Here is a 54,577-nt window from a genome sequence, read left to right as displayed (position 1 = left end):
TTAAATAATGCCTTTCCAACATGGTTGGCAGGAGCAGACTAATACCAGACTAATACCAACTAGTTTTACAAATGTGTCTCATTAAGGCAGTGGCTCTCAAATTGGGGTGCAGGCAGGGACCCTCAGGGTTCCAAATGTAGGTCCATAACTCTTAAAGGAGTAGTTCACCCCCAAAATGACTTTTTTTTCTATTGATTAGTCACGCCATGGAGACTAGAGTTCAATAATATTTTTTGGTTTTTGTCACATTCCTAAGACAAAAATTTTATTCAAGTAAATTTACTCCCATTGATTCCGGATGGTGACCCGTTTCTAAACGGGTCACCATCGGGAACGAATGGGGGTAAATGTATTGTTATCACATTTTTGTCTTAGGAATGCGACAAAAAACAAAAAATATTATTGAACTCTAGTCTCTATGGCATTACTAATCAATAGAAAAAAGTCATTTTGGGGGTGAACTACTCCTTTAAGGGTCCATTTGGTACACTCTCAAAGAGTTACGGGGGTCCTCGAAAAAAAAGAAAAAGAAGTTGGAGAACCACTGCAGCAGAGAAAAGGAACTGAACCAGGCAGAAGCGACTATTAGTGATGAATAAATAGATGGAAGTGGTTCCTGTGAGAAAAACCCTCAGTCTTGTTTGTAATTGGTTGAACCGTGTCACCGATGATCTGACAGTCTTGTCTCGACTCTCCTATGACATCACCACCTCCCACATACACACACATCTAGGGCATTCACCAAATATTCGAATATTCGAATATCAAAGTCACTATTCGACGTTGTTCACCGAAGTCGAATTTTTGCTTATTTTTATTTTCTCTTTAAGAAATATATAGTTTATAAAGCTTGGCTAGATAGGAAGTCATAAGAATGAGTTGTCAGTGCCCCTGGTGGATGAATTTGTTAATGCTCTATACCATGGGTTCTCAAACCTTTGTAGGCCATGACCCCCAAAATAAACAACTGGGGACCCCCACCCTGACAAGCACTTGGAATTGTAGGTATTACATTTAATGTGACTCGGTTCCGCAGATAAATACTTGCTCACAACGCCTCGCAAATGTAGATCGGCTAATTTCACAATGTTCGCCTCTTGCTTACTTAATATTTGACAGTTTGGCCAGTCCTGTAGAATATTCGACTATTCGAATACTTTAAGGTCGAATATTTGACTATTCGAATACTTTGAGGTCGAATAATTCGAATACTAAAAATCACTATTCGTGAATGCCCTAACACACACACACACACACACACGCTTCCTGACAGCGATTATTGTTTTAGTACACAATGCCTTGACGGCCGCAGCTTGTGATTGGCTGAACCAGAGGTAGGGAGTGCTCCGCTGTGTTCACTTGGACCGCGCGGAGGTGTCGAAAGTCGGGAGAAGATTTACTATTCTGGCCCCCTTGTTTACAACTTCTAACGGCGCCGAGTCGGCTCAAGTGGACTTCGCAACGCTCGGCGCGGCGACTCGCTCGCTTTAGCTCGCTCGGTGGCGTCTCACATGGCCCAAGTCCGCTTGAGACGGCGCGCCACCGTCATCTCCACTGAAAACAAGCGCTCCCTTACAAGGCATCGTGTAGGAAAACAATAGCAGCTTCCTGGCAGGCAGTGTGATCCTGTCACTTCTTCTGTACTTCCTGCAGCAGGTTGAGGGCGGCTGTGTTCTTCGGCTCCACCTTCAGGAGGCGCCTGAGGTCCTCCTCGCAGGCCTGGTGGTGCTGAGAACACATTTAACCCATTTAGGCCTAGAATTATTGAATGCTTTAACCAGTGGAAAAATAGCAGATATACAAGCTCACAGCGCGGCACCGAGATCAGATCTGGGAGCTTGTAGATCTGCTATTTTTGAAAAAGTCGTGAAAATGTGTGCAAATCTTTGAATATATGTATTTTTTAAAGCGAACATTTGTAACTAAAATTTTGCTTCTGGGTGGTCCCTGGAACTAGATATTTTGAGATGGGGTCCGTGGCCAAATAAATATCATTTTTGGGTTCGAGAACCACTGACATAGTAGTCTCTCAAGAACAGACTAACTGAGCTCCAGTTAACTGAAAAGGACCTTTTCTTTGACGATGGCTAAGCCAGATTGCTAACATAGGTTTTTCTAAAAATCTTAGGATTCAAAAGACACAGAATTCTAATCTTCACGATTTTTCAAAAATAGATCTACAAGCTCGCAGTAGATCTGCTATTTTTCAATAGTTAAAGCATAAAATAATTATACACCATAATGTGTATCCGTTCTAAAAGGGTACCACGTTAAACCTCGGAGAGACCACATGAGGACGTTAAAACCTGAAAACACCATTTAGTGCCTGTGTACAGTGTAGTGTCTAAATGAGGCGGCAGTGGCTCAGGGGTAGAGACACCGTCATTAGAACACGGAGGGTTCCCAGTTCAATCCCAGGCTCCTCCTCTAGAGTTAGTGTCGAAGAGTCCTTGAGCAAGACTCTGAACGGGGGTCGCTCTCCATTCCGACATGTCGCCACTCCGACATTGACATCTTATTGTCGGAGTGGCAACACTTCCATAGAGGTTAGGTTTAGGGTTAGTGTCAGAAAGGAGAAATGTCGGAAAGGAGACATGTCGGAATGGAGACATGTAACCACTCTGAACCCCTATTAGCTCTAGGTGAGCCTAGTAAACGACAGACTTCCGTAATCCAGAAACAAATGAAATGGTTTCCGGAAGAGCGTGGGTACGAGGCTAGAAGAGCGTGGGTACGAGGCTAGAAGAGCGTGGGTACGAGGCTAGAAGAGCGTGGGTACGAGGCTAGAAGAGCGTGGGTACGAGGCTAGAAGAGCGTGGGTACGAGGCTAGAAGAGCGTGGGTACGAGGCTAGTTTCCTCCGCCATCGGTGTATGAATGTGTGTGTGAATGAAATGCACAATCTCTGTCAAGTGCCTTGGATAAAGCCGCTATATAAATGCAACATTTACCATTTAGTAAATTAAGACCACAAGTAAGCCAGCAACCTATCATCAGTCTAAACATATGAAGATAACAATCTGTACATTGAAACTATACAATTTGTAATGAATAGCACGTGACATTATTTTTACCAATCTCTATTGTCGAGTATGTTGATACAATGTAACCAACACACTTGCAATGGTTGCAGTTGTTCAAAAGTATAATCCTGTGGTCAAGTAGGACACCTAGTGGTTGATTGTGGAATAGAAAAAACTAGCCTAATATATCCAAACAGGCTTTCTGTTATGGCTCAACATTTTACCACTTGGTGGACCACTGGAGTGACTGGACACTATGAAGAGCAAGCTAAGCGAGCAGCTGTCCAACAAAGAAAGGGAGAACATACTTTATGTGAACACAAAGTTGTTCAGATGCCTGGTCATAAGTTCTGTGTCCGGGACGTGAAGAGAATGTTAGAGAGGCAGGGGCTGAAATGTCTAAAAGGGCCTTTTGGTGAAAACATAGTAAATATCAGACTTCCAAGCTCACAACTTGGAGGTCGGCTATTTTCAATGCTTGATTTCAACACATTTCTTGATTTCAACGTAAGACGCTGCATTCAAGTTCAGGAGAGTTTGGACAAGGCAAAAATGAATGCTGCCTTCAGGTATGGCATGGAAAGAGGGCATTTGCATTTCTTTCACCATAATAAAAAGTGCATTCATTGTCTGGAGACACTTTTTACAGATGAATAAAAGGGTAGGGCTCAAGCCCCCTTTGATGTCTATGTGTGTACGTGCTCACCTTCAGCTGCCTGTGAGCCTGAGCTCTCCTGTACAGAGCTTTGATGTTACAGCTGTCAATCAACAGAGCCTGGTCACAGTCACTCAACGCCTCCTTGTGCTTTTTCAATGACAGGTAGCACAGTGCCCTGCGTGCACACACACGAACACACACACACACACACACACACACACACACACACACACACACACACACACACACACACACACACACACACACACACACACACACACACACACACACACACACACACACACACACACACACACACACACACACACACACACACACACACACACACACACGTGTTAACACATCATGTATACTTTACTAAAAAAGCAAATGTATATATTAGAAATGAGTTAGTTAATATTAGAAAAACTAAATGATTCATCCACTGGTTGAAAAAAATCAAAAAAAAAAAAAAAGCTTTTTGGGGAGAAATTAATATCAAATAACTAGACTCGGCTTAGTGTGTGTGTATGGTAGTCGCTTGCAGCCAGACGATCAGAGACAATCTAAATCTAGGGGCTAAAACTCACACACACACACACTCTGACACAATTCAGATATAAAAAAAATATATATAACAGCATTGCAAGACTTTGGGGCATTATTTCATATTGTGTCGGTAGCAGGATTGGGTTTCAAAGTAGTAAGCGTAGGTTTGTCACTGCTGGTTTTCTCCAAGGTTCAAGAATATTAGGGATAGGACGATATGAAAATGTCATATCACGATTATTGTGACCAAAGAAATCACGATATCACGATAATCAAAATATCCCCAACATCCATTATCCTGGGGCAGAACATTTGCCAGTGCGACGCGTTGTGAGCTTGTAGACCGGCTATTTTTATAAATTAAATCTCCATGATGCTATTATCGTGAGTGTTTTTTATCAGGATAAACGATAATATCGCTTATTGTCCCTAGGGCTGTCACGATATGAAATTTTACATGACGATTAATTGTCACTCAAATAATTGGCGATTAACGATTTAATTGTGTATTTGTCGTTGATAATTACATTTCTGTTTGGCTTTTAGGCTTTGAAGTTGTACATGGTAGATATGACACATAACCTAAATATACAAATACATTACTGACATATTTGACAACTTACTACTTAAAAAATAACATTGATAGTGGAAATATTTCCACTATTTCTGACATTTTTCAACATTCACGATTATGACGATTATGACAAAATAATTGCGATAATGTCAAATAATCACGATTAGACGATTATTTAATAATTGTGACAGCCCTAATTGTCCCATCCCTGAAGCATATACTGTACATTGAAATCTCAGATGGGGTGTGTGTGTGTGTGTGTGTGTGTGTGTGTGTGTGTGTGTGTGTGTGTGTGTGTGCGCTTTACCTGTTGGTGTACGTGGTAACCTCTGCAGGGTTGTGTTTCAGACTCTGTGTGTATTTGTCGACGGCTTTCTGATGTTCTCCTTTCTTCACCAGAGCGTTGCCCTCCTCCTTCAGCGCTTGACCTTCCTTCAGGTCTTGCTCGCTGGGGGCTGACATTGACAGGATGACAGGAACACAGGACAACGTTGGAGGAAGAATGGGGACAAGACACTCACTCACTTCCACCCAGGCCAAAAGGAGAACAGCGTAGACCAGCGGTTACCAATCCTTGTAGCTCCCAAAAAAGAAATTAGGCAGATCTACAAGCTCACAACGAGAGAGCTTGGCCCAGTGGCGACCGTTGTGAAAATCTGAAAAAGATCGACCCTGGTCCGAAGATAAATACCAAACGGGAGGCAGTGCGCAAACGTGATTGACATCAACGTGAGGTAGATCTTTTTATTTATATGCTCAGAAATTCGCTCCGATATGCGACCGGAAAAACGCAGCAGTGTGCAAAGACCTTTGGAGTGTACTCTGTCAGAGTTAAATAAACAACACGGATTTTATGGCTCACGGGGAATGATCATATTGTATCAAAATGGGTGTGCGAGGACCAGGCCTGGAATCTCGTCGTTTTAGGGGCAAGGCCACTTGGCCTTTGGGGTTGTCCATTTTTTGAGGACACAAAGGCCAAACGCCAGGGCAGGAAGGCCATCAAATAAAACAGTCCATTGAAAGAATTTGTTGAATTTAAAGGTTAGAGATGATAACCTAATCTGCAGAAATAGATAAATGATGGTATTTACAATCTGATCGATGCTCAGCCCTGCACCAAAAGTCACTGGGTTGGTTTAAAGATGGGGACTGGGAAAAGACACTAGTGTTTACATGAAAAGTAATACACCGGTGTCTACTGTCTACAAGAAAGAGAGAGGACAAAGTGGTTCAGTCAGCTGGGGCATTAAGGCCACTGTGGCCTCAGGGCATGACATTTTGTTTCAGGGGCACAAGACTTAGCTGAGGGGCAACGGCGGCCATGGCCTTCATGGCCTCCATGAAATTCCTGCCCAGGCGAGGACTAATTAGGGGTGAGCGATATGGAAAAATACAATATCACAATATTTTCCCAAGCTGTATCACGATACACGATTTTATCACGATTCTTTTTCACATTGGTTTTTATGGTTATTTACTTGACAAAAACGTTACTTGACAAAAATTTGACTCTCTGGGTTCCTTTGGGGAGGTCTAATTTGAACTTTACAAGTATGTAACTCTGACAGTATACAAATGAAACCAAATGGACCCTTACGGGTCCATTTGGTTTCATTTGTATACTGTCAGAGTTAAGTGGAGACCTTAACATTTTAAAGTTTGAGAACTACTGATTTAGACCAAAATGCAGGTTTAAATTGAATTCTGCAACGAATCTCTGTATTAACGATTAAACAGAATTTCTTACAAGGCTCCCTCAATTGTATCACAATATATATGATATCTCTGAAAAGGCATATCGTGGAGACATTGTATCGTCTCAACGATAATTATCACCATATCGCCCACCCCTAGGACTAATGCATATCAAACTGGGGGGGGGGGGGTCCTTGAAATGAAAAAAAGGCTTGGCGTGGCCACTGAAAACAATGGGGATGTGCTTTGCTAGTCATTCACATGTCTCTTCAGCTACCTGGTGCTGAGGTGTGCGTTTCCCTGGTGCCTCCGTTCTGTGCGTTAGCAGTGTTAGCGTCACGAGAACCGTAGCAAGCGTTCAGCATCGCTTGTTTCATCGTCAGCGTGACGGTGGGGATGGCAGGGAGCTTCTCCCTCCATGATAGTCCGTCCATCTCCAACAGAACCTTGGTCATCCTGCGGACGCAGACACAAAACAGGCCTGTTAAGCACATTCAGAACGGGTACACATTTTGTGTATCATTATTGTATGCTTTAACTATTGAAAAACAGCAGATATACAAGCTCACAGCGCGTGCCGCGCTGCGAGCTTGTAGATCTGCTATTTTTGAAAAATCATGAAAATTTGATTTTTGACCTGATTCTATAAGTGTCTTTTGAATCCTTCTAAGGTTTTTTTTTAAAAACCTATGTTTCTATGTCAGCAATCTGGCCAGCCATCGTCAAAGAAAAGGTCCTTTTCACTTAACTGGAACTCAGTTAGTCTGTTCTTGAGAGACCACTGTGTCAGTGGTTCTCAAACTTTTTCATGTGAAGGACCCCCAAACTTATATTTATTTGGCCACGGACCCCCATCTCAAAATATTTAGTTCCAGGGACCCCCCCAGAAGCAAAATTTGAGTTACAAACGTTCGCTTTGAAAATATACATATATTTAAAGATTTGCACACATTGGGTGCGTTCGGAAATGCGCACTCAACGCACTGGTGTTGTCGTTTGTTTATTCGGTGCACTTGGTGCGTTGTCGTTCGGAAATCCAGTGCGCGGCGCACTGGTGTGTTGAGTGCACGCACTGACCGACCCTACTCAGACGATGGGATTCGGCGGTGTGGTGCGGTGGTGCGGTGTTTTGATTGGTTGGTTTTCATAGCCATGTCTCGAGCGCTTCTCAGCAGTGAACAATGGAGGAAATGACGGCAAAATGCAGCATTTGCAGCTTTGTTGGTCGTTTTGGCTTGATAGTTTCACACACATCAACAACATGTAAATTAACAGTAGGTATGCCAAGGTTAGGAATTACATCTCCTTTCAATATCAACGTTACGTTAGCAACTGCTGCTTTTCAGAAAGTTTACCTTCAGAGTTCAGAGTTACCTTCAGAGTTCAGAGTGAAAAAGCGCACAGCTGCCTCTTAACTGGTCGTTCGTAAATAAGCCACACTGAACGCACTCTCCAACGTCACGCCCACTGCACTCACTACACTGAGCACACACCCGGTGCGGGTTTCCGAACGCACCCATTTTCACAACTTTTTCAAAAATAGCAGATCTACAAGCTCGCAGCGCGGCACTCGGTGCCGCGCTGTGAGCTTGTATGTCTGCTATTTTTCACTGGTTAAAGCATTCAATAATTCTAGGCCTAAATGGGTTAAAGCCTGCTGTCCTTAGTGTTGACATAGTGGTAGTTGGTCTACCAACCTGGCTCTTCTACAGGGACATCATTAGATAGGTCCTGTGGTCTGGTGAGGACACCTACTGTTTGACTGTGGTATTGCATGAAGGTCAAAAGGCAATTCATTCGGCCATTGTGTGTTGCGGCCATTGTGTGTTGCGACGTCGCCTGAACCAATCAAACCAATAAATAATGGCTGCGAGACCTCACTCAAATAGAGAGAATGCGAGCAAATATAGGAGGGGTGGATGAAGTCGCTGAATGGCGCATTGTCGCTTGCGGTATATCAGGACGGTTGAAGCAAATAACAATATTTTAATGAGATTTCATCGCTCGCGTCGCTCACGTCGCTGGCAGTGCGGAGGGGCTGTATTACAATTCAGAGTATTTTTCAGAGTAAGTTGGCACTGAGAAAAGCCTTATACAGGGTTCCCACACATTTTAAACAATGAATTTTCAAAACTTTTTCATACATTTTCTAAAGTATTTTACTCGATTTCCAAGCCTATAGCGATCATATGGTTTAACAATAAAACTCTTTAAACCAGTGTGTTATCAACACACCAAGACAGACTGGAGCAAAGGTGTCACGTAGAAATCTACACTTCTCCTCGCCTCTTTTTCCCCACGTAAATCAACTCCCTAGTCCCTACATGATCATACAACAGCTTCACACAAAACCATCAAAAGTAGCAGATCCACAAGCTGTAAAGGCGACGCGAAGCGACGCGTTTACAGCTTGTGGATCTGCTACTTTCGCAATTTTTGCTATTTTCCAAAACATTTGATAAATTCAAAAACTTTTCCAGGCCTGGAAAACAGTTTTTCTAATTTCAAAATAGGAATAGGAAAATAGGAATTTCATGACCGTGGGAACCCTGCTTATAATACAAGCTCCTTAGCAACCACATTCTCCTGTTTAGAGCACTACTACAAAAATAAAAGTTACTACTTCCACTACTAGCATAACTACTACTATCATTCCTACTACAAGCACTAATGCTACTACTATCAGTTCTACTACTATGACCACTGCCATTACTAGAGCTCTACTGCCATTACTATTGAAAAGAGAGTACTGTACTTAAACAAGTACAGAACTAATACTCCGAGCGCCAATACTGCTTAGTTGTAATACTACATGCTATGACTAGTTTTATCAGGTGTATTGCTAATATTACTACCTTCTATGCTTCTATCTCTCTCCAGCTCAAAGTGGTCTAATTTCTCCTCTTCTGAACCACTTTCAACCCGGTGTGCCTACCAGGAAAGAGAGCGCAACGTCACACTGTGTTGCTGCAATGGTGGAAGACCTCACAAGATGGCACACGACCTGTCCATTGAACTCAGTGATCAGGGGCTCCATCTTGTGATGTTGTCGTCTTCTATATATTGGTAAAACATAGGTTCCAGATCTATATTTAGACCAATAGATCTCCTATTTTTGCTCTTCGTTGTGCAATGAAATAAATAGGGCTTAAGAGGTTACAGTATACGGTAGGGGTTCCCACCTGCTGGTGCCAGCGTGTGCGGACGGTATGTTGTTGTCCACCTGCAGGGCGGTTTTATAGTCCACGTAGGCCAGGCGGTAGCGCTCTAGAGCCTCGTAGGCTGCTGCTCGGCGCAGGAGAGGCTTTACGCTGAACGGAAGCAAGTCCAGAGACCTGAGAGAGAGAGAGAGAGAGAGAGAGAGAGAGAGAGAGAGAGAGAGAGAGAGAGAGAGATATATTCTATTTAGCCCACTAACAGATGGAAGGATAAAGAGACAGTCAGGCAGATGGACAGACACTAGGATAAAGGATAATATTACAGAATAGTGGTAGCACTATGGTTGGTTATTATAATGATTTTTTCTTTTCTTTTTTCTTTTTATATCCAATTTAGCCGTTATGCCAATTGATTCCTCAGTCCACACACATATTTCAGTGTTTGTCCTACTCCTCCCAACACTCCCTACCGACAGGTGACACCACAGCCCACACAGGTTAGGAGTATACGAGTATATGCAGTAGACCAATATCACTCTCCCCGCCTAGCTTTCCACCTCTGAACACAGGCCGCCGTGATTCGAACCCCCAGATTCTGCGGTGGTGGGCAGGCACTTTACCACTGCACCACCCGAGCGCCCAATTGTTATTATTCATCTTTATTTGTGTATTCTTCTGTGTAAGGGCCGGGGCGGAGACAAAATGTATTTCTGTTCAGCTCTGTCCAAACAATACTACGCAACAATATGGCGTCATTCAGAGGTTCGGGGGGGGCGGGTACGTTCATTAATTCGGCTGTTCCTTACATGTTAGGAGTGTGAAGAATAAAGATCACAATATTTCACATTAAACAATTAATTTGGTGATGCCTCATTCACATAGGTTGATGGTTTTGTTCTTGGTGAAAATATCTAAACCTAATTTTGAAATATTATTACTTTGCTTTATCGCCACATAATATTTGTGTTTTTTGTGATGTACTATCATTCTACACTGTGATGTACTATTCATGACACAAGCAGCAGTTTAAATGAATGCCAATGAATCACACAAAATAAATGCTCCTGTTGTGTAATGACTTAAAACATCCTCATCTAAGCATCTAATAAAAATCACACCCAATGTGAAGTGAGCGGTGTTCGTGCTTGCATAACGTCTTCAATTGGTAATTGGTGATGCAATACAGGCTACACACACACATTGCTATGGCAAAATGCTGAGGAAAAAGACTAGGATATAGGTCTAGGATGTAATTGGTGATGTAATATGGCTACACACACACACACACACACACACACACACACACACATATTGCTATGGCAAAACGCTGAGGAAAACACATTGCTATGGCAAAACGCTGAGGAAAAGTGTCTACAGATAGGTCTAGGATGTACCGGTAATTGGTGATGTAATATGGCTACACACACACACACACACACATATTGCTATGGCAAAACGCTGAGGAAAACACATTGCTATCAGAGATTGCGTTAGACCGGAAATTGCCGGATTTGACCGATTTATAATGACAAAGACCGGAAAATATAAACCTCATCGGACATAAGGACCGATTGAAAATGACACGGCAGCTCACCGCAAATCTCTCTCTCTCTCTCTCTCTCTCTCTCTCTCTCTCTCTTTCTCAATGTCTCTCTCTCTCTCTCTCTCCCTCATCACTCTCTCTCACATGCACGTCTGGTTGCACAAACACACACGGGTTAAGTACACTTTTTCCTGTTAATAATAACCTGTGTGAAATAAGCTGCATTGGGAGGTAAACGGGAGACACTTTATTGTGAAGGTAAGACAGGAAATGATAGTTGTTGCTGGGTAGGCCTAGTTGTCGGTTTGTTATGTTGTCGCTATGCTCTCTATGAGCTGCCTTGGTTTTGGAATATGAGCGCGCAGTTTAAGTTATAGTACATGAATGGACAGTCAAAAATAAGTTGTATTATCAGAACTGTTTAGCCTAAACATTAATTTGCGAACGGGGCGCTGGGGGAGAGAGAAGACAGCAGTCCATTTCAGCGTCATTTTGCAATGCGCACTGTGAACCCATGGGAATTATTGAAGGCACGCAGGACAACTACAACCCATATAAAACAAACTTTATACACTCGATTGAAGTTCTTTATGAGGAGATGTTATGGAAACTGTACAAGATCACCACCAAAGCCTTTTCAACCTTCCCAAAGTTGCATAACAGAGATGCAGGATGATCGTGACCACTCGACCATACTAGTGAGTAGTCTATAATTGATTCCTTTCTGGCCAGATTAATCTATCAACCTATGAAACATTGCGCAGACCCCACTTTCAGACTATTTCTCATTATTCTGTACATTATTATGTGTTGGCCTGAAATATGATGCAGAACAGAAACAACTTGTTATGAAACCATGCAGTATCTGTGCAAACACACAGCCTGCGTGAGTAGTCCAATATAATTAATTTCCTTATGCAAGATGATCGATCATCATCAAAACATACAGCTTCGGAAGCTGTATGTTTTTTGTACAGCATACTACTCCTTTACATTCAATTAGTTCAGTCCCAACTATACAGCAGGACTTAAACTGTTGTTATTGGCTATGTTTTTGCACCTGCTTGTCATCCATGCATTCAAATTATTATGTCCGGTATTTTTATCAGATGTCCGATAAATTTTAATCATGCCGGTCACGATGACCGGCTGTTAAAAATCCTAGCGCAACCTCTGATTGCTATGGCAAAACGCTGAGGAAAGGTGGCTCCTTTCCTCAGCATTACCCTGACAGGTAATGTAAAGCAATGGTAAGAGACATAATAACATAAGGGGCGGCATTGGCTCAGGGGTAGAGAAACCGTCATTAGAACGGAGGGTTCCCGAACGGTTCCCCCAGAGTTAGTGTAGAAGTGTCCTTGAGCAAGACTCTGAACCCCTAGTTGCTCCCGGTGAGCAGGTTGGTGCCTGGCATGGTTTCCTCTGCCATCTGCAATCTATGTAAAGCGCCTTGGATAAAGGCGCTATACATACGGTATGCACCATTTACATGATAATCAAGTTATAATAAATAGAAATAGTCTCACGTGTTGCAGTCTTCGATGCATTGTACACAGTTGCCATCCTTCAGGTAGCTGGCTGCTCTGTTAGAATAGAGAACGCTCAAGTCATCTGGACACTTACCTGGAAAAAACAAATAAACCTAGAGTTATGCATTCAGATCAGACGGTTAAGAGACAAGGACAGTAAGAAAAGGACGATACGCAGACCGACAAGATAGATAGCTATCATATAATTCACAAAGGAGAGAGACAAATGGATAGCAGGGGCATGTTAACCATTCTCAACCATGCGTTCCTATTTTGAGAAGGTCATTATTGGCAGAAATGGTCAGAAATCGTAAGAATTTTTTTAAAAGCTACAATGTATCATGACGCCCGTCAATCTGCTATTTGTTATTTGTGGTATGACCAAGCATTAAGACAACTCAGAGAGATGTCATCATCATTCACCATAACAACTGAAACTGAAATGTGAACTACTGTACAAAACAAAAATAAGATTAGGGAAAATTGCTTCCGTTGTAGTTTTTTAATAATATGAAAGGAATAATGGAATCAAGAAGACATCGAGAGCTGTATTCATGTTCAGTGTTTTGTTCTTTCCAGTTCATGAAAAATGCTGTAAACAAAAGCTGAACTACAGTACATACAACACGGCTTGTCTAAGAAACATTTTAAGAAATGCTTAGATTACAAAAAAAAATAAATGCTTAAACAAAATGAAAGCTCAACTATTTGTAGAATATAACTAATAAGACGCCTCAGGGCGACAAGCGACCTTGCCCGTCGCGCCACAGTGATGTGGACATCAGGGATGTGGGCATCAGGGATCTCCATATATGGGCATAAAAGGGATTTGTTCCCCCTGGCCTCACAGGAATCTCTCTAACAGAGCATCATTAATATTGATGACATCAGGGTGAACTCCATATATGGGCATAAAATGGATTCTGTTAGTGTGACATCACAGTGAAGCCAGAGCGTGACATCAGAGCTGCAAACCCATTCTGGTAGAGTGGTTCCCCTGACATCTCAGTGACATCAGAGCATGATGTCAGAGAGGCAAACCCATAGACACGTGTACACGGATGCAGACAAGCTATGACGTTTCTCATGGTAAACTGCGACCTTTGGTCGCAATAATTAAAACCAATATCTAGAAAATTATTAAAACTGTAAATGCACCTTGAAAACGTACTATTAACTACTGAAAGAACAGAACTGAAAAATGAAATCAGTCAAACAGTCAGTAACAAGACAACATTCAGACAAAGAGAAAGAAAAACAATGCAGTCAGATAAAGAAACAGACTTTTAGAAATAACGTGCACAAACAAACAGAGACGTTTACCTTTAGCAGTCTTCTCCAGTTCTTTGATAGCCTGGCTGTATAGCTCAGTGGCTTCTCCATACTGGCCTGCCTTAAAACTGTCATTGCCAGACTGTTTCAGCTCCTTCCACACCTGATTCTTGCGCTTCATTGGCATATCTCTCTGATACAATTTCTCTGGAAACAAACAAACAACATCAGACACAACACAAGCGTGCATTCTTCATTGCAGCTATGCATCCATGCAGCCAAGCCCAGGTTGGAAAGAGAAAAAAAAAGAAAGGAAAAAGAAAAGAAAACAAGAGCAAATAATTTGTTTATGGCACACCCAGAGCCTTTTTTATACACAAAGAAAATGAGAAAATGTAATCATCACTTTAAGTTAACCACTTAAAGGGCCAGTTCACCTCTGGGGCAACCAGATCTTATTTCATTGTTGTTTGGGACACGATCAACACAATCGTGAGTTATTTTTTGTGTTCAATCTGTGTTTTGAGGTATTTTAGTATTTCAGCATGAATGATGATGCATTTTGCATCATATGATGCAGCATGATGACTCATATGATGCAACATGCATCATCATTCATGCTGAAAATAAATATCTAAAAACACAGATTGAACACAAAAAAGAACTCAAGATTGTGTTGATCGTGTCCTAAACAACAATAAAATAAGTTGTCCCAGAGGTGAACTGGCCCTTTAAACCCTATATCCATAGTTAACTGGGGTCCCCCATGGGTCTGTATTAGGAGCATTTTTCCCCTCTTTGTCATTAAATCCATTTTCTCTGGTTACGTGATCAATATTTAACGTAGCTTTTCACTCGTAAGAGCAGTTCATTGATTGAAGAATGTATTAGAAGTTTGCAATAGGAAAAGGTACAGTTTCATTACAGCACAAAAGGTGAAGGTGACTTTTCAGACCAATTGATTTGCACTCCTTTAAGGCATGCGCAAGGGCGTTACACATGTTGGCGGTATAGCTGGAGAACAAATTAGAGTCTTTTATAGTGTTAAACCTAGGTTGAACATGATTAGTGGAGCTGCCTCATTAACAGTAATGATAAAGCTGCAATCTCTACGTTTTATGTCCTTGTCTTAAGCCAGAGTTTTTTGATTGATTGATTGATTGAATGCTTTATTAGTTAGAAATGTGCACGAGGTACAGTCAGATATTAAGATTGTTAGCAGTCTTGCAGAGCATGCCATTGCCACACCAACACGTCACTGCTTATACTGTACCTGACTGAGTGAGAGACAAATAAACTCTTGTTGATCAGATTGTTGATTCCGTAAGGAGAAGACTACACTGAGGACCTTTAGACTGCACACAAAGACCATTTTAGATGGATGAGCCCGTTTAAAAACAGAGAAAAACAGAGAGACAGATTTTGTTCAGTTAATGTATGACCACATTAAGTCTGTAAACGATTTGTATTTTTAATAGGACAATGTTATTATTGCAACACATACCACTCTTTAGAAACAACTCAACTCAACTTCAACTTAAATGTTAATGTCAGATCACAAGTTCACTTCCCGGGTGTTAAAAAAAAAGCAAAACAAAAATAAAAGTGGGTGAAATCCAGGATTCTTTCTGTGACCAACAAAGCATTTTGGACATTCTCCTGGACATGTTTTGGCAGGCAAGTTCTCTCTGTTGCCATCGGGGCATTATGTTTTACGCACTTGCAAAACTAACCTCCATTCTAAACATTGGTGGCCTTCAAAGCCACCAAAGGTAAGGCACCTCCATACCTTCAAAGCCTGATTGAACCCTAGTACAAACCCACCCGTGCACTCGGATCAGCTAACACAGGGATGCTGACAGAACCTTTGCTAAAAACCCCAGGACAACGACCCACCCTCCTGGCCCCCAAACTGTGGAATAAACTCCCCAGTTGCACTTAGAACTGCAGACTCACTCCCTTAGAACTGCAGACTCACTCCCTTAAAACTGCAGACTTACTCCCTAGCTTCCGCCGTGGTCTGAAGACTCACCTCTTCAGACTCCACCTTAGCCCATAGCACTTACGTAGCACTTGCCTACCCTCAATGACCATATGTAATTTAGATAGCTTTATGGAGTTTTTACTGAATAAGTCACTGGGTCTACCTGTTTTCTTAGATTAGCTTACTATTTCTTCCCATTTAACGTATTGATGTTAATGTACTGATGCATTTATTACCTTGCTTATTGTAAGTCGCTCTGGAATAAGAGCGTCTGCTAAATGCTTAAATTGTAAATTGTTAACAACAGAACACCACAAATCAATGTTGTTTAAAGGATATCTGTCTGGCTAATATGCCTAGATTCCTTAATACATTATAATTGCCCTACAAATTAGAAATAGTTCATCTTTATTCAAGTCTCCATGGCGTGAGTAGGCCTAATCAGTAGAAGTCATTTGGGGGGTGAACTACTCCTTTTAAAAGATTAATTGATGCTGTAGTCTTCTTCAGCAGATCGGTTATAACTGCATATGCCTGTCTGAACAGTGAACACAATGCACTACTACTGTATATGTATAGATTGATGCATCTGTTCCACTGTCCTCTATCTCTACTAGACATTCATGGTCCATGGAGCACTGTGTCAAGTATGTAACCTACTGTATGTCTGTATATTGTACAGTTGTAACATTTCAGTCTGTGCTACAGTCACCATCCATGACACCACAGTTATAGGTCTACCTGTTTTCAGGGTAAAAATGCTTCCATCAGACAGTCCTGGCAGTGAAAAAACAACCATGATGACCAGCATTTCATATGACATATCATATTTATGAACCATATATAATGAACCCATCCAGTTAACTCTAGGCTAGAACCACTGGCTCTGGCTAGTTGGTTTAACCATCTATCTTAAATTAAAGCATTTATTTATTTTATCACTTTCCAACATATTGTTCTCTAATGCAGCTAAATCTACATGCCCAAATCGTGTCGCATCATCACCACGCGTTGTGAGGTTATAGAGTTGCCATGGTCAATGAAATTTCGTAGACATTCGCCAATTTCGCCTGTAATGACTGAGTAATGACATGCACAAAATAGGGACGCCAGGGAGATGTATTTTACTTTATATTTAATTTAAAGTTTGCAGCCTTTGTTGCTGGGCTTGGTTAGCCAAACGAGCTATCCAGCTAGCAAACAAGTTAGCGAGCAGACGACATGCCAGATGTGGTGACCTAAAGAATGTTGTTGCCGTCGAACGATTAAGGGCAAAATGCTTACAAAAACAAATAACGGCGGTAGACCTGATCACCTTTAGTAGGCGAGTTAATAATCTTTGCGAGTCTCTAGCGCCTGACACACGTAGAGCGAGAAGGAGCCGCCGACGGGTAGCATATTCCCACGGGTAACCGGGTTTGGTGCAACATTGTGACACACTCACCGGCTGTGGGGACGTAGATCGCCTCTTCGAGGTTCAAACCAAGACCTTTCGAGATGGCTGCGAAGTTATTCCAGTCTACTGGTGGTGGTCGTCGTCCTGACATCAGTGATGTGTCTTGTATTCATGTGTCATCAAACTGTCTGGAAGCACATGGACATGTATGGACGTTGTGCTCTGTGGTCTGCAGACTTCTAGTTCGGTCTAGTAAGTTCTCCTCCACTCAGATGTATCGGCTGTCAAGTTAAACGGAAAATTCGACTTCCGGTGGTACTTCAACATAAAACTAAAGTTTGAAACCCATTTATGCCTGAAAAATACCCACAAAAAAGTATTCTAAAACCTAATGGTTTTCTGAAAAACGTATGTTTCTAAGATCAGTGGTGCTCAAACCTTTTAATGTAAAGAACCCCTAGAAATTATGTGTTTAGGTTTAACCACCGACCCCCATCTCAAAATATTTTGTTCCAGGAGACCCCCCAGATTGCCCAGAAGCAAAGATTTATACATTTTTGCTTTAAAACATATAGCCTATATTTAAAGAAGCGCTGTGAGCTTGTACAGATCTATCCCCCAAAAAATAGAATATTGTGTAAAAGTAAACTTTCTTGAAACTTTCATATATTTTTTTGAAACTTTCATATATTCTAGATACATTGCACATTCATTGAATTATTCCAAACCTTTTTTGTTAATATTTTGGTCCATATTTCAAAATATTACAATATTACACAAGACCACTCAAAACAAGGATTTATAATAGAAATGTCAACCTTCTGTAGTCAGAGTTGCTTGAAGTCCAGTGTGAAGTTTCCGCAGTCAGTTATGATTTGGGGTGCTCTGCCATCTGCAATGCTTTTTTACACAATATTCTATTTTTTGGGGATAGACCTGTATATCTGCTATTTTCTATTGTTAAAGCATAAAATAATGGATAAAGTGGTGAAATTCTAACAATTAAGATGCATTCCCCGGTCATAATGGGTTGTTAATTCAACCAGCTCCCCCATAAAAGGAAGGACATGAAGCCACTTAGCTGAGAGAGAGATGAAGCATGGGGGACCCCCACTACATAACTGTAAGAGAACCACTGATCTATCTATTGGATGGTTCTCAAAGACGGGACCGTACCTATGTTCCCCAGGTTCTATGTTCCCCACTTTCTTACCACCTAAACCTACCCCTAACCCTAACCCTAACCCTAACCCTAACCATAACCTCACTAAACTAATGCTGTGAGGTGGGGAACATAGAACCCTAACCCTAACCCTAACCCTCAACCACTTTCAACCTGGTGTCGCTTTACTTTGCTTGACACTATAATTTAGGTGAACTTTTTTCAAAAATAGTCAAGCTAAAACCTCACAACGTGTCACAATGTGGCACTTTGTGAGCTTAGCCTTAGATCTTCTATTTTCTGGGCCAAAGTGATAAATGCATTGGAATATTAGGAACACTTCTGCAAACTAAGTATTTGAAACCCTTCAAAAAGGACAATTTTGAATTATATTTATCAGAAATGGTCTTTATGCAAATTACATATTAGATAGAACTATTTAATTGGGATTGAAGCAAAACATGTACACCAGTAAGACTAGTGACAAGATTTAAATGAGTCATTATTATAAATTACACTCTAACTTTGAAGGCCAAGTGAATCCATTTCCTGTTGTAGTGTGTTCACTAGCAGGGTGTAGTTGACAGCTGTAACACTGACAGACAGCAGGCGGGGTGTTCTATTTCGCTTTCTCTTCATATGACTGAGCAGAGCAGTTGTTGGGTTTCTATTTTTGAAAAAGGAGAGCAAAGAATGCATGTCTTGATTCTTGAATCTTGATGTAGTTTTCGTTTTCGTTTTTTTTTTTTAAATGTTTTTTTTTACACATTATAATTTAATAGGCCTACATGTTATATGCTATGGTGTGATGTGAGAGTGCGAACTAGGCAACACCAACTCTGTGTTCCACACCCTCCTGTCTAGCATCAGGGTCTTGAGCTCTGCAGTGCTGTTAGCTCAGCTTGTTGCACTGCAGTGTGGTGTGTGCCTCTTTCCCTGGGCCTGTTGGTTCCCACAGTGTTAGTTCGCTCGCCACCAGTTGTGGGTGCCTGACACATTTTGATTGATTGATTGGTTGATCGATTGATTGATTGATTGATTGATTGATTGATTGATTCATTGAAAACTTTATTATAAGTTTGCATAGGAAAAGGTACCGTTTCAGTACAGTTCACTGGTACACGGTCAACTAAAATGATACTCAAGGAGACAAGGACCTTTTTTTAACTCATAATAACATTGAAACAATTAAAAATAAATGGTATTTACAATAGAAAGGTCAGGGGGAGGTAAGGAATTGGCTTTGTTTTCTTTTACTAGTTTTGAGTAGCATGCGCCTTTAAGTGGCTTACACTCGTTTAAGGCCTTCTGTAGGGCGTTCCACATTTTAGCGGCATAGCAGGAGAAAGCATTTGCCCAGTGCAGTGCCCAGCCAGCCTCATCCTTCTCTTTCTGACCTTGTCTGTGGCCCGTGGGTCGTGGGAGGCCCCCATAGAGGTTAAAAGCTATAAATGAATCAGCCATGAAGCCTTTATATAAACGTCTAGACATTTTACAATTGACAAGAGAGTACGAATTTGATATTATGTCAAGGACCCCCAAATATATTAGCCTGTGGACCCCATTTGAAAAGATATGTCAGTGACATAGCCTATAAGCGACCTGAGAGAAGATTTATTTACGGCTCTATAGCAGTGATTCCCAGCCATTTCTCAGTTTGTAGGCTACAAACCCCCATGTAATATATCTCTGAGACCCCAATTCATATTATAAATCAATGTTAATTTAACTCAGTATTATACAACCCAATATTGTATCTTTTATGAAACACAAACACTACATCTGAAGCATCACAGACCACTGGGTAGGTTCACAACTTCACAAGATGGCAGTATTCGCCTGCATCACCTGCTGCTTGATCTCGATTTCTCAAACTTGTAACGGCAGGTTTTCATCGGTGTACTGGCTCAAATAAATGCTGGACAAAGCTAGGAAATGATGGGTTATAAGAAGCTTGTAATATTTTGATATAGCCTAATCAAGCCTAATCATATTTTACTTTTTTCTTCTTTATTTTTCCCTGGCAGTATTCAAACTGTAGAAGGTGGTGGGTGGTGGACGGTGCAGATCAGAACCCCAGGCGTATGGCTGGTTGGATGCGGACGGTGCAGCTTTCCTTGATGTCTCTGAAGCTGGAGCAGTCGAAGTCCACCAGCAGAGTCTTCACTCCTGACTTGTAGGGAAGGATGAAGAACTTGAAGTGCACCTGGCGATCTGGACCCAACTCTGCAAGTCTGCACATACAGTACACAACAACACATTATTTTTCACAGACATGATATATGGAGATACGGTACGCTTTTCATGCGCACACACACACGCGCGTCACTCAAATACACAATGAGTACTTATACTTTTGGTACTTTAAATACATTTTGAATTCCGGACATTTACTTCTAACAGAGTATTTCTACGTTGCAGTATCGATGGTGCACCCATACCTATACTTAAGTAATAAATGTGAGTACCTTTCCTTTTCCACCACTGCACACACACGCACACACTGACCTGGAACTAATGGCATATCTGACCAGTCCACTGCCAGTGATGGTGAGACTGCAGTTCCTCAGTGTCTCGTCAAGTGGGTTTTTAAACACGATCTCCACTGGCAGCTCTCTGCCCTGCCAGCCCTGCTCTGGAACCTACACACACACACACACACACACACACACACACACACACACACACACACACACACACACACACACACACACACACACACACACACACACACACACACACACACACACATTGTGTTATTAAATGCAAATAAAAATAAAAAGTAAAATAAAACTCTGGAAAGGGGGCACTTTCTCCCATTGAGAAATTCTGGAGCAATGAATATTCAAAAAACAGCCTTGTCTGCTATTTTTACAATTTATATTGATTTTTTCTTTCTGAAAATGTACTTCATAGTTTGTACTTTTGAATTATTGAGTATTTACTTCGAGTATAGGCCTACTTTGTCCACCACTGATTCTAGTGTCAGTTCTTGGTAAGTACTAACAGTGATAGAGATGTGAGGGTTTTCCAGTGTGATGTCTGCCTCTGTCAGGTAGATGGCATCTGGCCGTTCTTTGTCTGTGGCCATGACTGACACTTTCACACTGTCACTGGTCAGCATATGTCCCCTGTACGCTGTGGCTGGAACCAGGATGGGGAACCAGAAGTCTGCAGAGACAGACAGACAGACAGACAGACAGACAGACAGACAGACAGATAGACACAATTCAATGAAATAAAATAGATAGTGGAGGCCATATTGCAGCACTTCGAAACAACGTCAGTTAACCCTTCAACAAACTGTCCCACGGTTAATTTTCCAATCCATTTCCCTGAGTTCAGTGCATTAATATAAAGTGCCAGTTATACTACCGTAATACTAGCAGAGAGAGAGAGAGAGAGAGAGAGAGAAGGCCCTTGATTACTAAAAAGTGAAAACATGACAAAGTATAATTTGGGAAACTGGACATGCAAGTTTAAAAACCAGCTCAGAACTGGGAAAGTTAAATCCCCTCTTATCCGTTTAGCTGAATGGAGCGGCACAGTGTGTCAGAAAAAAACTAAATTATTTCAGGTGTGCCAAAGAACGTTTGCTAATCCACAATAATTGCAGGGCTGCCAACTCCCTCTGAGCATGAGACATGTGAATGGCTGGAATCCCATACTCTCACTCAAAACCACACATGATCTGTCATAACAACTGTCAAATTATATTATATATAAACTATGTCCTTTAAGAAAGAAAAAAAATATATAACATCTGAGACTGAAACACTGACTAAGCAATAGCATACAGTAGCTCACTGTTTGTGCTGGAGAGCACACAGAGCGCACACCGTCGTAATTCTCCCCAATTTATTTCATCAATACAGCAGCAAAACAAACACGATTTAGGCCTCTGCGGCCTTCGTCGGCCATACTTCAGCTATTGACATTGCAAAGGCTTTTCATTTGGAGTTGTGGCCACTTGTGTAGCCTGACAAATGGCATTTTACAAACCTACCCAGCACCCACGGTGCATGCAGCAGCAGCCTCAGCCAATCAGATGAAAGCAGAAAGCCAGGACGCAGGGAATGAATGTGGCTTTGCTTTGCAAAACAATTTACACATTTGAAACTTGGAGTTACGAGGTTTCTGCCTGACAGTGACGATTTACTTTTTGGCCGCCTAGCCCCTAAAATGGAACGAGGGCCGACATTTTATTTTAATCTTTTTCCTAATGGCCGGCCTGGACCGGCCGGGAATGAACGGGCCGTTCGGGAGTTGTCGCTTTTCCCAATGGCCAGCACGTCCCTGGTAGGGACTGACTAGTTTACCTTGTCCAGGCTCCAGAGTGACTTCGTTCTGCTGGGTGTAGACGTTAGCAGACGGTACACCGGTGTACCTCATGACCTGGGTACTGATGGTAACATGGAAACTCCTGGCTGCCTGGTCCTTACTGCTCATTTCCAGCTTCAAACTGATGTCCTGGCCGTTCATGGGCTTTGACATCTAGAATAATACACCAATGTTATAAGAAGTATTCCGATTTTCTTTATTTTTTTTAACTAAGTAACAATATCACAGTATATAATACTCTTACAAGCAAAAGGCCTTTATTAAAAATGTTACTTGCCTAAGAGAACTATATTATTGGCATCAAAATATACTTGGAGTGCCTAAGTAAAAGTAACTCGTGGTCCATCTCACAATATTTTCTCGACATTTTTCAAACCCTTTGTTTTCTTAAAGAAATAGCGTAGAAGGCCTACCTCCGCGATGTTCATTGAAATGGCAGAGATAGTATGGACGCCGTTTGTTCCATTTGTTCCATTTGTTCCATTTGGTTCCTCCTTTGGCTTTCTGGGCCGTCCTTCTATGGAGTAATCTCTGGTTAGGGCGTGTTTATTGACTCTTCTCTCCTCGTTGGTACCTGTTCAGAGCAGAGGTGTAATTTTTAATGAATAAAATGCATTTTTATTTCTCTTATTTACACACAACAGCTCTAAGGTATATTATGACATAGTTCAATATTGAAAATGGTTGGTTTTCCCCTTTAAGTATAGGTATTCAAAAGTACAAATTACAGAGCAAATTAATGTCTTGCATTCCCTTAAAATCTTCAGAAATCTTAAATATTAGTGACAATAGCCAATCCACAACACGCTGTGATGAGCCTGTAGATCAGTTATTTTCACTGTTTACGAAATATTGTTAAAGTGAAAGTGGGTTATGTTCAATTGATTAATTTGTGTGTATGTTTGTATCCTACACCACTGATGTATATGCACATGTTTGGGTAGACAATAGACATGCTGACATTGTGTGTGTCCTCATTCATATCTGTGCATGCGAGCGTACATGAGTGCGTGCATGCTTGCACATATATTCACCCTCTCTGTGTTTGTAGCTCTCTGTGATATCCATCCTCTGGTTGGAGCCCACAGACTTGGTGGAGACGTTTTGACCAATTCTCATAGTGTCAGAAAAGATGTTCTTCTTTGAACCATCGGCCATAACCTAGCAGTACAAAAACACATAATTGTATTAATAGATTGGATTGTATAGTGCTTTTCTAAGCAAGTTGTGAACTCGTTACAATGGTCCATTCATTCATTCATACATTGGAGGTGAAGCGGCAAACAATCTATGCCAGTGTCTACTTCCCACATTTTCACACACCAATGGTGACAAGCTAGCACCGACCGTCTCATTGGAGGCAATGTGGGGTTCAGTGTCTTGCCCAAGGACACTTATGGACAGGAGGAGCTAGGATTCAAACCGCTGGCCCACAGATCATGATGACCTGCTCTACCTCCTGAGCCACAGCCGCATATTATTTAATAATGATAATCATATAAACGCAGCTACAAAACACTGACTGAACCACATTAACCCTAGCACATGAATGCCTAATCTGGGGAAAACATTTGGTAAAAACAGCAGATCTACATATTGTTAGTACTGTAGGTTCACATGACATCATAGAGGTATTTGGGTACAATATTTGTCTTTGAAACGTAATGGGTGAAAGTCATAAGCTTCCAAAGAAATCACACCTAGTGTGAAGCGAGTGGTGCTATTTATGAGTTCATTTCATTAAGCGTCCCACGAAGCTTTGCCAATGTGACCGTGGGCGTACAACAGTCTTTGGACAAAAGGACAAAGCCAGATCTTGGAGATTAGCTCCTTTCAGGAGCACTGCTCAAAAACAAATATAAAGTAGATAAAAAAGTAAGTGTAATTTGTTGCTGTGCATCACTGTTATTGCGACCATAGGTCGCATTTACTATCAAAACCTCCACCGGCTGTCCGTCCGTCCGTCCGTCTGTCACACGTCACACGTCACACTTTTGCCCTGCTCATATCTCCACAACCGTTGCCCCCATCCATGCCAAATTTTGCACACACACTCCTTACCTGCCAAAGGGTTGTCCAGGGACCTGTCCAGGGACCCCCAGGTCCCTGGGGGACCCCCAGGTGTAAAGAATTACCAAATGTGCAAAAATGACCAAATGACCACCCCAACGGGGCTGCTCACGGGGAATTCCTGGGGACCACCCACTCCTGGTGCTCCAGAACGGATGCAAAAGTGGTGGCGCCCCCAGTGGAGGACCCCCTCCACTGCAGCTCACATAAAATGCCGTAACTCGGGCTAGGAGCGTCCGGGAGAGCCGGGGCCGGTACCTATTCGTCCGCCAAGGCAACGCGGAGACCCCACCCCTCATTTCTCACATGGCCCTCTTCTAGCGCCACCTTCAGGCCGATTTTTAAAACACATTTTTGGACACTGCTCCTACAGTTTTTGCCCTAAAATCACGCAAATCGCTACACAGTATGTCTACACTCATCCCATCAACATGAATCTGTCCCATATAGCGCCACCTTCAGGCCGATTTTTAAAAACACATTTTTGGACACTGCTCCTACAGATTTTGCCCTAAAATCACGAAAATCACTACACAGTATGTCTACACTCATGTCATCAACATGGATCAGGAAGATTTTGGAAAAACTAATTTTTGCCCTATTTGTGGAGATAAGCGACCTACGGTCTAGGGAGTCTTACTGGTACTGTAGGTTTCATTCTGAATGTTCCTGAATCATGTAATCGTGACCACAGGGAAGTATTTGTGAGCAGAGAAGTCAAACTGCGGGAGCACTGTAGTGTCTTTCTTGTGTCCGGCGGCCAGTAGGTTTGTCAACACCATGTTGGGCTTGGCCACCTTCAGGACACGGTTCACCTCTGCGTCTGGACCGACCACGTTCTCCAGGACGAGCTTGGCCTGTTGAAAGTGCTTGCTGGCTGCAAGGTACAGGTCAGCCGGGCCTGGCGGAGGATCGCTCTTCAGGTCAGACCTCTCCTTGAACTGGACGTAACGTACGGGCGGGGGAGTGACCACGCTGTTGAAGGGGGCGAGGCGACGCTCATAGCGAACCTGCTCGCTGTCCAGCTCGAACTGCGGCTTACGCACCTTCCCGCCCATGTCCAGCGCCACCATGGTCTTGTACATGCCAGCGCACATGTTCTGGTAGGCTTGACACATGGTGACCTCCTTATTCAGCGAGTGTGCCTCCTTCTTCTTCTTGGCTTTCTTGCTGCTGCTGCGTCCTTTCTGCTGTTCCTCCGCGACCTTCTCCTCTGCCGTCTGAGCGGAGTGGGCTCTGCTCAGGGTGGACATCAGCCAGCCGTAGAGGAACTCTGACAGGTACCAGTAGATGAAATGGTACTCGTGTGCGCCGTAAAGCTCCATCTCAAAGCCGCTCAGCAGGTACTGGATCATGATCCTCAGGTTGTGGTAGAGGACCCAGGTGCCCAGACAGGCCAGGTGTTGTCTCTGAGGCTCCAGCTTGGTCAGCAGGCCGTGCAGCGCAGTGTCCAGCTTCTCTGCCTCGTCCTGCAGCGCAGCAAACTCTTCCAGGATGAGTCCTAACTTGTCTCTCTGCCTAGCTCGGTTGTGGCCGTGGATCTGTATGAGGCTACAGAAGGGCAGGGAGCAGTGAGTGACGAATGAGTCCAAGTAGCCCTTGGCCTGGTGGTTGTTGAAGAGACAGCACCTGGAGGAGAGAACAGGCGGGCTGACAAAGTACCTGAGAGCATCCTTGATCATATTCTGCATCAGGTGAGTCCCAAACACTTTCTTATTATCCGCCAGGAACATAGTCTGAAGCAGTGATCGGGAGAGCACACAGGGAGACCGCTCACTGAACTCACAGAAGAAGTCCAGTATGCTGTGCAGGTTGGTGGAATTGACGACATCACAGACGCTGTCGATACGCTCTATGAGCTTGCTGAAGTATGCCACCATTTCCTCTCTCTTGATGATCTTGATGTTGCGGGGGGAGGTGGGGGGCAGCAGTCTCTGATTGACCAGGGGCTCAAAGCCCATCATGATGGGTTGATCTCCTTTGGCATCATTCTGTGACTGGATACCATGGTGGATACTGGAGTGGATGGCTGGCAGGAGATCAGCTGTTTGAGCCATCAGTTTCTGGGCCTCGCCCACTGAGCTGCCACTGGTCTCTTTCTTTGAAAAGGCGATAAGTGCGGTCAATAGCAGGCGTATGAACTTGATCCTGTTGAAAAGTGCCAAACTCTGCTGGTGCTCCAGCTCGACCCCGGCATCTCGCTGCTGCTGTTCGCCCTGTCGACAGCGTGTGCTCTTAACCTGCCTCTGGAACTCATCCTCCACGTCTTTCAGCATGCCTGCAACCCGTGAGTCTGTGACATTGTCGGCCATCTTGAAGCCATAGGTCACGGCCTGGAAGTCTTCCTCTTCAAACACGGCGGCCTTCATGACTTTCCCTTGAGCGATGGCGCACACTTTGAGGATCCCCAGGGTGAAGGCTTGGAGAGCCGGGTCCTCTATTAAGTCTGGTTTGTGCATGTACAAACATGTGAACACTGTCTGGGCCAGAGAGTGGCCCTCCAGCCATGTGATCAAGCAGCAGAAACATGTGTCCATGATTCCGATCAGTTGAGGCGCGCCCAGGTCCCTCACCCTGATGGCACCGGCCTTGACAGCCTGTTCAAAGCTCAGAACCACCTTCCGCTTAATCTGGTTCCCGATCATTCCGGCATCCATCTTCGGATTCATCATCTCGATGGCCGACATAGCCTCCGACAAGCCAAACAGTTTGTCATGAAGCAACTCGCCAAGGTTCAGTTCCTTGCACGCCCCCTCGAAACCACGAGTGATGTCAACCCACTTGGCATTATTCTTCATCTTCCCGGGGACAATGCCCAGTCCCCAGCCAGCATCATCATCCTCAACCGATGACTTCATCACCATAATAGCTACCAGCCTGATAACGGTTTAACCATTCAGCTAATAAAGCCCTTCTCGAAGGGCCTGAGAGATTCAAGTTCCCAAAAAGTAATTAAGGGTCAGCAGTAAATGGTTTGTCTGGATCAGTATTACCTCCTCCTGTTTAGTCATACAGGCTTGCAGTGATTGATGTGTTTGGTGCAGGGTTCAATACACAGACATCACTTCTGGGTGTCCAGTCAGAACAGTATTATGGATGCTTGCATGGGTGAAACCAAAGGAGTGCAGATCTCAGAGGCTGCTATCTGACTCCAGATTGGAGCTTAACCTTTAAGAGGCCGGTGTCTCGTTCCTTTTATACAGTTCCCGATGTGATGTACAAGTTAATGTTGGGTTAATTTGGAGGATGTACAATTGTCCATATTTAGGCATTTGTGGTGGAAGATGTCCATATTTGGATTGGGAACTTGTAGATTGGCTACTTTTGCTATTTGTCATAAGAGTATATACAAGTTGGGCTTAAGTATTTTCTATCCCCTTTTTTCAACTCTTTCTAATCCATATGCTGTAAAGTCAAGAAGATATTTGGCCACAGACCCCCTGAAAACTGTTTGTGCCGGGGACCTCCATACAAAATCTGTGTTGTTAAAAGTATATTAAACCTTAAGATAAATAGCAGGTCTATAAGCTCCCAGCTTGTAGGTCGGATATTGTCGTCTCTTCAAGTACAGTAGCTGACTGAGGGTCCAAGTGGTTAAACAGATTTTTATGCTGTATTCCAAATTTAGCTGAGGACCCCAGCTCATGTTCACACTTTGAGAACCACTGATACAACCAATTCCCTGGATGCAGTTCTTTCCTGTCCATCAGGTACTAACCAGCCAGTCAATGCAGTCAGCGTTGACCTCAGCAAAGACAAATGGAACATCGTATTTCTGGTCGGTGTGTCCGGCACGGATCGCTGCGACTGGAGCTGGACCACAGCGGTACACACCTGCATGAGAGGAGAGCAAACCCATGTTAGTCCATTCCACTGGTTCCACTTATTTCTTTTTTATTTCAAGGACCCCCAGTTTTGTGCACTATTAATCCACAGATCCCCATAACTCACAAATTTAACCAACTCAACCAAGTGGACCTTTACGGGTCCTCTTGGTTCCATTTGTGCGCTCTCAGAGTTATATCAACAATGTGGATTTTACACTTGGAAGTCCCATAGATAAAACAAAGAGACACATTTTTGAGCGTTGGTAAACCGCTCCATAGAGTGGCTGTGCGTGTGTCTGTAGCCTTTTTCCTCAGCGTTTTGCCATAGTAAAACGTGTGTGTGTAGCATAGCCTGTGTACATCCTAGACTCAAATCCTAGTCTGAAGACGTTATGCAAGCACGACCACCGCTCACTTCACATTGGGTGTGATTTTTTTTCTTTTTTCTTCTTAACAATGGGTTTCTCTGGGACTGTGTTGACGAGGTGCTGACCACGGCTGGTAATAATGTTGAGAAGGATGAGGCCTGGCTCACAACTCTAAGCCACGATGGCTTTGAGTTGTGTGGCCTCATCCCTCTCAACCTTACACATGGGGTCCGTGACATGAGAAAACATGACATGAGAAAAAAGATTGAGAATCACTGGCCCAATGCACGTCAAACTGGGGGTCGTTGGAATAAAAAAGCTTGATAGCCACTGATTGCAGAGACAAGTACCGTTGCTCCTCTCCTGTGGGGTCGGGTCCACAACCTGCCAGCCATCATAGCTTCCATCCTCCTTCTGGTCTGGCCGTCTCATCCAGGCCTCCACCCACACATGGAAGTTCCTGCAGGACACAAACAACAGTAAGGTTTCAAGCAGAGGCAGGCAACCTTAAGCACGGGTGCAGGGTGCCAACATGATTTTTGGGCAGAATCTGAAGGAGTACTGTAAAAAAAAAAAAAAAAAAAAAGTTTTGCAAGCATTTTCCTCATGGTGGCCCATATGAAAAATGTGGCATTGGCATCCAGGGAGTGTGTGTGCACAGTTGGACAGCAACCGGGCCAACAGCGCCAGAGATTAGCTGGTAACAGACGGACAGGGTGCAAAACATAGTCTCGGTCATGCCTTTCAGCCTGGCGGAGACAACAAACCTGATATGCCCATATATAGGCATGTCATGTTATGACACAGACATAAACAAACCTGATATACCCATACCCATGTCCGTAGCATATATATGGCCATCTGCATATATAGGACCAAAACGACTTAAAACTTGGCGCATGCATTGGCAAGGACTCAAGGGAGTGTGGTGCCTGGCGTTGAGTTGTTCTGATAAGTGGTGGTTGTCCAGAACCGATCCGACTGATAGGCCAATATATGGGCATATACTGATGAAAAGGAGGGAAGGGAAAAGGACTGACAGATAGAGATCTCCATATATGGGCATAGAAGGGACACGTGCAATAGGTGGTTTCTAAAGGTAAACAGGTGGTTGCTAGGATAAAGAGGTGGTTGCTAAGAGTCAAACATGTCGTTGCTAGGGGAAACAGTGATTGGTATATGGATAATATGGTTGCTAAGTGAAACAGATGGTTTCCAGGTTAAAACAGTGCATGGATGCTAGGGTATCATAGGTGATTTCTAGGGAAATTCAGTGAGTATTTGAAGGCCAATAGTGGAGCATTGTGGAACTCCATATTTGGGCAAAACTGACAACATATAGACAATGTCAGTGAGGAACAAAATATTTTGGCATTAGTGAAAGGACAGATAAATGTCTTTGTGTGTCTGTCCTTGGCTCTTAAATGTTTGTTGACATTAGGTTGCCATGGTTACCCCATGTTCGTGCTTTGATGCCGGTAACATGCCATTTGGGCAACTCCCTAAACTAGAAGTGTCGTTGCCTATTTATTGTCTGAGTAGCCAAATTGTCATGTGAAGCTTGACCAATCCTCAAGCTAGCACCACTCCCCGATTGACCTCAATGGACTTACTCTTTAATGGTGACGTAATAAAATAATGGCCGGATTAGAACAATAGTCAGGTTGCCCTACTGGCAACCACACTAACAAGGTGTCAAAGTGGTGAAGCATGATGTCACAATTTTAAGTTTGGTCTGCCTTCACACCGTGAAGAGACTAACTACAAGAGGCACGCACCAAGTACTTAAGTAACAGAAGAAACTATTAGAACAGAGAATCGTGTCTTAATGGAGTCCCAGGGTTTAACCAACGTGGTGCTGCTGTCCTGTGGCTCTTTCAACCCCGTAACCAACATGCACCTGAGGATGTTTGAGCTCGCCAAAGACCACCTGGAAGACAGCGGCCCGTACAAGGTGGTGAAAGGCATCATCTCTCCAGTGGGCGACGGCTATAAGAAGAAGGGTCTGATCGAAGCCCACCACCGTGTGCTGATGGCCCAACTGGCCATTGATGGCTCTGACTGGATCACGGTAGACCCCTGGGAGAGCTTACAGCCTGAGTGGACGGAGACGGTTAAAGTAGCACGGCATCACTGCGGGGAACTGGTGGCAGTCGGGCAGAACAAAGAGCTGCAAAGAAGGAGAAAGAGTGCAAGGAAGGAGCATTCTTCCCAGGCTCCACCACCTCGGCTGATGCTGCTGTGTGGGGGCGACGTCCTGGACTCCTTCGGCATTCCAAATCTATGGACGGAGGAGGACGTGGCTGAAATCGTAGGCCTCTACGGCGTGGTCTGCATCAGCCGCCACGGGGCAGATGCCGAGAAGGTCATCCACCAATCGGACGCTCTATGGAGGCATCGTAAGAACATCCACGTGGTCCGCGAATGGGTGACAAATGAGATTTCGGCCACTCATGTGCGGCGAGCGCTGCGGCGGGGACAGAGCGTCAGGTACCTGCTGCCGGACCCTGTGGTTCGCTACATCCAGGAGAACAACCTGTACAGCACAGAGAGCGAGCTGAAAAACACTGATGTTCTCTTGGAACCTCTGCGGAGAAACACGGATGTCTCCTCAAGATGAAAAGGTACATTGAGTGATGGCTGCCGCATCACATGGAGAACATGGACTGTGGCCACAGTGCATGCTCATATGGACACATGGCCAAGCCAAGTGTTGGATGCCCTGCGGTGGATAAACGCTTGAGTCTTGGTTTGTTGTACGCCCAGGGTCACATTGGCCAAGCTTTGTAGGAGACTTAATGAAATTAAATGATAAATAGCACCGCTCACTTCACACCAGGAGTGATTTTTCTAATTACTGCCAACTTTTCATTTCTTTTTTCTTTAATGTTCTCCTCATGTGATTGTGCTCTGACATGACAGTGAAGAGAAAAAGAGATGGGATATACATGTACAAAAGTCTCTTTCCTTCTGTTCAAGTTCATACTCCATGTCCCTGACACGTGTCAAATATTCCCATTGGAAGAGTAAACAACCACCGCGCTAACTAGACATCATCGGCTGTGTAATGAACTGTGTTGCACATACATGCATGGACACATGCTCCACACTGTATTCCGTCTTGTTCCATTCACTCTCTCTGGTCTGTCTGTGCCACACATTGAAGGCTCCAAAGTAGAACCGAGCTCTAAAAGAAGTGTCAACAGGTTTTGTCGCGTAGACTTGATGCCTTCAGTGTGGCTGCATCCGTTATAAACAATGGGTGCATTTGATGACATGCGTATATAATGTAGGGATTTTGCAGACGCTCTTTATCCAGAGGGTTTACAATAAGCAAGGTAAAGACAAGTCAAATGCAGAGACAGTGTGGTGCCTCAGTAAACAAGGATCACAGGTAAGCCATGCACCTAGCATTAGACTAAAACATTTACAATATACTATCAAAATAATATCAGGCAAACAATGAACCTAGCATCTGTCTATTAAACATGATATCTAAATTACATTTTTACCGTGTGGTAAAAACAAAACAAGCCAAAACATAAGAACAAAATGACTAGGGTAAGTCGTCAAAATGAGGTCAGGTGTGTCTCGTGCTTTCAGTGTGTCAGGGTCTTTAGTTCTTGTCGGCAAGCGACACCGTTGTGCAATGAGAGCAGCCAATGAACTGGGCTTCACTCACCAGACACTGTCCTTGGAATCTCGGACCCGGACTCCGTAGTCTGCGTGGAGCACGTCGATGGTCAGGCTGCCGTCCGTGTCGTGAGCCGACTGGAAGTTGGTGACAACACGGCACGGAATACCCAAGCACCTCATCACTGGAGAAAACACACACACACACACACACACACACACACACACACACACACACACACACACACACACACACACACACACACACACACAGTATATCATGTCATGATGTATCATCATCATCTACACACACTTGAATCTTATATTATATTAAAACCGGAGGACGACATTGAGGAAGTGTCACATTTGGAACCGTTTCTGGAACCGGTTTACTCATGCTGACAGAGCTGGTGTGCACTTCTTCTGCAATAATAACGGTGGCTCTCAAACCTTTTCATTTCAAGGACCACCATAACACTGTCTGAGAGTGAACTTGTAAGTGTCCATTTGGAACCCTCTCAAGTGAGCAGTGATAGCTGAGTGGTTAGTGTCCACACCTAGGACTCTGGAGGCCCCAGAGGCCGCAGGTACGATTCCCTGCTCCAGCTATCACTGCTCCCCTTCCCCCTTGCGCTCCTTGTGGGCATCACTGGGTTGAGTTCAGCTGGGTTAAAGCTGATAAAAAAAAAGCAGCTGGGTTGGGCTGCGATATCTGAATTTCCCCTGCGGGATAATATAGGTAACTATCATTTATCACTATCAAGTAAGCCAGAGAGTCCCTGGACCTCACTTTGAGAACCACAACAATAATAATTATGCATTACTGATATGATTAAATTTGTGTCTATCAAAAATTATAAATTAGATTTAAAAAAAATAATGTAGGAATCCCTTGTCTTTAGCCTAAAGAAAAGTGTTAATAAGCTATACATTTCTGCAGCACACAAAAGGAGGGCTGGGTTCTTTACCTGTGCACATGACCCCGGCGAACACCCAGCATTGTCCGTACTTCACCGCGTGACAGTTAAATTTGTGCCATTTTCGCAGGATTTCGACACTTCCGCTCCAGTGAGTGGGCGAGACGCCGCCGAAGTAATCACCCCAAGAGCCGGCCAGCACTCCTCTGTCATCCACAGAGTTGATCTGCACAAATAATACACAATGTTAGAAGACATACTCAGACGTTTTACCTAAGTAAAAGTAGCTAACACAAGTAGAAATGGTAAAAACCTTACGTGAGTACAAGGTATTGGCTTCAAAGTATACTTGCATTACCATCATTTTGTAGAATGGCCTAATTCAGAATCATATTATTGGATTGTAATTAATAAAGCATTAATGTGTTACCACTTGGGTAACACATATATGTTACCCAATGTCTACATATTGTACATGAATTAAATACAGAGGGTTAGGCCGTAAAAGTTTGTTTAACTGTACCTGTACTGTACTACATTTCAATTGTATTGACTATACTTGTACTGTTCTCCATTTTTGTCTAATAAAATAATCAATCAATCAATCAATCAATCAATCAATCAATCAATCAATATTATAAACATAATTATAATGCATTATAATCTGCTTATAACACTATGATTATAGTTATAAGAACCCGTAAAAAATCATATTGCTTGTTTATAACAATAAGCATAACACATTATAAAGCATAATAATGTATAAGGTCAAGTATTTTGTAAAGTGGCCTAATTCAGAATCATATTATTGGATTGTAATTAGTAATGCATTAATGTGTTCACACGGGGTAACACTTGCTATACATACCAATGATAATATTAAAGCATAGTAATAGTATAGTATAGTCTACCTGAAAACTGTAAAGTATTTATGCACTTAACACATTTCCATCATGACAATAGATAAGATACATTGACAGACAAACAGGCAGGTCGTAAAAAAGAAAGAAAATATCTATATAATGTTTTTCAGTTTTTCATGCATCCAAACCGGAACACAATCGATCGTGCTCTGAAAATGTATGCAAAGGAAAAAGTATACTGTTAAGTGGTCAGTTGGGTGGGCCACGAACACTTTCAAGATTTTCAAGTGGGCCCTCATGCAGGAAAAAGAGCCACTGGTCGACAGGCTGGTCGACAGGCTAGCTACCAGGGTTGTCAACATTGGACTGTCAGAATCCAGGAGATTTATTTTTTGGGGGGTGCGCGGAACTCCCCAACCAGGGTCTGGGGGGTGCTCTCCCCAAAATGTATTAATAGATATATTTTCCTGTGTTCTGTTGAATTTTGTGCATGTTTGATACATTTATCAGGATTACTTGGATTACTTGTACTAGCATGTGTACAATTTCAGCCTAAAATGCCAAATGTAGGTGTACAGATTTGATGACTGCAGCAAAGTAAGACATCTTTAATAATGATGTCTCATCTATAAGTCATTACTTAAGTGAATATCTGTATGATCTTGCATGCATTGCCCCCACCCCTAAAGCGGGGGGTCTGGGGGTCCTCCCCCCGAAAAAAAATTAACATAGTAGATGTCATTTACTGTGTTCTGGTGAATTTTGGGAGTTTGATACAAAATCCAGGAGAAATCCAGGAGATTTGCCAATCCAGGAGGAGCATGCCAGGAGATGGGGTCAAAATCCAGGAGACTCCTGGGAAATCCAGGAGAGTTGACAAGCCTGAGCTACTGTACAAATAAGTCTAGACTTTGCCTTTGCAAAGTCTTACCTTGCCTTTGTCTTACCATAGCAGTGACCACTCTGCTGACGTAGATGGGGTTACAACGAGCGGCACAGTCATCGGCCGGGTCTTTCTCGAACTTGGGATTGACGTCCAAAATCTTCAGACAAATGTCCACCATGTCCTCCTCAAACTGGATGGGCGAGACACATCAAAAGATTATTTTGGTCACATGAGATTCTATCCAACAAAGACAGAATTCCAGGGATAACGCCTAATGTTGGGCAATAGTTTGTTTATCACATACCCATTTAATTAATTATTCATTAAAGACAACATAGATATAACATTCTATCAACTCTTCAATCTACTGTATCTATCTATCTACCTATCTGTCTGTCTGTCTGTCTGTCTGTCTGTCTGTCTCTCTGTCCCTCTATCCATTGTAAACCTGTTGTAATCTTAATGTAACCTGGTGTAATCTTAATGTAATGTGTAAGTTAAAGGTGATACACCATGCGTTTAAAAAGTATTTATGTCATATTGTTTATGTCCCAAAAACGTTTTTCAAAAGGTTTGAGGCTAAATTACCACTCCTGAATAGAGAGCCCCCCCCCCCCCAAAAACAAATCTTTTTGAAAAAAAAAAAATCTTTGTTGAAAAATTTATTTATTTTTTTAGATTTTTTTATTTTTTATGATGACGTCACAATCGGCAGATGACGTCACAATCGGCAGCAAATCTGGATAGCCTGTTTTGAGAACCCGTGGGATACTTTTAATCTTCGCCTTCTCAAAACCATGAAAGACACATCGGTCAGAAATGGGACTTTGTGAGGATAGAAGGTGCTAGTGGGACCCCCAAAAAAAGGTTTTAAAATAGGAAATGTGAAATTTCATGGTGTATCACCTTTAAGTAAGCCTTGCCATAGGACAGGAGCCTATCTCCTGTTTCTGTCTGGTGAGGCAGCTTGTATGTGGCAGGGGCTTATCCCCAATTCAACCCTTGATGCTGAGTGCCAATTAGGCACTGGGTCCAATTTTTGGTATGTTTGGTCTTTGGTATGACCCGACCGGGGTTCAAACCCTGACCTCCCAGTCTCAGGGCAGACACTCTAACGACAAGGCCACTGAGCTGCTAAAAATGTAATGTGTACCTGTCCGTAATCCCATGCCATAGCAGTAATGTATCTGTCTGTGCCTCGGTAGATGATTCCTTGTTCGTTCATCACGTATTCCTGTCTCTCAGCCTCATCCGGAAGATACACCCAGTCATCTACACACACAAAACACAATAAACACCCAGTCAATCTACAAGAAAATTCACCTCTTAGGAGCGCATATCCCCACTAGGCCAGGTTGACTACCCAGTGTGAATGGTGTTGTGGCTTGTACACAATTCATTATTGTATGAATAGCATGGCTTTATCACATATACATCCATATTCAACCACTTACATATACATCCATTGTCAAACACTTTTCAGGAATTTATATATATATGTATATACCGGTATATATATTGAAATTATGTGTTTTCGATGATTCTATCATCTATCTATAAATGCGAGAAGTCTCTGCGTGTCTGCGTGTATGTAATCCGCGTATCTCGAGAACCGTTCGTCCCACCGGCTTCAGATTCGGCACGCGCGTTCCCCGCCGCGGCACGGAGTGCAGTGCCGGGTCTCGACCCGACCCGACGCACGGTTTTCCCGAACCGGCGCGAAACGTTCGGAATCTCCTTATGCGGGGTTGATTGTTGACATCAGGCTGTTCCGGAGGAAATCGGCGAAAGCTCTGACTCATTGTGACATCACTTCATAAAAGGCTCTGACATCACGTACGCCACATGAGTCAACAAAAAATCTCTGTGAGTGTGTATGTATTATGTATGTAATCCGCGTATCTCGAGAACCGTTCGTCCCACGGGCACGCGCGTTCTCCATATATGGGCATAAAATGAATGCCCCCATATATGGGCATAAAATGGATTGCAGACAGACAGATACAGATATCTCCATATATGGACATAAATGGACAGAGGCAAACAGATGGTCAAAGATCTCCATATATGGGCATAAAATGGACGCAGACAGACAGATACAGATATCTCCATATATGGGCATAAATGGACACAGGCAAACAGATGTTCAAAACGGGTCCTATGACAACAGGTATAATGAGGTTTGCATTAAAGGGGGAACCGGCACTGTGTCTGCACTCTGCAACACAGTTGGAGGCACAGACAGATACTCCATATATGGGCATAAAATGGACGCAGATAGACAGATATCTCCATATATGGGCATAAAATGGACCCAGAACTATAACTGCAGTGATCTCCATATATGGACATAAATGGACAGAGGCAAACAGATGGTCAAAGATCTCCATGGGCATAAAATTGACGCAGACAGACAGATACAGATATCTCCATATATGGGCATAAATGGACACAGGCAAACAGATGTTCAAAACGGGTCCTATGACAACAGGTATAATGAGGTTTGCATTAAAGGGGGAACCGGCACTGTGTCTGCACTCTGCAACACAGTTGGAGGCACAGACAGATACTCCATATATGGGCATAAAATGGACGCAGATAGACAGATATCTCCATATATGGGCATAAAATGGACCCAGAACTATAACTGCAGTGATCTCCATATATGGACATAAAATGGACGCCGACAGACAGACAGACAGATACAGATATCTCCATATATGGGCATAAATGGACACAGGCAGACAGATGGTCAAAACGGGTCCTATGAAAACAGGTATAATGGGGTTTGCATTAAAGGGCGGGGCATTCATTCCCTATTTACATTGTTCCGAGTTGGCCAGGTCGCCGACTAGACGCTGTGGTTAAAATGGAGTTTGAAGCTACAGTATATGGGTTTGTATAGGATCAAATTAATATCAAATACTTTATAGAGCAACATAGAAACTGTCCCGGGTGTTCACAAAAGCCTGTGTAAACGATAAAATTACCAGGTTTTTTATTTTTTTTTAAAGTGAAATATCCCTTTCATGAGATGATTAGGGATTTGTAAAAGGTCAACGGTGTCTCCCTCCCTCTGTCCGTACCTTTGCACCAGGGGTTGAAGAGCACCACCAGCTTGCCCAAGACCACTTCCCGCTTGGCTGCAAACATGAACTGCTCGCTGGTCACGGACAGGAGGTACTCCCCCACGGGAGCGTCAGCGGGAGGGGTCACGTCCACGGCCACGATGCCTTGCTGAGGTTGGCTGCCCTTGTGCTCCGAGGACGCCGCCTTCCATACCGCCTTGCTGGCCGAGAATCCCTCAAGGCCTCGGATGCCGAACACAGCCCGCGTGCCCAGCTCCTCCGAAGCCCTGGGACCTACAATGGTTGGTGGAAATCTACTTAAGTAAAATAACCAATATTGCAATGCAGAAACACTATGTTACAAGTAAAACTCTGGTAATAAAAATGTACTTGAGTAAAAAGTCCAAAAGCATTGCTATCAAAATATAAGTACTCATCATATAAGTACTCATTGTGCAGACTGTCCCATTTCACAAGTTTTCAAATGCATTAAAATCTTTGGAAAATACAGTAGCAATAGCCCAACAAGCTCACAATGTGTCACGATGCGACACATTGTGAGCTTGTAGATCGTCTATTCTCAAATAGACGAAATGTATAGGAGTAGTTCACACAAAGAATGACTTATTTTTAATTACACAACCCACAGAGCTTTGAATTCATGGATTTTTTTTCTTCTCTCGCATTCCCAAGCCAATAATTTGATACTCCATGAAAGTCTTCATTAGGTGTGTGTAGTCGATAGAAAATAGGTCATTTTGGGGGTGAACTACTCCTTTAATGTATGTTTTGAAATAACAATCAAAATCGACAAAGTAAAAGTATAATATTTGCCACTGAGATGTAATGGAGTAGAAGTAAAAGTACAGAAAATTGGAAATTCTCCAGTAAAGTAAAACATTAAAATACCTCAGAATTGTACTTAAAGGGGCACCACTTTTCAACCTATGTTCATATAATTGGTCCTCACTCAAACATAGCTTTTTTTCTTTTTTTTTCTCAGAGGAGGGCTGTGGGCAGGTCAGAAACCCATCGTCTTGTGACATAATCGATTGCCAATCCAGCTTATAGAAACTGCAGGCTTTCTATTCCTGAAAAGTTGCAATTTTAAAGTGGAAGCCATTGTTCTCGCAATAATACAAATCAAAATATTTTTTTCAAAAATATTGATAAAAAGTTTTTTTTGGAAAATGATGATGTCACAAGACGATGGATTCTGAACTTCCCACAGCTCTCCTAGGAGACATGGACTGAGTAGAAAAAAATTGTGATATTTTATCATGAACATTATTGAGGACCTATTATATGAAGACAGGTTGAAAAGTGGTGAACTACTCCTTTAAGTACAGTACTTGAGTACTTAGTTACTGTCTACTCTACACCATTGCCTACAATTTACAATACAACTTTACAATTTACAATAGACTCTACGTACAGCAGTCAGCAAGCATATTGGAAAGAAATTCCATACAGTACTTCCTTTGTAGGTGTTATACCAGGGGTCCTCAACAGGGGGTCCGCGACCCCTAGGGGGTCCGCGGAGGTACTGCAGGGGGTCCGCGAAATTATTGATAAAAAAAAAAAAAAGATTTCAAAAAAGATTTTTTTTTTAATTTTTCACATTTATGTTATAAAATAAATCATGATTCTATCCATTTTGAATAGCTTGAATACATGATTACTATGCAATTGACACATTGTTGATATTATTGACATTGGTTCTCAGTTAATAAGTAGTATGTTTAGAAATGGTAGTGGTACGGCCCACCCTGCTCGCTGTAACTTGTACATGTTTAAAATAAAAAAAATATGTCGTAGCCCCGACCCCCCCACCCTACGAGGTGGTAGGGGGTCCCTGCTCCATCTCCCCATCAGTTTGGGGGTCCCCGGCCTGAAAACGTTGAAGACCCCTGTGTTATACCAATGATTCTAATGGAGGCTCAGTCTAAACAGAGTCAGGGTGATATTGTGCATGTCGGCTAACGGGAAAGACTGCTACACCAAACCTCTTTGCCAAAAAGATCTACAGGTTCACGAGGCGTGGCGGGTCATACCTGTCTCAACGGTAAAGCGGAGCTGGTCGGTCTCAGGGTCATAGGGTCGCAGCAGCTCAACGGTCAAGGCGAACGACTGGCCCCGCCTCACGATCAGCTGGTCAACGGAGACTTCACTGGTGTGGTGGGAGGAGTTATTGTCCTGACAGTGGAAGTCCACCTTCTTGAACATCGAGCGGCCTGCAGTTTAAGAGTTACAGTATAATAGAGTGTTAATGAGTGTCTTCCTTGGCCTACTGGCATTTCGACATATATAGCGTTTGACATTGATGAAGCGGTGTCCACACACACACACACACACACACACACACACACACACACACACACACACACTCATGCACACACGCACGCAGGCACGCAGGCACACACACACACACACACACACACACACACACACACACACACACACACACACACACACACACACACACACACACACAGACACAGACACAGACACAGAGACAGATATGAATGCAGAGTGCATTGAAGTTTTGATTTGCCCTTTGGTGTGCCTTGGCTTGGGCACAATACATTTCAAAACCACTGGGCTACACTTACGCTACCACACCATAAAAATAAACATTTACAGAGTGATAAGTGCGAGAAAACATGTCTAAGTATTCTGCAAGGATTTTTGACTTGCCCTATGGACAAACAAGATTTAATCCATCCATCCATCCATCCATCCATCCACAAACCGTCTCTCCCATTGTCTCTCTCACTGTTTCATACTCCACCATTTAAAGCAGCAGAAATGCTCTAAAAAGTTAAAGCTGCAATCCGTAAAGTCCTCTCCTGACAGAGAGAGTTAATTGCAACTGCAATGGGATTCAAAGCCAGGCCTATCCTGCATGAGAGACCAAACATCTACCGCTCATCCTTCGGGTTCATGTTTTCAGACAGGGCTACTTGTCGACCAGTAGGTGTCCTAAACAGATATACAAGCTCACAGCGTGGCACCGAGTGCCGCGCTGCGAGCTTGGAGATCTGCAATATTTGAAAAATTGTGAAAATGTGTGCAAGAAACCTATGTTTCCATGTCAGTGGTGCTCAAACTTTTTCATGTCAAGGACCCTCAAGATGATATGTATTTGGCCACGGACCCCCATCTCAAAATATTTAGTTCCAGGGACCCCCCAGAAGCAAATTTGAGTTACAAATGTTTGCTTAAAAAATACATATATTCAAAGATTTGCACATATTTTCACGACTTAAAAAAAAAATAGCAGATCTACAAGCTCGCAGCGCGCCAGCGCGGCACTCTGTGACGCGCTGTGAGCTTGTATATCTGCTATTTTTCAATAGCTAAAGTTACTAGGGCCCCTCCACCTTGGGCCCAATAACTCAGTCCCACTTCCCCCCCCAGTGTGACGCCCCTGCCTGCAGGGTCTACACGGTCTCAATGGAATGCAGAGTATGGAGACCATCTCCAACCACTGCATGTCTTAGCGTTGTTGTCGTGCACAAACCTTGTTTCTCCACATTTCAACGTGTTTTTCCCCCCGTAAATCTGTGAACGACTTTGTCACACTACACTATACAGTGTAACACAAAAGTAGCCGATAGCTGAGTCCTGAAAAAAGTAACAGTTTTTTTTTGGTGAGGTTTCCATGACAGTTTGATTGATTGATTGAATATTTTATTAGACTAAAATGAGTACAGTCAAAACAAAAACATGTAGTAGGCCTACAGCACAAGTACAGTCAAACACCCTGCCTAAAAGGAATACCCCAAAAGTATTAGGTAACTGTATTGTACTGTATTGACATTTTACATACTCTATCATACAGGTAAAATAATGGTTAATTAATTAAAATTGCAACTTTAATCAGATCAAATAACAAATGAACAATACAAAAATACAGTTTTCTTTACTTACTCAGATCCATGCTTGTGTTGTCACAGATAGAAGTCACAGGGCGCTGCAGTGTGTGTGTGTACAGTATGTGTGTACAGTATGTGTGCGTGTCTGTGTCTGGTAGTGTTGCTGTCATGCAGCAGCAGCATAAATACCTGCCCAACCCGTCCCATTAGAATGTGATTCATGACAGAAATCTATGTTGCAGTGCTGAACCGGTCATGCTTTCTCCTTTCTCACAGGAAATACTGTAAATCTGTCACTCAGATCAACTTCAATGCAGGCACACAGGTTCTGTGGTGAAGCCATGACTTTACCCCGCGTCAACACGCACACAGGCGCCGCACATGCGGCGTGCGTGAGGGGGAGGATGCACACGCACACACACACACACACACACACGATCTGCATGTGCGGTGCGCGTGTGCGTGTGCGTGAGGAGGGCAACCCTTGAGCCAGGCCCTCTGACCGGGCCTGGCCTTGGGTATTCCAGTCAACTGAGTGTAGGGTTTTACTGTATAAGTGGTTGAACTACACTGCTCAAATAAATTAAGGGAACAAAATATTCCCTTAATTCTTTGAGCTTTTTTTTGCAGTAGTACAGTATTAGGCCTACTATACTCAAATACATTTAGGGAACATTTTGTTCCCTTCATTTCTTTGAGCAGTATATTTCGTGCTTGTAGAGTGACTGGACGTCTTGGGTTAACTGGGACTGTCGCAGTTCCGAGATTAGTAAAAACAAAAACTTCAAACTTCACTATTGTGTGAGATTTACGTATGGCGGGAGAAACAACCATCATTCTGTGATCACAACAAATCCAACTTAAAATAATGACAATAATAGTAAAGTTTGGTCCTTGCTTCAAAGGCTAGCCATGTTCACACTGGCAGCCCAAATCTGATTTATTGGCCCATCCAGATTGAAATCAGGTTTCTTCTAACCCGTTATACGACACATCAACCAAATGCAGCTGAATCCGCGTAGGTCAACATCTGAAAACACAGACCTAATCTGACCTGAACCTGAATCACGCAACATTTCTTACGTTTTTACAATGAAGACAGTGGCTACTATGGGGAAAAATGCCATTGGTGTATAAAATACACCAAACTTTATGTACAGCTGAGATGCTTTTCTCATTCTCTTTGCTCTTTTGCTTTTGCACTCTCAATTCTTTTAAGACGTAACAATAAAGTACAACCTTGAACCTTGAAACTATAGGGCCTTCTATGACACACATGACTCACACATGACAGTTGTTGCAACATCTTGTTTCAACATTTTAGCACCATATCACCGTGAGCGTTTATGCATGCCTGAATACATGTACAACATGTACATGTACATGTACATGTACAGGAATGTACGGTACACTGTCTTATGGGTCCTGGTTTGGGTTGGGTGTTAGGAAAATGGCCTCTCTACAGCTACTGTAGCATTGTAGAAAGAAGATGGTATTCTAGATCCATACTTATTTATTTATGTATTATATACAATTATTTTAAAAATAATTGCATACATTTTACATTTAAAAAAAAAGGTTTAAACTGTTCCACATTTTTTTGGGGACCGCTGGGGTCTCCAGACCCCAAACACTGTTCTATAAAATGAGGTCAGTAATGGAGATACTGTAGGGTCATTTGTGTTGGATAGCAAGGTGTGTTCTGCTTAATTAAGAGTCCTGTGTCAACCGCAACGTAGCTCGTCATTCCAAGGTTGCATTATGCAAACATGTGGAATGAATGCAATGTGGAAGACCAATGGAATGAACCGAGAAAATGCACACGTAGTAGAATGTATTCAGTGCAATGAATGCAACAGAAGGAGAAACTGACACTGGGCAAAAAGACCAAGAATCCCTAGATATCGTTGCCCGAATATTACCAGATACAAGTCATGTATGATGATATCCGGATTGGATACTCTCCGAACAGCAAGTGAAATACATTTCATGTTCGGAGCATATCGAACCCCCATTATGGGACCACTTTATTCTTGCTAGAATATGGAGTTAATCTTTATCCCGGATACTGTATACGACCACATGCCATATTCGGAAAATAACTCTAATCCCTGTCTAAAATATCTCATCAGAAATGGACAGCTGTCATTTCTGGAAATGATTCTTAACTCATATCCAATGTCAAGATATTGTACATATATGACCACTATCCATATTTCAAGTCCAAACACCAGAAGTATCTTAAATCCATATATTGTATTGATATGACCTGTAACTATATATGTGCTGATATCCAGATTGGATACTCTCCGAACAGCAAGTGAAATACATTTCATGTTCGGAGCATATCGAACCCCCGATATGGGACCACTTTATTCTTGCTAGAATATGGAGTTAATCTTTTCCCAGATACTGTATACGACCACATGCCATATTCTGAAAATAACTCCAGGCAGTGTCTAAAATATCTCATCAGAAATGGACAGTTGTCATTTCTGGAGATGAGTCATAACTCATATCCAATGTATTGATACAACCTCTAACCATATTTTAAGTTCAAACGCCAGGTGTATTTTAGCTCAGGATACTGTATTGATACGACCTGTGACCATGTTTCAAGTCCAAACACTGGGTGTATTTTAGCTCAGGATACTGTCTTGATACGACCTGTGACCATATTTCAAGTCCAAACACCAGATATATTTTAGCTCAGGATACTGTATTGATATGACCTGTGACCATATTTCAAATCCAAACACTTGGTGTATTTTAGCTCAGGATTCTGTATTGATACAACCTGTAACCATATATGAAGTCCAAACACAGGGTGTATTTTAGCTCAGGATACTTTATTGATACGGCCTGTAACCATATATGAAGTCCAAACACAGGGTGTATTTTAGCTCAGGATTCTGTACTGATACGACCTATAACCATATATGACGTCCAAACACAGTGTGTATTTTAGCTCAGGATACTTTATTGATACGGCCAGTAACCATATATGAAGTCCAAACACAGGGTGTATTTTAGCTCAGGATTCTGTACTGATACGACCTATAACCATATATGAAGTACAAACACAGGGTGTATTTTAGCTCAGGATACTTTATTGATACGGCTTGTAACCATATATGAAGTCCAAACACAGGGTGTATTTTAGCTCAGGATTCTGTACTGATACGACCTATAACCATATATGAAGTCCAAACACGGGGTGTATTTTAGCTCAGGATTCTGTACTGATACGGCCTATAACCATACATGAAGTCCAAACACGGGGTGTATTTTAGCTCAGGATTCTGTACTGATACGGCCTATAACCATACATGAAGTCCAAACACGGGGTGTATTTTAGCTCAGGATTCTGTACTGATACGGCCTGTGACCATATATGAAGTCCAAACACGGGGTGTATTTATCTCAGGATTCTGTACTGATACGACCTGTAACCATATATTAAGTCCTCTTCAAATATAAAATAGGGGCTAAAACCCTCCTAAGAGCACCTAAATTATGGAAAAACAAGTGTACAAATGGTAAAAGTAAAATGAGCTAAAACCTCCTTAAAAGAAACATTTCTCAATTACTGAAAAACAAGGGTGCATGTGGTAAAACTTTTGAACACTGGTGGTTGAAAGAGTGGAAAAAAGAAAAAGGACGAGGAGAACAAAAAATAAAATAATAAAAATAAAAAACACCAGAACACCCTTGATTGGCTGTGTTCAAAACTGCAATCCCAGGTTTTTCATTTACTCTGGCAGCCAAATCCAGCATGAATCAGATCTGGGCCACATCCAGATTGGAATCCAATTGGTTTTAATGGTCACATGATGTTAATACCGATTGGATTCCAATCTGGATGTGGCACAGATCTGATTAAGGACAGTGTAAAACAAAAGGGTACAGGTGGTAAATACTGTAAAATAAATAGAACACATCCAATTCTTACTTAACACACTCCAGGTAGGTAAGAACACTATTTGAAACAGGTCAGTGTTGGACAGAATAAACATATCAGAACCAAAAGCATGAACAGAACACCACCGTTAATTGGCACTGTGCAAACTATAATCCCATGTTTCCAGAAGATGGCATGAATGGTTCCCGTTCTTCCATAGCTTGTTCTGGTTATTCTGGTTCAAATCTGCTGCTGAGCCAATGAAACAAAGCCATGGGAATCTGAACAGGAAACATTTATGCCCCTTCTAAAAACCCAAGAGTACAGTTGTACACAGAGCCTATAACAAGCCTTACTAAGTCCCAGAGGTGTCCTCCTCACTCTGCTGCAGGTAGATCTGCTTGCCCTCGGCAGGAGGGGGGGCTCTTCTTGTGAACTGTCCACGATAGGTGTGAACATGGGTGGACCTGGGCTGCACAACCTTCTTCCCATTGTCATCCAGGACCTTCTGACAGTCCGCCATTTTTGGACAGCCGTGATGAGCGCCACTTTTGTGATTTGATTTTGAAAACAGTTTTGTCCTTGTCACTGACGAAATTGGCGACTGCACCGCTGAGGTATAGCTGGTCCTCTTTGGACAGTATCTTCTGTCCAACACCGACCTGTTTCTTGAAGAGCTGTGTAACAGATGGGAAGAGGAGGTTAGACTCAACATGTTCTATTCACCCATTCTGGTCAAAAGGAAAACCTTTGATATGGGGCCCCCAGTTTTGCCTTGTCTGCTTATGATAAGCAATTTTAGGCTTGTTGCCTCAACCAGGCCGAAGGCATAGGGAGACAATGTTTTTGCTACTGGTTGTCCGTTTTCACTATAACTCCACTGAATAAACATTGTTCAAACATACTACCTAGAGGCCAAGGAAAAACCCTTGCCCTGGATTGTGTAAAATATTTGCCATTGATTTCTGTCTAGACCAGAGCTCCATTCTAAAGTTAGTTGGTGTTACAAAAAACATTGTGCAGCAGGTTGTACATGTAAAGACAAAACAGACCTACAATGAAAATAATTTAACTTGGCAAAAACAATATATATTTTTTTAATTTGCATACTGTGTGTGTTTGCGCCATCGTGTGACCTTCATGCGTGACAGCATATTGGGTTGTGCATATATTTTACAGTAGTCTCTGAACATCAAAACCACTGAGGACATCCCTAAAGCCCCTTTTCCCACCAAACATATTTTAAAACGCAGCGTTGGAACAAGTGGAAAAGCGCCAAAAAGCTGCCTTTGGGAGCCTTTCAGCAATGAGGAAGTATATACTCTAGTTCTGTGGACCTCTAGTCTGCAACAGAAACAAGCCTAAATAAGCCAGGGACATTTTCCCATTGCACATTTGAACCAATACCATATTACTGTATCTATTTCAACATAAATCGATCAATTCCTAAGCAAAGCTTGAATAATAAAATGTGGGTTTGATTGTTTGGTGTTGCCACATATATTCTGTGAGTGAAACATGGGGAACAGGTCTATGTACTTAAAAGCAAGCCCAAATAAGCAACCACACTTAAGAAAACAAGTCCAAACTAAGCAACCCGCAACTATGAATATTTACAAGCGACTATACAGGAAAACAAGTCCAAAGTCTCTTATTATGAGCAGACCTGGCAACACACATCAGTACAAAAACATGTTCTTTCAGACGACTAAAGTTTGTGCTTAGTCTGTGCAAACTAAAGCGACAGACTGCCAGTCTGAAGGAGCTGGAAAGAGTCTCTTGTAGTCTGTTTGGTGGAAAGTTACCTTAATGATGTGACTTGGTCTACATCATTGAGCACCATGTCGGCCAGATAAAGAGGGGAATGCTGCCTTTCCATCCTCATTTGTTAAAATCAACTTAATATCAAACAGCTAACCATATTTTGAGCACACTCTGAGCAACAGCTGTGGGCCAGCATAGATAGGAGGAGACGTGACCAGGTTAACTGCACACATAGATGGTTAACAAACCTTATAGATCTGCCATTTTCAAATAGCCGGTGTACTTTAGAGTGGTCAAACTTAGCCTAGTTCTTTTGTGCTTGTTTTACTTATACCAAGTCCCTTGTTTCTCTTGTCAAACCTGGCAATAAAGCAATTACCTGCATTAAACTTGCTGCCCACTAAGGAGGAAGTTGAATGAAACAGATAAGGGCAATAATCAATGCTGGCGACTAGAGAAGGACCAGGAACAAGTTAATGTCAACCCTTTCCAAACTCCAAACCAACTAGGATCTTAAAGAATAGGGATTATTCTGGTCCAGATGAAACACTTATTCAAGGTCACAAAATGAATCTGACCCTGTTCTTGGCAACACAATGTAACAATGAAATAGGCATTAAAGCCCTGGAAAACCAGAGATTACTTTCATCCAATATGAACTGTATGACAATACTCTACATGTTACAGATGGGAAGAAAAAGTAGTTATTAGTTACTACTTCAATTGGTTTACAGATGCATTAACTTCAGCTCAACAGCTTGTCACAGGCATCATCCAACTCACTGCTACAAGCAGCCCTTACTGCCAGCTTCCATCAAAAATGACTGTATGGGGGCTATATTATGTCTAGAAAAAAAATAACAATCATACTTGAACTGGGGATGCCCACCCTGACAAGGACTTGGACTTGCAGGAGTTGATTTATTACATTTAGTTGACTGTTCCACTGATAACTATTGTTAAAATCTACAAGCTCACAATGAAAGCAGTTAAAAAAATATGCTGTATGTTGATATGTTTACAGTTGGGTGAGAAAACAATGTTGCATTAGTTACTCATCAGTGGACCCCCATTTGGGAATCATCAACACTTGAGTAAACAGTTTGATATTTACTGACTCGAAGGCAGTTTCATGATACCATCATGAAAGCCTGTGGTAGGAAGCCTCTCAGAACCCCACCTTTTGGGTAAAATCCACCTTTGGCCAGGAAATAGAATATGCCCACCAGACAGAATCTTTGATTCACTCAAGTGTGCCACCTATTAATGCTATTGCCCAGACCTGTAGAATAAACTTAAGATCATAAACCTGCCTTTGTTTTTGTGAGTAGTGAAACCATTTCTCAGCAATGACCACCTCACTGTTATATCCCTTACATAAGGTAATTGAAGTTACATGATCAAACAAATGCAACCATAATACAACAGGGCAATACCTCACCCGATCTCTCTTGCTGGTAATCATCTTCCTCCTCTTCACGTCCTCTATGGGCCCATCCAGCTCCATCATCTTGCTGGCCTTTAGGTTTTCATAGCTCTATTGCAAACTTCTAGTGAATTAAACAACAAATACAACTAAATTAACTCTAAATATGAAATAAATGCATCTAAAAAGGATGATAACTCGAAGAAATAAGCAGACCAAATGTACAAATCTGCAATCTATTCTAGAGCTGCACCACTAACCATTGACAGCCCGTACATCCAAACAAACAGTCCTAACTGACAGTATAACTCACCTTTTGTTTTCTGATTTCTGTTTAGATGTATGGGCTGCCAAAGGTTTTTGTTGCAGCTCTAGATTCAACATATTTAAAAAGAATCAAGTTGCAGTGATGGGAGACCCCTGTTATTTAATTTAGCAAACATTATAGAAATCACTAATGTTTGAATAGAAAACAAACCTTTTCAAACAAATCACTTGCACCAATATTACATTTTTCTTCTACTGTGTAAAATCATATTTACAATTTAGGTATTTAGCTGAAGCTTTTAATTCAGAGCAACTTACAGTGAGCAAAGTTAACACATACATAGCATGCAGAGAGACAGTGTAGTAACTCAGTAAACTAGGATCACAAGTATGCCAGGACAGCCTATAGTTAAAATTACAACCAATGTAAGGGCATATGTCCCCAAATTAATGCAATATCATACTTACTTCTGATGAGGCAGGTGGACCATTGGGAGTCGCCGTCTTTTATGGCCTGCACCTCAGCCTGCGTCACAGACTCATTGTGTGCGGTACGGAATCTATGGGGGGAAAAAAACACTTTTAAGATAGCACTCATTCAGCATAGCATTATACAAATTGACATCTCACCAAGCAAGGCATTTTCAGAAGGAAAAATAATAAAAATGTAAAAATGCCATCTAAGATCCTCTCCAAGGCCTCTGTAGATTTGCTTGACTGAGGACTGCAGGGACATTAAAACAGTGGTGTCAAATCATGTGCCATGGAGAAGGCAGAGTGCCAGAACACAGCTGTGGAGACCACCACATGCAGCTCAGCTGGTCCAGTGAAATTACTGATAGCAGAAAGGATAGAGTTGAATGCGTACTGGGGATGCAGTGATACTTAATTTATTGTGTCCTTTATTAAACATATGTGTCAGGGACGCATGATGCAGGGCTAGCAGCATCATTGGGAGTTATCACTTTGCACAGAATGCAGCAGACATTTGACTATGTACCTGTTTCAACACTAGAGGGCACTGTTTACCAATATATGGAGTCAACATCGATGCAATTTTAGTACACAATTGTACACAATTGTATACACTACACACAATTGTATACACTATATGTAATGGGGGGTTCCTGCTTGATATTTCTCAGATAAGGGGTCCTTGGCCTGAACAATGTTAAAGTACTTACAGAAAACTCTGATGGGATTTTGGATGAGGAAGTCCTTGTGTCCACCCCATCAATATTCTCCATGATGGCATCCCATTTTGAATGTAGGTTTTCTGCCAGGTCACCAACCCTGCCTGTTATTGAGCAATTATAGTTCTCTAAAAATGTGGGAGAAAATAATATATAGTTGTGAATTTAGAATTACTGTCTTACTTGTTGGTGAACTCACTTAAGTAGCCTAATACTAGTACATTTTCTGTTGAAATGATTTTGACTGGGCAGAAGCATAATTGCCTTGATGCAGATTCAAACTAGTGTCAGCTGGTGGCTGGACAAACACACCTGCCCTCTGCAGTGGTCTAATTTGAATGTATCTTTCTCAAAAGCCCTTGAATATGATGGAATATTATTAAGGATTACTGAGATTATGGTAAGATCACATTTCATGACACACACACACACACACACACACACACACACACACACACACACACACACACACACACACACACACACACACACACACACACACACGCAGTATGAACTCCTGTAAATCAGCTCCCACTCCCACTTTGAGAACCATGGCAAATCTGTGTTTGTCAACCTTTTTGATATCAATTATTTATGCATTTGAGCCATGGACCACCATTTAGTGACATTTAGCCTCTCAGTCTCATACCCAATACTTAAGGAATACAGATCATGTGTAACAATAATTTAGCTTGTCCATTTGGTTTGATTTTACAATAATTAAAAGATCTATAGGGGTCCATTTGGTTATCAACTCCCCATCATTTAGCTGGGGACCACCTGGAAGGCTGGAACCACCTCACGGACCACTTGTGCAGTGGTTCTCAACCTAACATGTTACTAAACAAATACTCTATAGCAATGATTACTGTCACAATAACGCTATTTAACTGCTGAATAAATAATTGACCTTGGAAACATTATATAATGGAAACATTTTAACAGGAATGAGGGTTCCTGTCACATATTAAAAGGGGTCTGCAGCCATAGTCTACATTTTGGATTTTGGGGTCCTTGACATGAAAAGGGCTGAAAACACTGAAGCATGAATTCTAAATAGTGAAGTTGTAAAATAAATAAAATAATAATAATGGAAGCAAAAGCAATCAATTGAAATAGCTTTACATACCATCTCCCTGCTCCAAAACTCCTTCTCTGTGTGCCAAAAGTCTCCATAATGTAGATTTTATCCCACAAATAGATTGGCAGCAACCTATCTTCCTGTTCAACAATCAACAGTGATTTTATTTAGTTTAGCTTTATCCTAAATCACTTTTACACAAGCAGCTCTCATGCTTGCTGTTGGTGACAAATGTAACTGCTGCTGGCTGTTTGGATTTCAAAGTGGGGGTGTGCTCTCAGCAGAGCCAATGGTAGCTGGCCACGTCACAGTCACATGACACACAGCTAATCAGGCATTTGCAATTGCATTGTGGGCAGTGTAGTTGACTTTCAAACTGTTTTCCATAAACACACATATACTCTGTTCCTCCCTTCATATTTCATATGTTTCCTCCAAACTATAATATCCCAAAAGATAGGCATTAAAATGTGTTTTAATCAGATTTAATTACAGATGATAATTTGCTTGTATAACCTTGTATGTTGTGTCTGTTGTATGATGATGTTTTTATTGTATTATACTCATTTCAAGCAGGATAGTTTTATATTAAGCTTCTGAAGCATTGAGGAATACAGTATGGTAGTGGAAGAAGAAACATTTCCATTAGAGAAGATTTTGAGTCTAGCAGTGATTCTCAACTATTTTAATTGCAAGAACCCCAGTTTGACATGCATTGGTCTAAGTACGGACCCCCATTTTATGGCATTCTATCTGAGACCCCAATTTATTGTAAAATCAATGTTAATGGGTCCATTTTGGTTCCATTTGTACACTCTATGAGTTACCCATAAGGGTCCATTTCATTCCTTTAGCCGGGGACTCCCTGGAACTCCCTCAAGGACCCCACTTCGAGAAATAATGCAGTTAATATCAGGTTGCCATTCCATATATCTTTACTGTTTTTTTTTAACCCATTAAGACCTAAGGTCGATACCTTCTAAAGCCTGACCTAAGTTTTCAGAAAAACAACACAAAAATGTTTTCCCCACCTGAGGGATAAAACAGGGGTTCCCGTCCACAATGGGTTGTGTACATGTATGTTGGGCTGAGTTGTACACTTTGTAACAAGTTCTATGTCAAATCTATAATGTTTTACATTGATAAACCTCATAGTTAATAGTATGCAGTATTAAACTGTGGATATACCCCAGGCAGGGTTCATCGTCATGCTGGCTTGGGGTGGACATTTTTGTCTGAACGATATTTTTGCCATGGAGTGAACAATAATGTTACCAGAAGCACACAAAGTGCCAGTCTCAAATGTATACTAGCACAGTGGTTCTCAAAGCGGGTTGAGAGGGACCTCAAAGTTCCTTGAATGTGGTCCAAATCGAACATTACAGGTATGTAACTCTGAGAGTGTATGGAACCAAATGGACCCATAAACACTCTCAGAGTTATGGGTCCTTAACAATAATAATAATAATACAAATAAATTGAGAACCACTGTACTAGTGGACTATAGTGTCATACATATCCTGAAGAAACCCTGGAGACTTGGACAGAAATTTAGTCTCATGATCAAAATGTCAACATTGTTAAGTAAAATCTAAAATCTACCATGGACAAAGACAAGTCTCGCCACGTGTCAATGTACAGACATTGATGATCCCTGTGCCAGGAGATATGATGGGATATGTTGTTTTTGTGTGAGTTTTATTTTTTATTTATTTTTTTATCTTTAAATGGGTATACCCCATTTGATGGTGTCCCATAGATGTTCAACAATGACCTATGACAGCTGAGGTCAAGACCTTTCCATTAACAGTTAGCCATTTCTAGCCTATGTACTGTAAGCCCTTCTGTGGCTGAATGATATGCCTTTAATCATGGACTCTAGGGTTCAAGATTCAGAGGTCATTATCAAAGCAGTGCTGCTGTGTACTGTTAGATAAGCATCATTGTGTGCCTGTCTGTCTGTCTGTCTGTCTGTCTGTCTGTCTGTCTGTCTGTCTGTCTGTCTGTCTGTCTGTCTGTCTGTCTGTCTGTCTGTCTGTTTGTCTGTCTGTCTGTCTGTCTGTCTGTCTGTCTCTCTTTATCGCCCGAGTTCAGGCCACAATGCATTTTGTTATACCCTCACTGAAGAAATATAGGCCTACTTGTCCTCTAAGTTCCTGTCATTTCAGATTAGATAGACTAGCTCTTATTTAGGATTCAAAACATTGAAATTTAAATGGTCTTGGACTTTAAGGACAACCCACATTCGTTTATAATCGGCATTGTTGCGGCCTATCTTTAGTTTTTTTGTTGAGCCAATGTAATGGTATGCTGGACCAATGAAGTGGCTAGTGTCCTCAGGGGTTGCTTATCAAGGAACTTTGACATTCTTGCTAGATACCTTGTTCACTATGTCAATGCCAATAAACTCCCCAGTTATACTCGTCTTGTTCACTTCCAAGATTAACGTAATGCTCATGCTTACCTGTAACTACCATTACATTCAAGAGAGACGCTGATAGTCCAATGAATGCTATGATCCTAATTAATTTAATTTCATAAACATTCAG

General features: G+C 42.2%; 2 protein-coding genes across 4 annotated transcripts; both read right to left on the bottom strand.

Moving 5' to 3' along the window:
• Positions 1 to 444: 444 nt before the first annotated feature.
• Positions 445 to 17,629, bottom strand: tomm34 (translocase of outer mitochondrial membrane 34). 3 transcript variants are annotated; one of them, XM_080728554.1, is made up of 9 exons: positions 17,426 to 17,629; positions 15,277 to 15,351; positions 14,055 to 14,210; positions 12,729 to 12,825; positions 9,684 to 9,836; positions 6,779 to 6,957; positions 5,111 to 5,258; positions 3,729 to 3,855; positions 445 to 1,728 (listed from the first exon to the last, which is right to left on the bottom strand). In XM_080728554.1, the coding sequence occupies exons 3-9, from the start codon at positions 14,188 to 14,190 to the stop codon at positions 1,630 to 1,632; spliced, it is 939 nt and encodes a 312-aa protein (XP_080584680.1). In that variant the 5' UTR covers positions 14,191 to 14,210; positions 15,277 to 15,351; positions 17,426 to 17,629; the 3' UTR covers positions 445 to 1,629. The 3 variants fall into 3 exon arrangements, with proteins under 3 accessions (XP_080584680.1, XP_080584679.1, XP_080584681.1); XM_080728553.1 differs by having other exon boundaries at positions 15,277 to 15,358; positions 17,432 to 17,629; XM_080728555.1 differs by lacking the exon at positions 15,277 to 15,351 and having other exon boundaries at positions 17,432 to 17,443.
• Positions 17,630 to 20,613: 2,984 nt separating this feature from the next.
• Positions 20,614 to 27,820, bottom strand: LOC308286913 (N-alpha-acetyltransferase 35, NatC auxiliary subunit-like; the record flags this gene model as incomplete). Its single annotated transcript, XM_080728035.1, has 7 exons — positions 20,614 to 20,779; positions 21,054 to 21,187; positions 21,553 to 21,689; positions 22,865 to 23,039; positions 23,300 to 23,460; positions 23,921 to 24,047; positions 25,646 to 27,820. The coding sequence occupies 7 exons, from the start codon at positions 27,818 to 27,820 to the stop codon at positions 20,614 to 20,616; spliced, it is 3,075 nt and encodes a 1,024-aa protein (XP_080584161.1).
• Positions 27,821 to 54,577: the final 26,757 nt, after the last annotated feature.

This window comes from Nannobrachium achirus (genome assembly GCF_963921795.1).
Source record: "Nannobrachium achirus genome assembly, chromosome: 6".
NCBI lineage: Eukaryota > Metazoa > Chordata > Actinopteri > Myctophiformes > Myctophidae > Nannobrachium > Nannobrachium achirus.
The sequence above is the reverse complement of the archived record's forward strand: the minus strand, read 5'-3'. Positions and strand labels throughout refer to the sequence as shown.

Bases quoted from the DNA above. Each gene is read 5' to 3' on its own strand.
- tomm34 (XM_080728554.1), bottom strand. From the start codon at position 14,190: ATGCCAATGAAGCGCAAGAATCAGGTGTGGAAGGAGCTGAAACAGTCT. The intron at 6,958-9,683 runs GTGGGAACCCCT...CTGCGTCCGCAG, and splicing joins GCACACGCTGGCACCAGCAG to GATGACCAAGGTTCTGTTGG. The intron at 5,259-6,778 runs GTAGCTGAAGAG...TGTCAATGTCAG, and splicing joins AACGCACACCTCAGCACCAG to CCCCCAGCGAGCAAGACCTG.